Below are 72089 nucleotides of genomic sequence, written 5' to 3'. Positions count from 1 at the left end.
ACCATCATGCTTACAGGAAGAGAGGTAAATTCACAAGGGAGTATGGTGTGGAAGGATTTGCTAATTGTTAGATGAAGTAAGATAAGTAGAGACTTGAATGTGTAGTGGATATCTCACCAGAACAGCATCCAGAGACTTGGGCCATTAATCCAGAGACATCAATTTAAATCTAACCAAACCTGCTGAGGAATTTCAATTCAAGGAATAAATCCAGTGTCAGTTACTGGATTATTATAAAAATCCAACTGGATTAATAATGCTCTTCAAGAAAAGAAATCTGCCATCGTTACCCACTTTGGCTGTGTGTACCTCCATGCCTATTGGCATGGTTTACACTTGACTGCATCTGCAGTTCAGGAACAATATAGAACAGATCGTAAATCCTGGTGGAAAACACGATGACACTGGAGGAACTCAGCAGGCCAGGCAGCATCAGTGGAGAAAAGCAGGTGGCCAATGTAAATCCTGGTCTTGCTAGTGATGTCTGAATCCCATGAACAAAAAGAACTAAATAATGCATTAATTAAGCAGTTAGTGTAGCTCCAGTGACCCATGATGCTGCATGACCTCTGGTGCTGCACGTGCATGGAGTTTAAACATTCTGCCTCTGACCACGTGGGTTTTTTCCACTTTCCTCCACATCACGAGGATGCATGGGTTAGTTGGGTAAATGGCTGCTATAAATTACCCTTGGCTCTGTCAGGACATAGGTGGGGGAATGCTCTGATAGCTGGCATGGATTCAATGGTTGAAAGGGCTGACCTCTATGTCGCAAGAAAATATGAAATATGAATATGATAATCCTGCGGGTCCAAGTGGCCTGGTTCTGTGCACAATTCATGTTTTGTTTGGGGTGAATCTTCTCCTTTTTGTTTGGTGCTAAGGTTGTTATCTACAGGGCGTCATTACAGAGGGAAGCATTAGCTGTGGAGGTTTGATCTTCACTCAGCTGAGGAATAATGTATCCTTCTGTGTGCTGTAATGCTGGACTTTCCCTTGGATCTGGTCTTGAATGATTGAAACAGAGAAACATGAATGATAAAGAAATGGAGGGCTGTATGGGAGGGAAGGGTTAGATAGATCTTACAGCAGGATAAAATGTCAGCACAACATTGTGGGCTGAAGGGCCTGTACTGTGCTGTAATGTTATATGTTCTATGATAGCCTCCACACTATTAAACAGCTCACAAGTAGTGCAGAGAAATTAACAGTCAATGTTTCAGGTCGAGACCCTTCAGGACTACCCAAAACGTCAACTGGTTTATTTCCCTCCATAGATGCTGCTTGACCTGCTGAGTTCCTCCGGCACTTTGTGTGTATCGCTCCAGATACAAGCATCTGCAGAATCTCTTGTGTCACAAGTAGTGCAGAGTTGTGAATAACCTGTGCAGTGTTAAGATGCAATGGTGTTGAATATAAGATATAATAATAAAACTTCTTATAATGAGCTGCCAGAGGAGGTAGAGCATAGAACATAGAAAACCTACAACACAATTCAGGCCCTTCGGCCCACAAAGCTGTGCCGAACATGTCCCTACCTTAGAAATTACTAGGCTTACCCATAGCCATCTATTTTTCTCAGCTCCATGTACCTATCCAAAAGTCTCTTAAAAGACCCTGTCGTATCCGCCTCCACCACCGTTGCTGGCAGCCCATTCCACACACTCACCACTCTCTGAGTAAAAAACTTACCCCTGACCTCTCCTCTATACCTACTCCCCAGCACCTTAAACCTGTGTCCTCTTGTGGCAACTGTCTCAGCCCTGGGAAAAAGCCTCCGACTATCTACCCGATCAATGCCTCTCATCATCTTAGATACCTCTATCAGGTGCCCCCTCATCTTCCATCGCTCCAAGGAGAAAAGGCCAAGTTCCCTCGACCTGCTTTCATAAGGCATGCTTCGCATTCCATTCAGCATCCTTGTAAATCTCCTCTGCACCCTTTCTATGGCTTCCACATCCTTCCTGTAGTGAGGTGACAGTACAGGTGGTAGAGGCAGATAAATTACTATGTTTAAGAGGCACTCGGACAGGTATTTTGATAGGAAACAAATAGAGGGATATGTAAGTAATGCGGGCAAATGGGATTAGTGTAGATAGGCATTACGGATGACATGGATGATTTGAGCCAAAGGGCCTGTTAATGTGCTGTCCAGCTTTATGACTCTATTCTGATTACAGAGCTGTCATTTCATTTAAGACCATGTAAAGCATTCAGATCCTCTGTAATGATAAAATGCACACAAACGCAGATGTTCTGTGAATGAGCTATAAGATAACATTACTGTGGTGAAAAACATGACTTCCTGCATCTGTTTATAGAAATGCCATTCAGTTTAAAGTTGTGTGAAATACTCAGACTTTAATGCCAATAAATGCCACAGTGAACAATTTTCACTGCATCAAAGGCTGTCTGATTACACATAGCAGGGGAGTCTGGGTGGTGAGAAGGATGCAGAGAGGTTTCAGTGAAATTTGGAAAGTTAAGAGAATGGGTAAGGACATGACAGGTGGAATATAATGTGGAAAAAAACAAAGGTTGCCAATTTTTTAAATGGTGAGAGTTTGAAAGGTTGGTGTTCAGAGGGACACAAATCACTGGGAGTTACCACATGGGCACAGACACAGGCAAAGTGGCATATTGGCCTCTATACAAAGCCCCTTAAAACTTGGCCTTTATGCAAGTGTACAAATTCTCTTGAAAAAGGACATACACCATGAATGATAGGATCTGAGGGAGTATCAAGGAACAGAAAGACCTTGGTGCACAATCCAAAGATCCTTGGAGGTGATAGCGTGGTTAAGAATGCATATAGGATACTGGCCTTCATCAGTCAGGGCATTGAATACAAGAGCAGGGAGGTTGTACTCTGACTTTATAGAACATTGGCCAGACCACACCTGCAGTTCTGGTCACCACATTATAGGAAAGATGTGATAGTGCTGGAGAGAGTACAGAGAAGATTCACCAGGATGTTGCCTGGGTTGGAGCAGTTCAGTTATGAGGACGGACTGGAAAGGCTAGGTCTGTTTTCCCTGTTTTCCCTAGAGCAGAGGGGGTTAAGAGAGGACATGAACGATGCATATAAAATTATGAGTAAAGGTAGCGTGGAGTGCAGGAAACTTTTCCCCATATCAGAGGGAGATAAAACTAGAAGAAATAGATGGGCAGCACGGTAACATAGCGGTTAGCATAATGCTATTACAGCGCCAATGACCTGGTTTCAATTCCTGCTGCTGTCTGTAAGGAGTTTGTACGTTCTCCCTGTGTGTCTGCGTGGGTTTCCTCCGGGTGCTCTGGTTTCCTCCCACATTCCAAAGGCATACAGGTTAGGAGTTGTGGGCATGCTATGTTGATGCTGGAAGAGTGGCGATGTACATGTGACTAATAAATAAATATCTTATCTCACCTGATCTTATCTTAGGGTAAAGATATGAAGGGGGGCCTTTTTCACCCAGAGATTGGTGAGTACCTAGAATACACTGCCAGAGAGAGTGGTGGAAACAGAGTCACTGACAGCATTTAAGAGGTGTCCAGATGAGCATTGAATTGCCCAGGCATGGAAGGTTAAGGGCCAAGTGCTGGAAGATTGGATTAATTCAGATGGGTGCCCATTGGTTGGGAAAGGGGGGTGGGGTTTACTTAAAGTGGGAGAATTCGATGTTCTCGAATAAGGAGGAAAATAAGGAGGAACCTCATTTTCCACCTTGGAACCTTGCAGCCTAACGGCATGAACATCAAATTCTCCCACTTTAAGTAATCCCCATCGCCCTTCCCTTTCCTAGCCCACCTCTCCTTTTTCTACCCCCTTTTTGTCCTTTCTCTCCTTTCCTTTGACCCACAAGGATCTTTGACCCACAAGGATCCTTGGATCTGCTCTCCCCACATCCCCTGCATCTGCCTATCACCACCTTGTGCCCACCCTGCCTCCCCTCTTTTGTCCACCTATCACTGCTCTGCTTTTCCCTGCTGTATATTGAGCTTCTCCTTTTCCTATCTTCAGTCCTATAAAAGAGTCCTGACCCAAAACATTGACCACCTGCTTTTCTCCATGGATGCTGCCTGGCCTGCTGAGTTTCTCCAACATTATAGTGTTTTTCATCTTCGACACAAGAGATTGCAAGTGCTGGAATCTGGAGCAACAATCTGCCAGAGGAACTGAGTGGGCTGAGCAGCATCTGTGGGAGAAAAGGAATTGCTGATGTTTCAGATCGAAACCCTGCATCAGGACTGAAGCAGGGTTTTGATCCAACAGTACAACATTTGTAATTTATATAAATGATTTGGATGTGAATGTACAAGGCATGGTTAGTAAGTTTGCAGATGATACTAAAATAGGTGGTGTTGTAGATAGTGTAGAAGGTTATGAAAAATTACAGATGGATTTTGATTAGCCAGGTACGTGGGCTAAGGATTGGCAAATAGCTTTCAATCCAGATAAATGTGAGGTATTGCATTTTGGGAGATTAAACCAGGGTAGCATTTATACAGTGAATGGTAGGGCCCTGGGACAGAGGGACTTAGAAGGGACTTAGAAGAGGGACTCTGTTATGGAACAGAGGGACTTAGAAGTGCTACAAGTGCATAGTTTGCTGAAAGCAGCATCACAGGTAGATAGCGTGGTGAAAAAGGTGTGTGGCATGCTGGCCTTCATCAGTCAGGGCACTGAGTACAAGAGTTGGGAAGTTATGTTGCAGTTACATAAGACATTGACGAGGCTGCACTTGGAATGTTGTGTATGGTCTTGGTCACCCTGTTTTAGGAAGGATATTATTAAACTAGAAAGAGTGCAGATGTTGCCTGGACTTGGGGCCCTGAGTTACAAGGAGAATCAAAAACACTATGATGCTGGAGGAACTCAGCAGGCCAGGCAACATCCATGGAGAAAAGTAGGCAGTCAACATTTTGGGTCAGGACCCTTCTTCAGGATTGAAGATAGGAAAAGGGGAAGCCCAATATATAGGAGGGAAAAGCAGAGCAGTGATAGGTGGACAAAAGAGGGGAGGCGGGGTAGGCACAAGGTGGTGATAGGTAGATGTAGGCAAGATGTAGTGATAGGTAGGTGTGGGGGAGGAGGGGAGAGCAGATCCACCAGGGGATGTGTCAAAGGTATGGAGAGAAAAAAAAGGGGGTAGAAAAAAGAGAGATAGGCTAGGAAAGGGAAGGATAGAAGATACGTGGTGGGGGTGGGGTGGGGGAGAGGTCTGGGGATTACTTAACGTGGGAGAATTCAATGTTGATGCCGTTAGGCTGCAAGGTTCCAAGACGGAAAATGAGGGGCTGTTCCTCCAGTTTGTGCTTGGAATTCCCCTGGCAGTGGAGGAGGCCGAGGGCTGACATATCAGTGATAGTGTGGGAGGGGGAGTTGAAGTGACTGGTCACGGGGAGATGCAGATCGCGGTTACGGACAGCGCGCAGGTGCTCTGCGAAACGGTCACCTAGTCTGTGTTTGGTCTCACCAATGTAGAGGAGGCCACACTTGGAGCACCGAATGCAGCAGATGATATTAAGGGAGGTGCAGGTGAATCTCTGTCTGAGCTGAAAGGACTTTGGGTCCCTGGATGGAGGTGATGGAGGTGGTGCAAGGGCAGGTGTTGCACCTGTGGCGGGGGAAGTGGAAAGTTCCCGGGGTGGGAGCGGGGTGGGTGGGGGTATGGAGGAGTGAACTTGAGAGTCGCGGAGTCTCCAATGCCCCAGTTACATGGAGTGGTTGCATAGACTAGGAGGTTAAGGGCTGACCTGATAGAGGTATATAAGATCATGAGGGGCATAGACAGAGTGAAAGCTCATAGTATTCTTTTCAGGGATGGGGAGCTAAAAACTAGAGGGCATAGGTTTAAGATCAGGGGTGAGAGATTTAAAAGGGACATCAGGGGCAACTTCTTCATGCAAAGGGTGTTGCGTATTTGGAATGAGCTGCCAGAAATAGTGGTTGAGGTGGGCACATTAGCAAACTGTACAGGCCATCTGGATAAATACACGGATAGGAGAGGTTTAGAGGGCTATGGGCCAAACACAGGCAGATGGGACTAGCTCGCTGGGCAACACAGTCAGCATGGATGAGTTGGGCTGAAGGGCCTGTTTCCATGCTGTTATGACTCTCTGACTCTATGACCGACTGAGTTCCTCCTGTAGATTGTTGTTCCAAACTACAAGGTTGTCAAGTAGGTCTAAATGCCCTCAGTCAAAGAGTGATGTAGTTTCTAAGTCACAGCTGTGAATCCACCCAGACCTTGTGAGTAGGTTATACCAAAATGTTATATTTCTGTACGATATAGAAGGAAGCTAGTTTAGCCCACTGAGTCTATTCCATCATCTAGAGAAATTCCATTCATCAGTAATTTTCCCTGTAACTTATTGTCTCTGCATTCCTGCAATTCCTCTTAGCTTCACCAACACACAAAGGGCAAATTGCAGTGATCAATTAATCTACAAACCCCCACACCTTTGGGAGGTGGGAGGAAACCAGAGCACCCAGAGGAAACCCACACAGTCACAGGAAGAAAGTGCAAACTTGTCACAGACATCATCGGAGATCAGGATCGAACCTGGGTTGCTGGAGCATGAGGCACCAGCCCTAGAGAAACAAAGGACTGCAGATGCTGGAATCTAGATGAAAAACACGATGATGCTGGAGGAACTCAGCAGGCCAGGCAGCATCTGTGGAGAAAAGCAGGTGGTCAACGTTTCGGGTCAGGACCCTTCTTCAGGACTGAAGGTAGGAAAGGGGGAAGCCCAATATATAGGAGGGAAAAGCAGAGCAGTGATAGGTGGACAAAAGAGGGGAGGCAGGGTGGGCACAAGGTGGTGATAGGTAGGTGCAGGTAAGAGATAGTGATAGGCTGGTGCGAGGGAGGAGGGGAGAGCAGATTCACTGGGTATGGGTCAAAGATAAGAAGAGAGAGACAAAGAGAGACAACAAAGAAGCTAGGAAAAGGAAGAAGAGAAGAAGCATGGTGGGGGTTGGTGGGGGGTTTGTGGGGAAAGGGAGTGGGGATTACCTAAAGTGGGAGAATTCAATGTTCATGTCATTAGGCTGCAAGGTTCCAAGACAGAAAATGAGGTGCTGTTCCTCCAGTTTGCGCTTGGAATTCTCCTGGCAGTGGAGGAGGCCGAGGACACCAGCTCTACCTGCTGCACCACTGAAGGCACTTTGAAGAGTCTGCAACATGCATGAACACTGAAGGCCACCACTCGCTCAATGCGCAATGCACTGCTGTGAATTGCAAACCACAGCACTGCAGTGCATGGTGCATTCACCCTCGAACTTTCAGACATGCACACCTTTGCAGTTTTACATCTGGGTAGATTTTGATGAGGATCACCCACTTAAATCAGGACATATCATCCAGCATAGGAGAGATACAACTGTGTTGTCAGTGCACACATCAACCAGTGGAAGAGACAATCAAAGTGCTGTGGAATCTGTGGATTTCATTGCCACAGAGGGTTGTGAAGGCCAAGTCACTGGGTGTATTTAAGGCAGAGATCGATAGGTTCCTGATTGGTGAAAAGGATTAAGGGACACAGGGAGAAGGCAGTATATTTGGTAAATTTTTGTGTTGGTTTATGATTGTCATAGGTACCAAGGTACAGTGAAAAACTTGTTTTGCATGCCGTGCATACAGATTATTTTATCACATCAGTACATTGAGGTAGTCCAAGGAAAAACAATAACAGAATACAGAATAAGGTGTTACAGTTACAGAGAAAGTGCAGTGCAGGCAGACAATAAGGTGCAAGGCCATAATGAGGTAGATTGTGAGGTCAAGAGTCCATTTTTTGTGCTAGGGGATCACTGAATAGTCTTTTAACAGCGGGATAGAAGCTGGGATTGAAAAAAAATCAGCCATGACTGAATGGTGGAGCAGACTCAATGGTCCGAATGGTCTAATTCTGCTCCTATATGTTATGGTCTTATGCTAAAATCTGTTGCCTAGATAGATAGGGGAGTACTCACCTGCAAACACTTCGCATATTGTGGTTACCTGCTGTGCATTGCTCCACTTCTGCACCGATTGTGTGCTTGGCTTTGACACAGCAGATGATATCAGGATGGATATGGAGAATGAGGACAATCAAAGTGAAGATCGGTAACGTAGCGGTTAGCGTGACGCTATTACAGCACCAGCGATCGGGCTTCGATTCCCGTCGCTATCTGTAAGGAGTTTGTACATCCTCCCGTGTCTGTGTGGGTTTCCTCCGGGTGCTCCAGTTTCCTCCCACATTCTAAAGACGTACGGGTAGGTTAATTTGGGGTTTAAAATGGGCGGCGCGGACTCGTTGGGCCGAAAGGGCCTGTTACCACGCTGTAAATAAAATTTAATTTAAAAATCTCACTGCTGTGTTAGTGTATACAGCGGTGGGTGATTAGACAGTAGCGTTAGCAGGGGCAACAAGGGCACAGATTTTGACAGGTTTCCTTGGTCACTGGTACATAACATGATCACAGTGCAGTTGATGGCTGCATTGATGTGGTTGGCACACTTGTTGTGACTGGAGGGAGCATACATACTTCAGGTATCTGAATGTAACTCACCAAAGCTGTTTGCATTCTGGACTGCCACAGTTCTGCCAGAACTGCAGGTTGGCATGCTGGAATCGTGAACCATTTCCATGAGCCCAACGTATTGCCTGGCATGGTTCATCCAGGGGGGCAATGTACCACCTGCCCAACCTCACCCATCTGGCTGGCATTGGGTCCAACTTCAGCCAACACTAATCTGGCACATTTTATCAAACAGGACATCATCACTTACATTCAGGTTTCTCTGTGAAAACCTCCTTGCTGTGGTCTTTGTCTGTACCCATGAAGTTTACCCAGATCTCTGTTCCCACATTTCCTGCACTTAATGGTGTGTGCATGCTTCTAATGATACAAAGCTGGAGGTCACAGTGGTTGGGAGATACCAATCCTCAATACTAGTGCCCCTGCAAGGCTACGTGTTCTGCCCCCTACTTTATTCCCCCTACTGTGTGGCCAGATTCTGCTCTAACTCCATCTACAAGTTTGCAGATGACACCACCATCGTGGGCTGGATCTCAAACAACGACAAAGTGGAGTACAGGAAGGAGATAGACAGCCAAGCGGCATGGTGTCAGAACAACAACCTTTCCCTCAGTATCAGCAAAACAGAAGAGTTGTTCTCCGACTTCAGGAAGTGAGGTGGAGCACACGCCCATATCTATATCAATGCTGCTGAGGCGGTGATAACCAGCTCCACCTCAGCACCATTGATACATTGTTCCTTGGTGTGTATATCACCAACAGCCTGTCCTGGTCCAACCACGTAAATGCCACGGCCAAGAAAGCTCACCAGCGCCTCTACTTCCTCAGAAGGCTAAGGAAATTTGGCACATCCCCATTGACCCTCATCAGTTTATATCGATGCACCATAGAAAAGGGAGCAGTGTACATGCACCTGTCTACATCAACGGTGCTGATGTCGAGAGGGTTGAGAGCTTCAAGTTCCTGGGAGTGAACATCACCAACAGCCTGTCCTGGTCAAATCACGTAGATGCCACGGCCAAGAAAGCTCATCAGTGCCTCTGCTTCCTCAGGAGGCTAAAGAAATTTGGTTTGTCCCCTTTGACTTTCATCAGCTTTTACAGATGCACCATAGAAAGCATCCTATCTGGATGTATCACGGCTTGGTACGGCAACTGCTCTGCCCAGGACTGCAAGAAACTGCAGGGAGTTGTGGACACAGCCCAGTACGTCACGGACACCAGCCTCCCCTCCTTGGACTCTGTCTTTACTTCTCGTTGTCTTGGTGAAGCAGCCAGCATAATCGAAGACCCCACCCACCCGGGTCATTCTCTCTTCTCTCCTCTTCCATCAGGTAGAAGATACAGCAGCCTGAGGGCATGTACAACCAGACTTAAGGACAGCTTCTACCCCACTGTGATAAGACTATTGAATGGTTCCTTTATACAGTGATGACTATGACATCATGATCTACCTTGTTGTGACCTTGCACCTTATTGCACTGCACTTTCTCTGTAGCTGTGACACTTTACTCTGTACTGTTACTGTTTTTACCTGTACTACATCAATCCACTCTGTACTGCACCTGTATGATCGGTATGCAAGACAAGCTTTTCACTGTACCTCGGTACAAGTGACAATAATAAACCAATACCAATACCAATATTGGGATGCATCACTGCTTGGTACAGCAACTGCTCTGCCCAAGGAAACAAGAAATTGCAGAGAGTTGTGGACACAGCTTAGTCCATCACAAAAACCAGTGTCCCCTCCATGGACTCTTTCGACACTTGTCACTGCCTCGGGAAAGCAGCCAACATAATCAAAGACCCCACCGACCCCCGTCATAGTCTTTTCTCCCCCCTTCTATTGGGCAGAGGATACAAAAGCTTGAGAACAAACATACCACCAGGCTCGAGGACTGCTTCTATTCTGCTGTTATAAGACTATTGAACGGACCTCTTGTATGATAAAGATGAATTCTTGACCTCACATTTTACATCATCGTGGCCCTTGCACCTTATTGTCTACCTTCACTGCATTTTCTCTGTAACTGTATTCTGCACCTTGTTATTGCTTTTCCCTTGTACTACCTCAATGTACTTATGTTTTGAAATTATCTGTATGGATGACATGCAAAACAGAGTTTTTCACTGTGTCTCTGTACATGTGATAATAATAAACCAATTGTATTGTGGCTCCCTTTGGGTGGTGCACTCAGCAACTGGTGCTGCAGTGATTGTGCTCTCAGAGGAAATTTCTCCAGCTCAGTCAAGTCGCAGCACCCTCCTCCACACATTCAATGTGCCCCAGCCGTTTCTTCTGCACTTCTCCTCAGCTCCTCAATCGACCGAAGAATACACATTTTAAGTTCAGTTGCCATATTCAAACATACCTTCAAATCAGGTCTCTCAGTCAAGTCAAGTTTATTCATTGTCATGTGCACAAGTACGGTGAGGTATACTACAATGAGCAACTTGCTTGCAGCAGCATCTCAGGCATGTAGGCGCAGACAACACACAGAATATAAATTATACATAAATTATACAAGGCAGTGAAGAGAGAGGGATGAAAAAGACTTCTGAATGCCTGCCTTGAAGAAGTTTTCCTCCTCTCTTTGACGAGAGTTCTGTGAGACCCTCCTTAACTGCTCCCCCTCTGTGCTCTGTCTTTCCTCTTGATCCAACTGCACCCCTCCCCCACCCACCACCCCCACACCCCCCCCAACCCAATCTCCATAAATTTGCAGATGAAAGTACCATAGTGAGCAGAATCTCAAATAATGATGATTTGAAGTATAGGAAGGAAACAGAGAGCCTAGTGACATGGTGTCATGATAACAACCTTTCCCTCAAAGTCAGCAAAACAAAAGAGCTGGTCATTGACTTCAGGAAAGGGGGCAGTGCACATGCTCCTGTTTATATCAACGGTGCTGAGATCAAGAGGATTCGGAGCTTCAAGTTCCTAGGAGTGAACATCACCAATAGCCTGTCCTGGTCCAACCACGAAGACGCCATGGCTAAGAAAGCTCACCAGCGCCTCTACTTCCTCAGGAGGTGAAAGAAATTTGGCATGTCCCCGTCGACCTTTACCAATTTTTATCTGGATGGATCACGGCTTGGTATGGCAACTGCTCTGCCTGAGAGCTGTGTCCAGCAAGAAACTACAGAGAGTTGTGGATACAGCTCAGCACATCACAGAAATCATCCTTGCCTCCATGGACTCTGTCTACACTTCTCGCTGCCTCGGTAAACCAGACACCATAATCAAAGATTCTACCCACCCTGCACATTCTCTCTTCTCCCCCATCCCATTGGGCAGAAGATATAAAAGCCTGAAACCAGGCTCAAGGACAGCTTCTCTCCCACTATTGAACAGTCCCCTAGTACAAAAAGATGGGACTCTTGACCTCACATTCTACTTCTTTGTGTTCTTGCACCTTATTATCTGCCTGCACTGCACTTTCTCTGTAACTGTAACACTTTATACTGCACATCATATAAGATGTTAATAATAAATCTGATTCTGATTCTGAGTTGATTATTGTTTTCCCTTGTACTACCTCAATGCACTGATGTAATGAAATAATCTGCATGGATGGCATGCAAAACAAAGTTTTTCACTGTGCTTCGGTACATGAGACAATAATAAACCAATTTACTAATTTACCAAGTTACCATCACCTGATCTCCTTCCCCTCCCCCACTCTCTCCCCCCCCCCCCATCACCTACACACTCCTTCCACAGGTTCCCCTCCCCACCTCCCTCCCTCTATTCCAGGGTCCACCTTCCTCTCCTGTCAGATTGCATCATCTTCAGCCCTTTGTCACTTCCACCTGTCACCTCCCAGCTTCTGATATTATTCCCACTCTCCCCCTCCCTCACCTGCCTATTACCCCCCCCACCTCAGCCGGATCCACCTATCACCTGACAACTCTTGCTCCACCCCTTCCCTCCATCTTTATATACTGCCTATCTCTCCTTCTGTTTTCCAGTCCTGAGGAAGGGTCATGACCCGAAATGTTGACTGTCCATTTCCCTCCACAGATGCTGCCTGACCCGTCGATTTCCTCCAGTGCTTTGTGTGTTGCTGCAAAAACAAGACCTCAGTGCAAAAAAAAGACACACAATCAGACACAGGTCCACGGTGGTGCAAGAGGTGGTTCATAGTGTTTCATTGCTGAAGAGAGCAATGCTCTGCTCTAGTAACCAGTGTCTGCCTGTGCACTAGGTACTTACGGCCACCAGGTCTCAGCTGAGTGCATGCCCTCTCCTCAAATTCCGATAGCTCAGTAAAATGCACGCTACAATTGGTCTTGTTCTTCTCCTGAGAATTTTGTTCCATGCTGGACCAGACACAGACGGAAAAACAGCTGGAGAGGTTCCATCCCGACATGCCGATGTCGAAGGAGTGGTACTCAACTCTTTTGCGATCTGTGTGTTCTGCATATTCATGGCATTATAAACATGGAAGGGCGGGGTTTGGAGGGATATGAGCCGACTGCAGGAAATTGGGACAATTGGGACTAGCTGTGTGGGCACCATGGTCAGCATGGACTGGTTGGGCCGAAGGGCCTGTATCCGTGCTGTATTGCGCTATGACTGATTCTATGCTGGAATCTGGAGCAACAGACAATCTACTGGAGGAACTCAGTGGGTCGAGCGGTATCTGTGGGAGGAAGAGAATTGTTGATGTTTAGGGTCAAAACCCTGTATCAGGACGGGTCACCTTTGGGTTATGATTATTTCACTCACTGATTCCGTAGTGCACAATGGATTAAATCCTGCCCTCCGGTGTGGAGCTTGCACATTTGTCTCTGTGACCATCTGGGTTTCCTCCGGGTGCCAAAGACATGTGAGGTGGTAGACTAAGTGGCCCCTTTTACCCCTGAGTGGGTTGGGAATCCAGTGGAATTGATAGGTATGTGAGAGAGAATAGGTCTCCCAGAAATAAGTGAAGGAAAGGGATTGATGGATTTGTCGAGCATCGGAAGCTGAAGGATGACCTGATAGAAGTTTATAAAATGATGGGAGGCATAGCCAGGGTAGATAGCAGGGTTTTTTTCATAGAACGTGGAACATAGAACAGTACAGCACAGGAACAGGCCTTTCGGCACACAATGTCTATGCCGAACACTATGCTAAATTAAACTGATCCCTTCTGCCTGAGCATGATCCATATCTCTCCATTCCCCGCATATTCATGTGTCTGTCTAAAAGTATCTTGAATGCCACTATCGTATCTGCTTCCACTACCACCCCTGGCAGCGTGTTCCAGGCACCTACCACTCCCTGTAAAAAAATTGTGCTGCACATCTCCTTTAAACTTTTCCCCTCTCGTATTCGAAACTTCTACCCTGGGAAAAAAGATTCTGCCTATCTTATCTATGCTTCCCATAATTTTATAAACTTTTATCAGGTTGCTCCCTCAGCCTCCAAAGCTCCAGAGAAAACAATCCAAGTTTGTCCAATGTCTCTTTGTAACTAACACCGTCTAATCCAGGCAGCATCCTAGTAAACTTCTTCTGCACCCTCTCCAAAGTCTCCACATCCTTCCTGTAATGGGGTGACTAGAACTGCATCCAATACGCCAAGTGTGGCCTAACCAAAGTTTCATACAACTGCATCATGACTTCCCACTATGTCCCTAGTGATGAAGGCAAGCTCTCTGCTACTCCGACAACCTCTCCCAAATCCATGTTCTCTACCACCAAGAAGGACAAGGTCAGCAAGTACAAAGGAACACCACTACTCCCATATTCCCCTCCAAGTCATCCATCGTCCTGACCTGAAAATACGTATATAATCTGTGCTTCATCATCACTGGATCTAAATTCTGGAACTCCCTGCTCAAAAGCATTGAAGGAATATCTTCACCTGAAAGAATCCAACAGTTCAAGCAGAGAGCTCACCAACAAGTTCTCAAGAGCAATTAAGGATGGACAATAATGGCTGTCCTTATCAGTGAAGCCCAGATCCCGAAATTAAAGAAATAATAATAATTCAACTAAGTTGTTGTTTTTTGCTTGAACCAGCACTTTTTCCCAGTAATTTATTGTTTTTTTTAAAAAGCCTTTTGCCTCCTGACCATTTTTCTTTCCCAGTTTTTACCTCTGATGAAGAACCTGCCAAAAATGTTATGTCTTGTTATTCTTGAAGCTCTGTTTTTTTAAGGTTCAGATTAAGATTGAAAAGAGCTCTTCTCATTCAGCTCCTCACAGATAACCCAATGGTTCCCAATCGCGTCCACCATAATTAACAACTGTGTGTAATTCTTGTATAATCAGGGTCAGATTTACTATTACTGTCTTATATGATGTGAAATTTGTTGTTTTGCAGCGGCAGTACAGTGCTATAAATTACAAAAGTAAATAAATAGTGCAAAGAAAGGAATAATGAGGTAGTGTTCATGGGTTTCACGGACCATTCAGAAATCTGATGACGGATGGGAAGAAACTGTTCCTGAAACGTTGAGTGTGGATCTTCAGGCTCCTGTACCTCCTCCCCGATGGCAGTAACATGAAGAGGGCATATCCCGATTGGTGAGGGTCCTTCGTGATGGACGCCACCTTCTTGAGGCACTGCCTCTTGAAGATGTTCTCGATAGTGGGGAGAGTTGTGCCCATGATGGAGCTGGCTGAGTCTATGACCCAATTTTATATAATTTATGTTTTTCTTGTGAATGTTGTGTATCAGATGCTATGTTCCTGTGATGCTGCTGCAAGTAAGTTTTTCATTGCACCTGTGCATACATGTACTTGTGCATATGACAATAAACTCGACTTTAACTTTGAAGAGACTCACAGCTTTCCGATCAGAAAACACCGGGACTGGTTTGATGAGAATGACCAGGTGATCCAGGGATTAATTAATTACCAATCCAAGGCATTTTTGTATTGGAAACTCCATTGTGTCTCAAGGGCAATGAAGCCATGCTACAGGCATCTAAAGGTTGAGGTCCAACAAAAAAAGTGTTACTCAAGTAAAGGTAATGGGTGGAAAAAGCTGAGGACTTGCAGCAGCTGTCCCACAATCACAACCTATGTGGATTTTTCAGCGCTATCAAGACTATCTGAGGCTTAACAAGCCCAGACTCACCTCACCCGAGAGCCAAGATGACAGGAGAGCTTATCAAAGATAGGCAATCAATACCTACAGAAAGGAGCACTTCAAAGATCTCCTCAATCAAGACTCTGCCTTAACTCCAGTCTACAACACGCCAACCATTACAATCCCAATGCTGTGTTAGCCCAGTAGAGGCCATCCAACAGCTGAAAAACAGCAAGGCATGAGGACAAAATAAAAATCCCCCTTGAAGAGCTTCTTCCAAATTCACAATGCAGATTCTGTTCACCATGGACATGATCTTCCCCACCCTAAAAGTCCAAGAAAATTGTAGGGAGCTGCATCAACTGCTATACGTGACCTTTCTGAACATCTCCAAAACCTTTAAAGACTTCTCAAATTTGGTTGCCAACAGAAGTTCTTATCATTCTACCGCTGTTATACAATGATAGGTGAAGCATTATCCAAACCAATGGGTCTAGTACAAACCCAAGTCAAGTTCTCTCATTGTTTCAATCCTCTTCTCAATTTTCTCCATTGCAGTACTGTATCTCATGTTCAACTGTCTTCCCATTGGAATGGAGTTAATCTGCAGAATGAGCAGAAAAAAAGTCAACCTTCATAGTTTCCCTTCCAGAACTAAGATCATCCCAACTTCAGTCATTCAATTACAATATGCAGAACATGCTTGTGATATTAGTTATCACCCCCATTCATTCTCTCAGGCTGTGTGAGGAACAAACAAACTCCTGCATTGGATTAGTCCCAGAAACTATCACAGTTCTTACTTTCCATTAGTTCTTTCATCTCAGTGATACCGGGGACTATTTCTTGGCTTGGTTTAACTCCATTTGATACATATATCATTTCAACAAACTGACATATCAGTATTCAACTTGAGCCCAGACTTTCTGGTTCTTTTCATCATCTTGTAGCAGTGGCAGTTGAAGGCTCTGTCATACATTCCACAGGTCTAGTGTTCCTTTGCATTTTCTATGTCTCACTGACTTTCTGCTGAAGTAAGATCTGGCTTGCCCTGAGGTCAAAAGGTAGAATGTAGAATTTTTATCATCTAAATGACATGTTGAGTGTTGTCAACATTGAAGATTCCTAATCACCATTCCAACTTCAGTGTCCATTCTGGCATAAGATTTGCTGAAATATTTGGTGTCTGCCAAAGCTGGTGTTATTTCTTCCAGAATCAAAGCTTGGTAGTGGTCACTCTTAATCACCCAATTCAAGTCTTATATGTCAAGAACATCTTTCCCTCCCATCACAAAGTACTTCACCCTGTATGTAGCTTTCATGAGTGACTATTACATACCTCTGCTCCATTTCTTTGAGTCCCTTTTCAACCTTTTTCTGAGTTGTAGTTTACGTGGGGCATGGATTATTGGATTCACTTGAGTCAACAGTGATGTGATATTCAAAGTTCTCCAAACATTTGACCAATTCAGTAAAACATTCTGGGTACATTTCCATTAAGTCTGGTTTGTTTCTTATTGGTCATAACCTTCAACTCTGATCGTTGTCTCTTCCATCTCTTGGTTCCTGAGATCAACTGTGTTCCTCTCAACTTTGCATATCCATGATGGCAGATTCTTCTGTCTCTGATGTATGACATGGAGGTAACTTCTTTCTCTTTGTGCATCCCTCTAATTAGGCTTGTGGAAATTTACCTCCTCTACATAGCATTAATCATCTCATGGCTTGGGTTCAAGACAATTTCCCTCAACCACTTAGCTTTCAGGTTTTCATGAAGTTGAGGACAAGAATTGGGAGGTCAGATCGCAGTTGTATAGGACATTGCTGAGACCACACCTGGAATATTATGTGCAGTTCTGGTTGCCAGACTATAAGAAGGATGTGATTAAGGTAGACATGGTACAGGAAAAACTCACAAGGATGTTGCCGGGACTGGAGGGCTTGAGTTATGAGGAGGGACTAAGTAGGCTGGGACTGTTTTCCCTGGAACAAAGGGAGGACCTCATAGAGGTTTATGAAATCATAAGGGGCTTAGATAAGGTGGATGGTCACAGTCTTTTTACCAGGGTAGGGGAGTCTAAAACTAAAGGGCATAGGTTAAAGATGAGAGAGAAAAACTTAAAGGGGATTTGAGAGGCAAGTTTTTCATGTAGAGGGTGGTGAATATATGGAAAGAGCTGCCAGAAGAAGTGGTTGAGGCAGGTACAATTACAATGTTTAAGAGATATTTGGACAGGTCATTGATAAGAATGGTTCAGAGAGATATAGATCAAATGCAGGTAAATGGGACTAGTTCAGGAAGGCACATTGGTCAGCATGGATGAGTTGGGCCAAAGGGCCTTTTTCCATACTACTTAACTCTGTGGTTCCAATTTCCAATATATAATCAAACTCTCAATTATGCTCCATGGTATGAATGTGCTGGTCTTGTTTCTTTCCCATTGATCCTCTTGCTCTGGCCTTGCTTTTCACTTCATTTGCACATAATCTGCATTTTCATCTGCATGTAGGATATCTTTTTCTGTCTGTGATCTCATGTGGTCAACTACAACTCCAGCACAACCTCCTATCTGGTTTCTGTTCTTTTAGTTCTGATGACTGAGTGCATCAACCCTGCTTCCTTTCCAGGTCTCATCTGAAGGTTAGCTAAATAGTCTGCATCTTCATCTATCTGCTTGTGGCTTTCAGTGCTGTGTTTGCCCATGTTACAGTTCTTTCTCAATCAAGTGTCTCTGCACATAAATAGGGCTCTAAAAGAGTTAGTCCACTAACTTCCGTTCATTTCCTTGTATTTTCATTTACTGGCTGTGTTTCTAAGAAGTGTACGGAAAGATTAAAGAAAGAAGGTGGCACAGTTTGCTTTCTAAACTTACCTACCCCTGATGAAAGGCATTTAACTAAAATATTATCTATTATTGCTCTATCCACAGATGCTTCCTGATCTCCTGAGCATAACTCCAAAAATCCCAGCAGTTTTTGTTTTAAGTGCAAATAGCATACCTGTAACATTTTTCATTCTTGAGGTAATGTAACTATTAGCTTATCTTTGTGACAGGCACATTTCTACCATTTTCATTTTTTATTTAATTGTGCAGTCTTTTTAATTTCAACCACTTCTTTCATGAGGTTGTGTATAGGTTTAGATCTCATGTCTATCTCACTCCTGCTAATTACTCATGTCTTGATTTTTTTTTTGTTATTTTTAAGAATATTACAGGAATTAATACAGATGACAAGAACCTAAGTCAACTTCAAATAGATGTGATTGATCTGGACATTAGATGTGAATTATTTACATATCACCGGTCAACTTGTAAGTTGATGATGCAGAAGGTTCACACAGAAAGCTGCAGGCACATAAACGCTAAAAAGATTAAGCCACAAATGTATCATCAGAAAAAGAGGCTTGAGTGATTCTTAGAGTGAACATGAAATGATTTTAGTACAAATAGTATACCAAAATCTACCCATTAATTACATCCCGAATAGATAAATATACCAACATCTACCCCTTAATTCCTTAGTCTAAACAAATTTAAAAGTCCAGCACAATAATGATAGAACATTACAGCACAGTACAAGCCCTTCGGCTCACAATGTTGTGCCGACATTTTATCCTGCTCTAAGATCTATCTAACCCTTCCCTCCCACATAGCCCTCCGTTTCTCTATCATTCACGTGTCTATCTAAGAGTCTCTTAAATGTCCCTAATGTATCTGCCCCCACAACCTCTGCAGGCAGTGCGTTCCACACACCCACCACTCTCTGTATTAAAAATTTACCCCTGACATCCCTCTTATATCTTCCTTCACTCACCTTAAAATTGTGCCCCCTCATGTTAGCCATTGTTGCACTGGGAAAAAGTCTCTGACTGTCCACTCGATCTATGCCTCATCATCTTGTGCACCTCTATCATGTCACCTCTCATCCTCCTTCTCTCCAAAGAGAAAAGCCCTAGCTCATTCAACCTATCCTCATAAAACATGCTCTCCAATCCAGGCAGCATCCTGGTAAATCTCCTCTGCACCATCTCTAAAGCTTCCACATCCTTCCTATAATGAGGCGACCAGAACTGAACACAATACTCCAAGTGTGGTCTAACCAGAATTTTATAGAGCTGCAACATTATCTTGCAGTTCTTGAACTCAATTCCCCGACTAATGAAGGCCAATGCACCATATGCCTTCTTAATAACCCTATTGACCTGCATGGCAACCTTGAGGGATCTATGGACATGGACCCCAAGATCCCTCTGTTCCTCCACACTTCTAATAGTCCTGCAGTTAACCTTGTACTCTGCCTTCAAATTCGATCTCTCAAAGTGCATCACTTCACACTTTTCTGGGTTGAAGACCGAAATGAAGCAAATGCTGGAAACTCTCAACAGATTAACAAGTGTGGAAAGAGAAACAGAGTTAACATTTTAGGTTAAAGACCTTTCATCAGAGTGACAATAGAGAACGGTCTAATGAAGAGTTTTCGATCTGAGACATTAATTCTCTTTCTCTTTCCACAGATGCTGCCTAACCTGCTGATAGTTTCCAGCATTTTCTGTTTTTATTTTAGATTTCCACCATCTACAATTCTCTAATTTCCATGACAAATAACGAACACCAAGAAATAAATATAAATGATTTATCCAATGCAGAATATATACATACCCTCATTGAAATGTATCATATTTAATATTAATAAAATGTTGAAAATAGCACCCACCATTAGTCAGACTGTGAATGAAAACTAGAATCCCATTGTGATTTGAAATGACTGTTTCTGATCATAACAAAACCCCAAAAATTGCAAACATGTCTGTTGTGTCTGAAGATTTATCTATAACATTTCTTCATACAAATCAAGTTTCACTTTAATGAATCATGATGTGGTACACTGACAGTTTTCCCTCTTAATCATAGTAGATAAGTTTATTATCACCAAAGGTTTGGTATAAAGAATATATTTAACTAATTTCAAGTTTTGAACATACCAAGAAAACACAACTAAAAATAATTTTATTTGTTTTCTGTCCTTAAAAATTATTTTTTCAAATGGAAAAATGCAGTTTAGAACACATCACTCCGAACTAACTTTTATCTTAAGTGGTGTCTCGACATCTGCAAGTTCTGTGAATTCTGACATGACTGGAGAGTTCTGTGTGGGATCTGCAGGTTCTGGCATAGTTGGAAAGGTGACATTTGATAGGGTGAATGGACAGGTTGCTTTGATAGCTGTGCGCTCCTTCTCTCACTTGTCTCTGTCCTCTATGTGCTTCCTCTGGGGAGACTTGAAGTGCTCAGTGCTGCTCGTGATGCTTTGCTGCCAGTTTCAGCTGCCTTGGGGCAGAGACTCCCATGAGCCATGAAGTCATAGAAGTCATAGACCCTTCACCTCACCGAATCTGCACTGACCATCAAGTACCCACTTACAATAATCCTACATCAATGCCATTTTATTCTCCCTGCATTCCCTCAGATTCTGCCCCTTCCACTGCACTCACCTGCACACTCATGTCATTGGGATGTGGGAAAAAACTGCAGTATCTGGCCAACAATAGCTACCAGTATCATCAAAATAACACATATGAATTCAGTAAAAGCCATTCCAATCACTAATCATTTTGCTGCTATGATTGGTGCAGTTAATCTATTGTGTCTACTTTAGGAACACTGTGTACTTCTCTTTTAAGAACTTTCTGTCTGGGTTGAAGCATTGCAGTAGCTTGGATGAGGCAGAAAGAATCAGCGCTGAGCTTGTATTTTACTGAGCAGCAGTGTGTCTGTGTGATCACTAATGCAGGAGCATTAGGGTTTACAGCTATTGTTTTTATGAACTCTTATTGCTCTCTCAGCCTCTTCCAATGGTTTTACTACACTCAAACTTCTTCCAAATTCCCTCTGCTGGAAAAGTATATTTACCTTTGTATAAGGTATATCTCACAGTAACATGCTTTACTGAAAGCTGTTTTGACTTGTGGTGTGCTGATTTTGCAGATTGTCAGGACTATGAAGTAATTGGTAATTGGCTTATTATTGTCACATTGACTGAGATACAGTGAAAAGCTTTTGTTTGCTTGCCATCCAGACAGTTTATTCCATACATAAGTACATTGAGGTAGTAAAAAAAAACAGAATGCAGAATATGGTGTTACAGTTACAGAGAAAGTGCAGTGTAGGTAGAGCAATGAAGTGCAAGAGGCATGATGAGGTAGATTGATACATCAAAAGTCCATCTTTGGTGTATAAGAAGTCTGTTCCTTGGTGTATAAGAAGTCTGTTCAGGAGTCTTATAGCAGTGGGATAGAAGCTGTCCTTCAGCCTGGCAGCATGTGTTCTCAAGCGCTTGTATCTTCTGCCTGACAGAAAGGGCGAGAAGAGAGAACGACCAAGAAGTCTTGGAGAAAGCATTCTCTCATTCACATACAGCCATCCCAGATTTCACCTAATGTTTCAGAATGACCAGCAGAATGTCTTCTGCAACTGTACATGTGCAACTAATATTTTAGCTTTTCTTGTGGGAGAGGTTTCTTTCATTTTGTTTCATTGCAGTTCACAAAATGCAACACACAGGAAGCAGATCCAGGTGGAATCCTGCAGGTTTAGAGAGGAAGGGATTAAAAAAATGCAGAGAAAAGATAAGATGAGATAAGATTTCTTTATATGCCACACATACATCGAAACACAGAGTGAAATGCATCTTTTGCGTAGAGTGTTCTGGGCGGCAGCCCGCAAGTGTCACCACACTTCCAGCGCCAGCATAGCATGCCCACAACTTCCTAACCCATACGTCTTTGGAATGTGGGAGAAAACCGGAGCACCCAGAGGAAGCCCAAGCAGACACGGGGAGAACGTACAAACTTCTTACAGACAGTGGCCGGAATTGAAGCCGGGTCGCTGACGCTGTAATAGTGTAACGCTAACCGCTACACTACCGTGCCTGCCGATTAAAGGTTTACGATCGTAACATGGATAGGAACAGCATAGCCACAGAGTCATAGATTCATGCAGTATGGAAACAGGACCTTAAGCCCACTGAGTCTGTACCAACCAGTGGGAAGGGAAGAGGTGAAAGGACAAGTGTTGCATCTCCTATGGTTGTAAGAGTAAGTACCATAGGAAGGGGCATGGTTCGTGACAATGGAAGTGTGGACCAGCAAGTCACAAAAGGAATGGTCCCTGTGAAATGCTGAAAGGGGAGGAGAGGGGAAGATGTGTCTGGTGGCAGAATCTCTTTGAAGGTGACAATTGCAGAGAATGATCAGTTGAATTTGGAGCTAGGAGCAGTGGAAGGTGAGGACCAGGGGATGTCTATCCTTGTTCTGTCCCAGAGGAGAGGGGACGAGAGCAGAGTCATGGGAAATGGATGACACGTAGTTAAGGGTTTTGTTAACAATGGTAGACGGGAAGACATGGCTCAGGACAAAGGAAAACATTTCAGAGGTACTTGTATGGAAGATATCTAATCATGTTTGAATTGGAGATAAGCTGACAGACAGTTGCTATATTTTTCCTTCCACTAATAAGATAAGATATCTTTATTGATCACACGTACATCGAAACACACAGTGAAATGCATCTTTTTTTTGCATAGAGTGTCTTGGGGGCAGACCGCAAGTGTCGCCACACTTCCGGTGCCAACATAGCATGCCCACAACTTCCTAACCCGTACATCTTCGGAATGTGGGAGGAAACCAGAGCACCCAGAGGAAACCCACGCAGTCACGGGAAGAATGTACAAGCTCCTTACAGATAGGGGCCGGAATTGAACCCGGATCACTGGCACTGTAATAGCATTACACTAACCGCTACACTACTGTGCCTGCCCTATTTACCTCTAAAGCTGAAGCATTTTACAGTTGCCTAACAGTCCTGACTGGTCTGAGCTCCAAATCTTAGTTATAGCAAGTGGAAATTCATTTACGTTACCGGTTCCCATAGAATGATCATAGAAAGTATCCTGATGGGTTGCACCACAGTCTGGTATGGCAACTGCTCTGCTCTGGACCAATGCAACCTGCAGTGGGTGGTAAACACAGCCCAGTCCGTCACAGGCTCGTCATGTCTTTCCATCCAGTCCACCTTCATGGTTCGTTGCTTCAAGAAGGCTAACAGTATCATCCAGGATGCCTGCCATCCTGGGTCATTCCCCTTTCTCTCTTCTACTGGGAGAAGATACAGGAGTTTGAAAGCTCGGACATCCAGACTCAAGAACAGCTTCTTCCCCACTGCCATCAGACTTCTGAGCCACTCACATCTTTCACATCCCCTTCCCAGTCGTGCTGCCATGTTCTTGGACTCTTAACTCTATCTCTCTCAGTTATTCTGTTATTGACACTACAACTTTTCTTTTTGCACTACTTCAGTTTACATTACAACCTTTACACCATTTTGTTGTTTTGGCCTCATCATTTTATTTATTGTTGTATTTATTATTACCATGTTCACTGTTTACTCTGTGAGCTTCATGCGAGCAAGGAATTTCAACGCACGATGACAATAAACTAACCTGAATCTTTTGGTGAAATGTGCCAGATGTCAAAATCAGGTGCAATGAAAAACTTAGTTACAGCAGCATCACAGGCACATAGCATCAGAGACACAACATTCACAAGAAAAACATAAGTTATACAAGAAAGAACACAAATAGAACAAAAAAAAAGTCCATTTTAGTGCAAAGTGGTCATCGTATTGCTATACTGAGGTAGTGATTAGGGTTGTGCAGGTTGGTTCAAGACCGAATAGTTGAAGGGAAGTAGCTGTCCTTGAACCTGGTGGTGTGGGACTTCAGACTTCTGTACCTCCAACCTGATGGTAGCTGCGAGAAGATGGCATGGCCTGGATGGTGGGGATCTTTGATGATGGATGCAGCCTTGAAGGATGTTCCACTGTGCAATTGTTCCAACCATCCAGCACTACTTTGTGCCTTGTGAAGTCCCGATTTTGAAAAACGATTTTTATCTTTTTCTCATGGCACTGATTTATCTGGTTATTACAAGGACCTAAGACAAACAAGACATCAGCATAACCTCATGCATAAAATCTTATGAATAGTCAAAATGGTTTCCTTCAGTTACTGAGAGATACCTTAAATAGCTCAAAGCTGCAAAGTCCCTCTGCACCACTCACACCAGCAGCACTCTACTAATTGATGTTTTCTGTGGTTACCATTTCAACTGCGACCGGCTTATACAGGACTGACTAATTCAGGGTATTGTATATTCAGAGAAACCACCAGTGTTCGAAGCCATTCAGCCAATCCTGGTTGTGCAATGCTGGCAGTTGTGCATCACCTTCATCTCTCTGCCTCCATCTGCAATTCTGCAATTTCTTTCCTTCAAATAGATTTTTGACAATTGTCTCTAAAGCTAAATGTTGGAATCAGCATTTATAACCATGGATAATCGATAATTGGTTTATTATTGTCACATGTACTGAGATACAGTGAAGAGCTTTGTTTTGCATGCCATCCATACAGATCATTTCAAAACATCAGTACAATGAGGTCGACCAAAGGGAAAAGCAATAGCAGAATGCAGAATATAGTGCTACAGTTACAGAGAAAGTGCAGTGCATGTGGACAATAAGGTGCAAGGGCCATGATGAGGTAGATTGTGAGATTAAGATGTACATTTGATAGTCTTATAACAGCGGAATAGAAGCTGTCCTTGAGTCTGGTGGTGCGTGATGTTGAACTTTTGAACCTTCTACCCGATAGAAGGGGGGAGAAGAGAGAATGACTGGTGTCGGTGGGGCCTTTGATTATGTTGGCTGCTTGATTCTATGCTCCATCTTCCTCTTCTATCAGATTCCATCATCTTCAGTCTTTATCACTTCCACCTATCACCTTCAGCTTCTGACGCTGTTCCTGCTCTCCCCTCTCCCTCATCTGCTTATCACCCCCCTCACCTGGATCCACCTATCACCCTTGGAGCCAGCTCTTGATCCACCCCTTCCCCTCACCTCTTTATACCAGCTATCTCCCCTCTATCTTTCAGTCCAGATATAGGGTCTCAACCCAAAACTTTGACTGTCCATTTCCCTCTACAGATGCTAGCTGACCTGCTGAGTTTCTCCAGCATCTTGTGTGTTGCTCCTCCTCACATCCCCCTCAGAGCCTCAGGATCTCATATGTTTCACAAGACTTATTTTTGGGATGTTTGGATTGGTGGATCAGGAGAGATATGGTTGATAAGCCTTTTTTTGACTGGAATTTAGAAGACTGACAGAAGATCTTATTGAAATAAGATTGAAATAAGTGATACAGCAACTGCCTTGCCCAGGACCGCAAGAAACTGCAGAGAGTTGTGGTCACAGCTCAGCACATCACGGAAACCAGCCTTCCCTCCATGGACTCTGTCTATACCTCTCACTGCCTTGGTGAAGCAGCCAGCATAATCAAAGACCCCACCCACCCAGGTCATTCTCTCTTCTCCCCTCTCCCATCAGGCAGAAGATACAGGAGCCTAAGGGCACATACCACCAGGCTCAAGGACAGCTTCTATCCCGCTGTTATGAAACTATTGGACAGTTCCCTTATACGATAATATGAACTCTTGACCTCACAATCTACCTTGTTATGACCTTGTACCTTATTGTCTACCTGCACTGCACTTCCTCTAGCTGTGACACTTTATTCTATATTCTGATATTGTTTTACCCTGTACTACCTCAATGCACTGTGTAATGAATTGATCTGTACGAACGGTATGCAAGACAAATTTTTCACTGTACCTCAGTACAAGTGACAGTAATAAACCAATACCAATACAAAATATACAGTATTCTGACAGGCCTTGACAGACCAGATGCGGAGAGGATGTTTCCCCCAGCTCTAGGAAGGAGGAGGGAATCTAGAACCAGAGGACACCATCTCAGAACCAAAACGGAAAATGCTAGAAATACTCAGCAGATCAGGTCATATCTGTGGGAAGCCAAAGATCTGATGAAGGGTCTCCAACCTGAAATGTTGACACAGTTTCTCTCCCCACAGATATTACCTGACCTGCTGTGTATTTCCAAAATTTTCTATTTCTGTTTAAAGTTTGCAACATGTGTATTTTTTTGATTGAAACCATCTCAGGATGTTGGATAAGGTATATAGGACTGGGAGGAGGAGAGATTGCTTCACTCAGAGGCAGGTGAACCAGTTGAATTCTCTCCAACAGACAGTTGTAAAGCCAGAGTCACTGAAGATATTTAAGGAGATAGATTTCTAGACACAAAAGCCATAAAAAGGTATGGGGAGAAACAGGAATATATAGTATTGAGATAGAGGATCAGCTGTTTTCATACTCAATGGGAGGGTAGGCTCGAAGGATTGAATGGCCCATTCTTGCTTCCATGTTCCTGAATCTCTATCTTTCCTGATATATTGTCCTAGAACTGCCCACAATACTGTTGTTTATCAAGGTTTATTAAACTCTATCATGATCTATTTGCTTCCACATTCTATTCTTTTATTTATAAACCCATAAATGTTATGATTCAATCAAGTTTTGAAATTGTCCTGCCACCTTTAAGGATTTGGATGACAGCACAAGAAGACCAACCTCCTTTTCAATGGTGTTGACTGATTAGAGAACTGCATATATGCTTGAAGCAGTAAAAGAATGATGGGCAACAGAGAGTTATAGAGGGTGTGAGATTTCAGTGATGAGACCGGCTATAATAGATGGACCAAATGGTCTCCTCTTATGGTATAAGATCCTGTGGGGGTGATGTTCAACAATCCTTCAGAGTAATCTTTTACGGTAGCCAAAATAGAGTCTGGAAAGATTGGTTTGGCTGATGTTTAGCCGAAGATGCCATCTTGGTAGAAATCTGGTGGAAATCTGCACCAGGTACAACCACATTAAGGGTATAATTAACACATGAAGTACCTCCACAAGTGTATACAATAATTTAAGTTTGACCAGTTTAAGTGTGGAAGTTTAAACAGATGCACACGTGTCCTTAACTTACATAAGAGCATAAGAAATAGGAGCAGGAGTAGGCTATCTGGCCCATCGAGACTGCTCTGCCTTTCAATAATATCATGGCTGATCTGGCCATGGACTCAGCACCACCTACCTGCCTTTTCCCCATTACCCTTAATTCCCCTACTATGCAAAAATCTATTCAACTGAGTCTTAAGTATATTTAATGAGGGAGCCTTTACTGCTTCCCTGGGCAGAGAATTCCACAGATTCACTACTCTCTCAGAAAAGCAGTTTCTCCTCATCTCCATCCTAATTCTACTCCCCTTAATCTTGAGGCTATGTCCCCTATTTCTAGTCTCACCTACCAGTGTAAACAACTTTCCTGCCTCTATCTTATCTATCCCTTTCATAATTTTATATGTTTCCATAAGATCCCGTCCCATTCATCTGAATTCCAGCGAACATAGTCCCAGGCGACTCAATCTCTCCTCATAGGCTAACCCCTCATCTCTGGAATCAACCTGGTGAACCTCCTCTGCACCGCCTCCAAAGCCAGTATATCTTTCCTCAAGTAAGAAGATCAGAACTGCATGCAGTACTCCAGGTGCGGCCTCACCAGTACCCTGTACAGTTGTAGCATAATGTCCCTGCTCTTAAATTCAATCCCTCTAGCAATGAAGGCCAACATTTCATTTGCCTTGTTGATAATTTGTTGCACCTGCAAACCAACCTTTTGCGATTCATGCACAAGCACTCCCAAGTCCCTCTGCACAACAGCATGCTGCAATCTTTTACCATTTAAATAATAATCTGATCTTCTATTTTCCCTTCCAAAGTGGATGACCTTGCATTTACCGATTGTATTCCATCTGACAGACCCTTGCCCACTCACTTAACCTGTCAATATCTCTCTGCAGACTCTCTGCATCCTCTGCACAATTTGCTTTTCCACTCAGTTTAGTGTCATCAGCAAACTTAGATACGCTACACTCGGCCCCCTCTTCCAAGTCATAAATGTATATCGTGAACAGTTGTAGGCCCAGCACTGACCCCTGTGGTACCCCACTCACACTGATTGCCACCCAGAGAAGCACGCATTTATCCCAACTCTCTATCTTCTGTTGGTTAACCAATCCTCAATCCATGCTAATACATTACCCCCAACTCCATGCATCCTTATCTTATGGATAAGTCTTTTATGTGGCACCTAATTGAACACCTTCTAGAAATCCAAGTTTATACCATCCATCTGTTCCACTCTATTCACTGTGCTCATTATATCCCCAAAGAACTCCAATAAGTTTGTCAAACAGGACGTGCCCTTCCTGAATCCATGCTGTGTCTGCCTGATGGAACCACGTCTATCCAGATCTCTTGTTATTTCTTCCTTAATGATAACTTCAAACATTTTCCCAACTACAGACGTTAAGTTAACTGGCCTATAATTACCTCCCTTTTGTCAACATCCTTTTTTAAACAGTAGCATGACATTCGCTGTCTTCCAATCTACTGGGATCTGCTGAGTCCAGAGAGTTTTGATAAATTATTACAAATGCCTCTACTATAACTTCCGTCATTTTTTCAGTACCCTGGAATGCATCCCATCAGGACCAGGGGACTTGTCTAACTTGAATCGCTTTAGTTTACTCATCATTACCTCTTTAGTGACTGTATCACCTCCTATCGCATCCATAACATCTTTCTTTGGCATGTTAGACGTGTCCGCCACTGTGAAGACCGACATAAAATAGTCATTCAAGGCCTCGGCCATTTCCAAATTATCTAATATTAATTCCCCCTTCTCATCTTCAAAGGGAACTACATTCACTTTAGCCACCCTTCTCTGCTTTATATAATTATGAAAGCTTTTACTATCTGTTTTTTATATTTTGTGCCAGTTTACTTTCATAATCTATCTTCCCTTTCCTTATTGTTTGCTTTGTGGTTCTTTGTTGTTATTTAAGTTTTTCCAATCTTCCAATTTCCCACTACTCTTGGCGACTTTGTATGCATGAGCTTTTAGCTTGATGAGCTTTTATTTCCTTAGTTATCCAAGGCTGGTTCTCCCCACCCTTACTGTCCTTGCTTTTAACTGGAATATACTTTTGTTGAGCACCGTGAAAAATCTCTTCGAAAGTCTTCCGCTGTTCCTCAACTGTGCTACCATATAGACCTGTGTTCCCAGTCTGCGCTAGCCAACTCCTCCCTCATCCTATTTTAGTCTCCCTTGTTTACGCATAATGCACGGGTTTTAGATCAGACTATTGCACTCTCCATTTGTATGAGAAATTCAAACATACTATGAATTCTCTTTCCAAGAGGATCCCTAACTACAAGATCGTTAATTTTACCTGTCTCATTGCACAGAACCAGATCTAAGATAGCATTTTCCCCTGTATGTTCACTAACACGCTGTTCAAGAAAGCTATCACAGATACATTCTGTGAAGTCCTCCTCAAGACTGTCTCAACCAACTTGATTTGCCCAATCTATGTGGAAGTTAAAGTCCCCCATGACAACTGCCGTCCCATTCTTACATGCATCAGATATTTCTTGATATTTATTGCTTGTGCCACTGTAATGTTATTATTCGGTGGCCTATAGACAACTCCCACCAGTAATTATTTTCCCTTTACTATTCCTAATCTCTACCCTGATGGACTCAACATTCTGCACCTTAGATCTTATATTGTCTCTCACCATTGCCCTGATCTCATTCTATATTAAGAGCGCTACCCCACCTCTCTTACCTTCCTGCCTATCCTTCCGTATTACCTGATACCCTTGGATACTAAATTCTCACTCATCCCCACCCTGCAACCACGTTTCTGTAATGGCCACTAAATCATATCCCTTTGTACTGATTTTTGCCACAAGTTAACTGACCTTGTTTCAAATACTACAGGCATCCAGATAAAGTGCCCTTACGCTCATTGTCCTTTTAGAATCTAGTAACCTTTGTGTCCTTTGCGTTTGACTTTTCTGCACTCTACTCTTACTTTTTTCTTTTCTAACTTTTGCTCTGGTGTCTGCTTTGCTTCCCTCTGTCTTTCTGCCTGGATTCCCATCCCCCTGCCATATTAGTTTAAATCCTCCCTAACGGCACCAGGAAACAATCCCCGCAGAGCATTGATCCCAGTCCTGCCCAGGTGTAAGTATTCCTGTTTTGTACTGGTCCCACCTCCCCCAGATCCAGTTCTAGTACCTCAGGAATCTAAAACCCTCCCTCCTGCATCACTGCTCAAGCTAGATATTGCTCAATGATTGTTAGTGGGATAAAATCCTTGTCATGGTTTATCCCCACATTCCTACTTATGTACATCTCTGAGATCCCTCCCAACTTTCATTATAGAAGCTTTGTGGCATTTTGTAATTAAACTGAATGCCCTCTCCTAAGAGCCTGACTGGGATTAAGTACAACATTGCTGATTTCACATGACACTTAAAGGAACATATGCCCTTTCAAAGTTAATTGCTGCTATAGGTAGATTGGCTTAGTAAGATTTGAGTCACTTTGTCAAGATCTCACCAGTTCTAGAGAATGTTTATTCTGAAACCTCCAGCAGACTTCACTGAAAAAGAGTAAGGGAGCTGCTACCTCACCCTATTGCTATCTTATAAGATACTGAAGCAGAATTAAAAAGGACCAAGAGCACTCTGAACATCAGACAGCTTCTGGGGAGAGTGAATGTTAACATTTCAGGTCAGTGAGCTTTTGGGACCCTTCCAGGATTTGTTTTCTTGTGGTTCTGGTGCTTGTTGTACGGAACATTTGGCACAGGGGATAGAGCAGAGGCAATTCACCACGGTGTTGCCGGGGATGCAGCATTTCAGGTATGAGAGACTGGATTTGTTTGCTTTCCTTGAAGTGGAGGAGGCTAAGTGGGAACCTGAGATGCAGTGAGAAGCGTTTCCCCATAATGGAGATGTCTAAAGCCAAAGGGCATAAGTTTTAAGGTGAGCAGTAAGAGGGTGAGAAAATTCTTTTTTCACCCAGAGGGTGGTTGCAATCTGGAACACACTGCCTGAGAAGGTGGTGGACACAGGTACTCTCACAACATTTAAAAACATATCTGGATGAGCACTTGAATTTCTGAGGCATAGAAGGCTACAGACCAGGTGCTGGTAAATGGGATTGATAGAGATGGGTACTTGATGGTCGGCATGGAAACGGTCTGAAGCGCCTGTTACTGTGTGACTCTCTAACTTTATCATTCTATGAGCTAAATAGTCATTACATCAATAAACCGTCATTGTCATATTTCCTTGGAGATTATGAGCATGCTTTACACATTTAGAAAGTAAGTTTATCTTAAGAGAGGGCAGTTTTTCATCATTCATCATCGTGGTTGAGTTTGCTAAACTCCCTCTGCTCATTGGATCAGGAACATGTAATTCCACTTACTTTTTAACAAACTGAAATATCTGAAAATTGGAGTTTAAATTGTACTGGCTACAATGTCTACATGAAACAGATCACACAAACAACTTCATTTTGACTAGCAACATCAACTTACTTTGAGACGGTTTTATTATTCTTCAGCACTCCACTGACATATGTGAATAATGTCATCAAAATTGAGATTGTGATGTTGGCTTTTGTACGTGCGTGAATTCCTTATAAGGATGTATATTTCGGTGAAGTAGTATAGTTAGGTGATGCATGTGTTCCTCAAGGAAGTGGTAGGTTGAAGCATGCATTTCTGATGGCAGCAAAATCCTGACGAAAATGCACAAAGGTTGGTGAAAAATAATGACAAGTTCCTTTGAGGAGAAAAGTACTGATCATTGAAATAAGGATGCTAGAATTGAAAAGTTAGACATCAAGGGAAGGCTAAACTAACTAGCCTTCTTTTCTATGCAAAGACTAAACTTCTTTTTTAAATGTTATTTATACAGCACGGTAACAGGCCCTTCCAACCCATCGAGCCCGCACCGCCCAGTTACACCCATATTAACCTACTAACCGGTACGTCGTTGGAATGTGGGAGGAAACTGGAGCACCCAGAGGAAACCCATGCAGTCACGGGGAGAACGTACAAACTCTTTGCAGACAGCAGCAGGAATTGAATCCTGATTGCTGGCGCTGTAATAGCGTTACACTAACCGCTATGCTACCGTGCCACCCAGACTGTGCTACTATTGTTAAAATTATGATGGGGTTTAAAGAATCCTGACCTCAGGTGCTGTCTGCGTGGAATTTGCACATTCTGCCTCTGTGATCATGTGGGTGTCCTTCGGTTGCTCTGGTTTCCTCCCACATCCTAAAGACGTGTGGGTTGGTAGGTTAATTGGCCACTGTAAATTGTCCCTAATGTGTGGATGAGTGGTGGAATCCGGGAGGAGGGGGGTGTTAATGATAAAGTGGGAAGAACAAAAAGATGGGATTAGTGTAAGTGTGTGGCTGACAGTCGATGTGAGCTCAGTGGGCTGAAGGACCTATTTCCATGCCATAGATCTTGATGACTCTAGACGTATTTTACAGCCAAAAATGTATTTTTAAGTGTAATCACTGGTGTGTTGTGAGAAATATGAAGCACAATTTGCAAAACCACTGTTCCACAATCAACAATTTGAGAATGGCCTAACAAGATTTTTCAATTATGTTGGCTCAGAGATAAAGATTAGTCAGGGCAGTAGGGAAAACTTCCTCATCTTAGGGAAGCAAATTTGAATGAAGGAATGGTGAAGTCTTGATTCAATTATACAGCATCCTGACCAGACTGCATCTGGAATATTGTGCACAAGTCTGGTCCCCTACATAAGGAAGGATATACGTTCAACAGAGGAAGTGCAATGGTAACTCATCAGTGGCTGATTCCTGGATAGCATGTTAATTGTATGAGGAGAGATTAATCAGACTTGTGCTGTGCTCACTCAAGTTTAGAAGAATGATCTCACTAAAACATATAACATTCTGAAGGGATAGGTGTGGAGTTGATGTCGCCCTTGGCTGGGGATTCTCGGACCTGATGTCACATTCTCAAAAGAAAGAGTTTTCACTGTGGACAGAAATGAAAGCAAATTTCTTCACCATAGGGTGATGAATTTTTGGAATTCTCTGTTCAAGAGGGCTCAGTTACAGACTTTACTCAAGACGGAGATCGATGGAGTTTTAGATATAAAGAGAATAAAGGATATGAGGTTAAACACAGCACATCACAAAAACCAGCCTCCCTTCCATGGACTCTGTCTACACTTCGCTGTCTTGGTAAAGCAGACAACGTAATCAAAGACCCCACCCACCCCTGACATTCACTCTTCTCCGCCCTCCCATTGGGCAGAAGTTACAAAAAGCTGAAAGCAAATACCATCAGGCTCAAGGACAGCTTCTATTCTGCTGTCATAAAACTATTAAATTGTCCCCCAGTACGATAAGATGGACTCTTGACCTTACAGTCAACCTCATTATGGCCTTGCATCTTCTTGTCTGCCTGCACTGCACTTTCTCTGTAACTGCAATACTTTATTCTTTCTGTATTGGTATTGGTATTGGTTTATTATTGTCACTTGTACCGAGGTACAGTGAAAAACTTGTCTTGCATACCGTTCGTACAGATCAATTCATTACACAGTGCATTGAGGTAGTACAGGGTAAAAACAATAACAGGATACAGAGTAAAGTGTCACAGCTACAGGAAAGTGCATTGCAGGTAGACAATAAGGTGCAAGGTCAAACAAAGTAGATTGTGAGGTCAAGAGTCTATCTCATTGTATAAGGGAACCGTTTAATAGTCAAATGCACTGAAGTAATGAAATGATCTGTACGGATGGCATGCAAAACAAAGTTTTTCACTGTACCGTGGTACGTGACAATAATAAACCAATTTACCAATTTAGTGGAGGAAGGTAAAATGTCAGCCATGATCTTGTTGAATAACAGAGCAAGCACAAGGGTCTGAATAGCCTAGCCCTGCTTTTATTTATTTTATTGTTTATGTCTGACAGAGGAGAGGAAGCTTCAGTTTTCATGTCTCATCTGAAAGGTGGCATCAGTGTCAGGGCAGAGTTGTCTTGGTGTTGGACTGGAGTGTGAGTTTCGATCCTGTGTCAAGCTGCAGGAGTGGCCCAGGAATGATACCGTCCCTCCACATTTGACTCCCTTACTCCTTCTCTCTTATTCCCTCTTCCTCGCTTTCAGGTCATGTTTATCTGGAAAAATCAAACCCAATCTGAAGTAGGAATCTTGAGCAATTTGCACATGATAGATGGATTGCTCCCAGATTAATGACAATAATTCAGAGTCCAGGACTGTGCAGAAAGTTGGGAGAGCAAGGACATGTTCCACATTCCTGAATAATCATCATAAAAACAAGCAATTAATATGCACTGATGGATTTGTACACTCATCTGCCCCACAAGAATGCTCTTCCAAGAACTTGATAAGTTTAAAGAGGTGTGTGATGTGGTATTTTTGATGTTGGGCTATGTTAGTACGTTTCCTCTATAAGTATGTATTTCCTTTTTAAGTCATTTAACATTCTAAGCACAACCAATATCGTGCAGTGAAAATCCAGCCATTTCTTCTGCATTGTGCAATGGTGAATTTGTTCAGTTAATCGGACACATTAAGTGCTTACTGATGGCAGTTTACACCTGACCCTAAGAAGGTCCTCGGTTAATGTTTTGATACTGTGGATTTTACATTCTGAATGGATATTTTGTCCTTGGATTGGTCTCATGACAATTGTTTCATGATTATTTCTCAAGCGGCTGCCAATTTGCCTGCACCCTGATTTAGTGTGGGAAGGAACTCACTACATGGCCATACCTCAGCCGAAGTATCTCATCTGGCAGGGAGTGCTGTTCCCTGCACAGTAAATCCTCTCACCACCCCAGTGCAGGCAAACCCCAGTCTGATTACTTCATGAGACACTGTACACTAAGTTATATCATCTGTAACATCCTAACTAAATTGTGGTTTTGTGGAACTTGTAGATTCCAGGATATTAGGTCTCTGCAGCATTACTTCTTTTAGCTTGGCCTATCAGTGCTGAGTGATGCCCCATTCTTACGAACTCTCTCTCCCTCTCACATGCTGACTCAGTCTCTTCCTCGCATACTGACTCTCGTTCAAACCCTCTCTCACTGATTGTGCGTAACAGTCCCATTCACTGCCTCTCTCCCCGAGTGTCTCGCGCTCCCACATACACTCCCTCTCTCACACACGCTGACCCTTTCTCACTGAGTGTCCCTCTCCCACTGTATCTCTCTCACAGATCCTCTTTCTCCCACACGCTGACTCCATCTCTCCTATTTCCCACTCATCCACTGATTCCCTTTCTCATGGGGCGTCTCTCTCCATCTCTCAGACATACTAACTCTCACTCCTCTCCTTATCTCTCTTAAACACTGTCTCCAACTCTCTCTCTCTCTCTCTCTCATATAAATACTGACTCTCTCTCTCCCTCACAGTTTGTCTATCTCCCTGTTTCTTAAATGCTGTCTCCATCACTCTCTCATATAGTTTCTCTTCCTCTTAGTCTGTTTGTCTGTCTCTCTGTCTCTCAAACACTTTGTTCATCTCTCTCTCTTTCTCATTTAACCGACTCGCTCTCCCTCATAGTCAGTCTGACCGTCTCTCTGTCTCTCAAACACTGACTCAGTCTCTCTCTCACTCATATAGAGACTGACTCTCTCTCTCTAGTAGTCAGTCTTGCTCTGTCAGACATACTGAAATTCTCTCTTCTCTCTCACATACTGACTCTCTCTCACACCCACTGAACCTCGCTTACTCCCAAAATCTCTTCCTTATCTCCTTCTCTCTTTGCCTCACACACACAGACTCTCTCTTCGTATATCTCCCTTTCTCACACACACACTGACTCTCCTCCACCTCTTTTCTCATGCATGTTGATTTTCTCTCTCAACAGAGAGAGAGAAAAAAGAACTTATATAGTTCAAGCTGTCTCCCCTACAGAAACAAATATGCCTGCCGACCTTTGCAAATTACTGCAATTACTGGAAATTTCATGTTACTTTTCCTGTGCTGCTTGTCTTTTCTGTGACTAAACCAATTTATTGAATTGAATTCACCCTGCAATTTAGGTGGGGCCTTGATTATTGTAAATATTGTTTGAAAACAACATTAATGCTTCACTGCAATTGTACAGTATCACATACAAAGCAATATCATAAAAAGTACACTAAAACACACTGTTGAATTGATATCAAAAGCATTTATTCCATGAAAATGAATGCAATCTTCAAAAATTACGTAAATTCTACTTCCCTTGCTATAACTAACAAGGGGAACGTGTTAACATCGCATACAAATATAACCACTGCAGGTACAATAAGTATTCTGTTAAAGGAGGATGATTACACAATCATTTACCTCTGCAAACAGTACAAATGGCAAAATAGAACATGTTATCAAAGGGGAAGTTACATAAATTTGCATTGAAAGTTACAGCATAGAAGTAGGGCATCTGGGTCTAGTGGTTCTCTTCAGAGGAAAGATTGAGTGGATTGGGCCTGCATTCTGAAGATTAGAGATTAGAAAGGATGGAACATATTGAAACATATAAGATCCTGGGTGGGGTAGGTACTTGATAAAGTGAATCTTGAACTGAGGGGTTTTGCTTTAGAATAAGATATTTTGCCTATTTAAGACAGATATGGAGGAATTTTTTTCTCTCAGACTGTTGTGAATCTTTGAAACTCTCCACTCAGAGAAGCATGGAGGTTTGAGTCACTATTAAAGGCGAGGCAGATGGATTTTTAAACCATAGGGAATTTGAGAGAACAGATTGGAAAGTGGAGCTGAGGCCTAAATCACATCATCCATAACCTTACTGAATAGTAGAGCAGGTTTGAAGGGCCAAATAGCCTACTCTTCCTATTGCTCTTAAATCTAACGTTCTTAAATGACCCAGGCTGGTTTTCACTGATTTTACCTCGACCAGTTGCAGCTCATATGAATCTTCAAGACAGCATTTGTGCTACGACAGTATATATAGGAAGTTATTGGATATGACGTTAAGATTGATCACTTGCCTTAATCAGCAAACTGGCATTAGCACATCAACATTAACAAAACCTTCATGCCTCTTCAGATTTTTGAACGAGAACGTGGAACATAAAACAGTACAACACAAGAACAGCCCCTTCGGCCCACAATGTCAGCACTGAACAAGATGCTGAATTAAACTAAATCTCCTCTGCCTGCACATGATCCATATCGCTCCATTCCCTGCATATTCATGTGTCTAACAGACTCGTTCCTGCTTCCACCACTTCCCCTGGCAGCCTGTTTTACCCACTGCTCGCTGTGTGTAAAAAAAAACATTCCCCGCACATCTCCTTTAAACCTTCCCCCTCTCACCTTAAATGCATGTCTTCTCGTGTTTGATATTTCTACTCTGGGAAAAAAGATTCTGACTCTCTACTCTATCTATGCTTCTCATAAGCTTATAAACTTATATCAGGTCTCCTTTCAGTCTCTGATGCTCCAGGAAAAGCAACCCAAGTTTGTTCAAACTCTGCTTGTAGCTCATACCCTCTAATCCAGGCAGCATCCTGCTAAGCTTCTTCTGCACCCTTTCCAAAGCTCCTACATCCTTCCTGTAATGGGGTGACCAAAACTGCACACAGTACTTCAAGTGCAGCCTAACCAATATAGCTGCAACAGGACTTCCTGATTCTTGTACTCAGTGCCCCAACCAATGAAGGCAAGCATACTATACACCTTCTTTATCATCCTTTCTACTTGTGTGACCACTGTCAGTGAGCTGTGGACCCCAAGATCCCTTAAGATCATAAGCCCATAAGACAAAGGAGCAGAAGTCGGCCATTTGGCCCACTGAGTCTGCTCCGCCATTCTATCATGTGCTGATCCATTCTCCCATTTAGCCCCACTCCCCCACCTTCTCACCATAACCTTTGATGCCCTGGCTACTCAGATACCTATCAATCTCTGCCTTAAATACACCCAATGACTTTGACTCCACAGCTGCCCGTGACAACAAATTCCACAGATTCACCACTCTCTGGCGAAAGAAATTTCTCCGCATCTCTGTTCTGAATGGGCGCCCTTCAATCCTGAAGTCGTGTCCTCTTGTACTAGACTCCCCTACCATGGGAAACAACTTTGCCACATCTACTCTGTCCAGGCCTTTTAACATTTGAAATGTTTCTATGAGGTCCCCCCTCATTTGTTAACTATTTGTTAATGTAAAACATTTCAGAGGAATCTGCTGCATTAAACATCTGCTTCGCTCATCCTTGGGGAAAAGGAGGCTGGGGGATGATCACAGGTGATAAAGGTACCAGAACTAGTATCATAGAGTCACAGAGCAATACTGTATGGAAACGGGTCCCTCAACCCACTCTGCTCACTCCAGCCATCAATCCACATGCAGCACAGTGGTGCAGCTAACAGACCTGCTCCCTCACAGCTCCAGCGACCCCAGTTCAATCCTGACCTCGGGTGCTGTCTGTGTGGACTTTGCATGTTCTCCCTGTGATGGCATGGGATTCATCCAGGTGCTCCGTTTTCCTATCACAATCCAAAGGTGTGTGCAGGTTGGTAGGTTAATTGGCTGCTGTAAGTTGCTCCTAGTGTGTAGATGAGTGGTAGACTCGGGGGGGGGGGGGGGGGGGGGGGGGTGGTAAGATTTGATAGGAATATGAGGAGAATATAATGGATTAGTGTAGGATTAGTGAAAATGTGTAATGGTTGGAGTAGACTCAGTGGGCTGAAGGGCCTGTTTCCATGCTGTGTGATTCTATGACTAATCCCATTTTCCCTCTCACATCCCCATAAACTCCGAACCCCCTCCCCGATTTGCCAGCCACTCCCCTACACTATGAACTGTTTACTGTGGCCAATTAAGCCTCCGAACCAGCACACCTTGGGCATGTGGGAGAAAACTAGAGGACCTGGGGGAAATACACATGGGTCACAGGGAAACCATGTAGACTCCATATAGAGAATACCCAAGGTCAGGGTCGAACCCAGGTCTCTTGACCATTGAGGGTTATTGATAAGCCAAATAACTGTTTCAGGAGAAGTCTCTTCATGTAGAGTGTCTTTAGAATGTAGAACTCATTAGCTCAGGTGAAGAACAGTATTGGGGTTATGAGCATTAGCAGGATGTGGGGGTCACCAGCAAAGGTACCACATAATGCCCATTCCTTGTTGTTCTTGTGTAAGTTGCCTTCTTAAACTGCTGTCATCTGCAAGTTGAAGGTACTGCACAAATTTTGTTCGTGAGGGAGTTTCGGGATTCGGGCCCAACAATAATGAAGGAACAGTACTGTACTTCCAATCTGGGATGATAAGTGACTTGGAGGAGTGGTCTTTTCATGGTCCTGCTGCATTTTTCTTTCTTGGTGGCAGAGATCAGGGAAGCAGCTTTTGATATGCTCAGGGGATGTTATACAGACTCAAGAAGCAGAAAGTTATAAAAATTACCATTATTACCATTTGATAAATAACTTCCAAACTCCTACCACACTCTGGATGTAGAGGTGTTTTCTAACCACTTCCAATAGATCTGTTGGCTTCAGTCTTTAGATTCAGCCCCAACTAGTAGTATCAGATTGTATCTATGTACAGACATCAAACCAGAGCCTTCTGTATCCTTACCAAACCACTACAGGACAACTTGACCAATCGTCAGGCAAGGGCTTTTAGATTTCTTTCTTCCCTCAATACTTGGTTTGGCCACTTGACACATTTCATTAACTCTGAACAGTGCTAAGCCTTCCTGATGGAAGCATAGCTGTGCTGCTTTGATAATGGGACTGCCTCCAATTTATTAAACGGTAGACCCGTTTCTGGAATTCTGAGGAAGCAAAACAGAAAATAAATGGATTGAGACAACTGTTCAAACAGCTCAGTGACAAGGTCAACTTGTAGGCTGTGTAGCAACCCTTATTATATGCAAATCTCAGTATAATGTGAATTAGGAGAGTGATATTGCTGGGAGCAAAACACATGATAAAGACCAAGAGTACAGTGGCAGCTAAATAAGTTGCTCTCTTCTTCTTCTTACGTTCTACTGTGTGAGAGTTCTGAGAGAGTTTCAGTATGACTAGCACATAGCACACGACAGTGATGGTAAATGGAATCAGGAAGAGCAGCACAAACAGGGAGAAAAGGAACAAACCCCATGCATTTTGGTCAGGAAGCATGTTTCTCTTAAGTACATCGAAACAAGTAGTAATCTTGAGCTCCTGAACATCAAATGTTAAATCACTGTATTCGAAGGGCAATAGAACAATCAGTAGAACTGCCCATATCACCAGGCAGGTAATCATAGCATGCTTTTTTTTCCACACTGCTCTGTACCATATTGGATGGACCACTCCAAGATAGCGCTCAATGCTTATACATGTCATTGTCAAGATGGAGCAGTACATATTAGCATAAAACAAAGTGGTGACAAAGGTACAATGGTTCTTGCCAAAAATCCAGTTGCTATGGTTCAGGTGGTAGGCGATCTGGAAGGGGAGGAAAAAGGCAAGCAAGAGGTCAGTGATTGCTAGATTGATCATGAAAATGACCAAAGGAGTCTTTGGATGGGTGTGGAAGCAAAGCAGTACGAAAGAGGTTCCATTGCCTGGCAGACCAACGATGATGACAACCAGATAAATGGTGGGAACGGTGATTCGGATGGCAGCACTGTTCAGCATTTCCAGCGTTTCGTTGTCCAGCCCTGTTATGTTCATGTCCATATCACCTGGTGCCTGCTGGTCACCAAAGCCTTAGCTTCTAATGAAACAAGTGAACAGCGAGTTACTTTTACCAGGAAGCTGAGCGTGAAGTCGGCACTGTTAATCACGACTATTCCCAAGAGCTTGGATCAACTAAATCAAGCATGTCAAACTAACTCAAACAAATCGGGAGACAATCGGCACAAGGAGAGGTTGCGTAGACGAGGACTTTATTCCCTGGAACGTAGGAGATTGAGGAGTGACCTGACAGAGGTGTATAAGATCATGAAGGGCATAGACAGGGAGAAAGCACATAGTGTTTTTTTTTTCCCAGGGAGGGGGTGCTAAAAACGAGAGGGCACAGGTTTAAGATCAGAGGTGTGAGATTTCAAAGAGACATCAGGGGCAGCTTCTTCACACAAAGGGTGGTGCGTATTTGGAATGAGCTGCCAGAAATAGTGGCTGAGGCGGGCACGTTAGCAATATTTAAATGCCATCTAGATCAGTATATGGATAGGAGAGGTTTAGAGGGCCATGGGCCAAATGTGGGCAGATGGGACTAGCTCACTGGGCAACATGGTCGGCATGGACGATTTGAGCCAGAGGGCCTGTTTCCATGATGTGTGATTCTCGAACTCTATCAAATAAGACGATGTGTAAATTTGAAACTGCATACATTGCCTGCAATTCAGTAACTTGTCCAAATTGCAATATAGCGTAAGCCCAGTTAGTGAAGTTGACAGGCTGTTGGGATTTTTATACTGTATTCTTAGTATTAAATGCATGATGTGTGCACATGCATACTGCACAGTAAAAGAATTAATGGTAGGCGAGGAGGAAATGAACGGCGTCCTCTGATTCTCCCTTCCCCTTTCAGAGACCAACCATGGGATCCCAACCGAGACCTGATCCAGGATCTGTCCAAACCAGGGATTAAATCTGGCATTGTCAGGTTTACTAGAGTGGAAAAAAAGGTTTCAGCCATGATGTTAGACAGGAAAAGCAGGGGAATTTCCCCTTGAGGTAAAGTAAGTTGTGAGAGGGTTTGACAGAGGTGCACAGGATCGTGATTAGTTTTGATCGGGCAAAGAGAGAGGTGACATTCCACTAGCAGATGGTTCAAGACCCCGGGGGGGGGGGGGGGGGGGGGGGGGTGGTGGAATAAAGGAAATGGAAAACGGTTAGGTAATTTGGAACTTATTACCTGTAAGGGTAAATCACAGTGCTACAGGGAACGGGTGGGGAGAAGACAGAGGAAAGGTACTCCTGAGATTGCTCTTCAAAATCCCAACACAGATTTGACAAGCTAGGTGTTCTCTGTACCATGAGGATTCTGATAGGCCAAGCTGCCAGTTAGTCTCTGTGCTTGGGAGAAGCTCCCTTTGAATTTTTTAAAACTTATTTTCCTTTTCTCTTCAGGTTTCTTGCATATAATTTTCCCAGATTTCCCACTGCTGTACATGATGCATGTTGTTATATTTTTAAATTTTATCCTTGCAGCTTTCCTGTGGGTTTCTCAGTGGTTATCTTCCCAAGAAAGGATTCTTGATCATAACTCTTTCTTCCAATTCATCTGTTAGTTCACTTGTAATTTGTGATTATACTAAATACTACGCAACCTGATTGACAACCTGCAAATAACATAAAATGACTCCCTGATCTCACAAAACATCATGGGCTGGGTAACTAGCTCTTGCTCATTAGGACCTCCTATACAGTTATATTGCTCCTGGCCTTCGAGAACGCTCTGACTTAAAATGGGCTCGATCCTAATCTTGTGCCATGACTCAACCTTGACTTTGCTTATAGAATATGCATTACACAGTTAGCTACAGCTGCACTTTTGAGTGTGTGCCGTTGTCTTTTCTGCCTACACTATGGGCTTTGATTTGGCCAAATGTGTATTCTTTTTCTCAAGATCTGTTATTCATATATAGAGGCAAGATGGAATTCCCTTTCTCTCACAGTTGCTCTACACCTTAAAGTGCTAAAAGAACAGAACACTGAGATGGACAAATCATTTCGAAACATTCAAGTACGCACCTACACTCACTCAATGGTATAGGACAGAATATTGCCTTCAGAGTATTTTGCCATTGATTTTCTTAGAGCAATTACAAGGATGTGAGTTCAGATCATGAAGTCATATAGCACAGAAACAGACCCTTTGGTCCACTATTAAATGCCAGCCATCAGACACGTCAAATCAAATACTTCAGAAGCATCAAGCTGGAATTATTAATGGTGATCGTAAACCTATTAGATTCATGTGAAAACCCTTCTGATTCACCAATGGTCTTTGCTGCAGGAAGTTTGCAGCCCTTGTCTGATATGACCAAATGTTACTGACTCTTAACTGTCCTTGAAGATGGCCTTGCAAGCCACTAAATTCAAGTGCAATCAGTATTGGGCATTAAATACTATTTTGCTTGTGATGCTTACATCTCTACAATGAATCACTGCGGTGACCGTTTACCATAATTGTTCCTGCAATAGCTTTCTAATTATTACTAGCTGAAATGTCAATGCTGATGTATCTATTTAGGCAATTCATAAAAATTACAATGCAAAGATATCATTTCATATAGTATAGTACCCTCATTCTTACCCTCACTGGCACATGGCACAGGCAGCAATCCAGAGATTACTACCCTTGAGGTCCTGCTTTTCAGCAAGAGGTGAAGCTAAGTCTTTGGTGAGTTTCTTTCTTTCCTGCTCTGGTGTTTCCTTCAGTGCCAGGTCAGAGTAGCGAGACTGGCTCCAGGGACAGTGGTTTGTTCAGCTTGTGAGATGTGGGAGTTCTGGGAGAACTGCAGTCTCCCTGATAACTTCATCTGCACGAGGTGCATCCAGCTGCAGCTCCTTACAGACCATGTTAGGGAACTGGAGATGCAGCTGGATGACCTTTGGCTCCTATGAGAGAACGAGGAGTTCATAGATAAGAGCTACAGGGAGGCAGTCACTCCTAAACTGCAGGAGGCAGGTAGTTGGGTGACTGGCAGGAGAAGGAAGGAGAATAGGCAGGTAGTGCAGAGTACCCCTGTGGCTGTTCCCCTCCATAACAGGTATACTGCTTCAGATACTGTTGGGGGGATGACCTACCAGAGGAAAGCTGCAGGGCCCAGGTCTCTGGCACTAAGCCTGGTTGTGCGGTGCAGAACGGAAGGGGGGAGAAGAGGAGAGCGGTAGTGATAGGGGATTCGATAGTAAAGGGGCAGACAGGAGATTTTGTGGACGTGAAAGAGACTCCTAGATGGTACGTTGCCTCCTGGGTGCCAGGATCAGGGACATCTCTGATCAGGTCCACAGCATTCTGAAGGGGGAGGGTGAACAGCCAGAGGTTGTGGTACATATTGTACCAATAACATAGGTAGGAAAAGAGATGAGGTCCTGGAGAGGGAATATTGAGAGTTAGGTAGGAAGCTGAAAAGCAGGACCTCAAGGGTAGTAATATCTGGATTGCTGCCTGTGCCATGCGCCAGTGAGGGTAAGAATAGGTTGATTTGGCAGATGAATGCGTGGTTGAGGATTTGGTGCAGGGGGCAGGGTTTCAGATTTGTTGATCACTGGGATCTCTTTTGGGGAAGCTATGACCTGTACAAAAGGGACGGGTTACACCTGAACTGGAGGGGGACAAATATTCTTGTGAGCAGGTTTGCTAGAGCTGTTGGGGGGGGGGGTTTAAACTAGTTCGACAGGGGGATGGGAATCTGAGTGATAAATTAGAGGTTGGTGCATTTAGTGTACAAGCAGATGCAGCGTGTAGAAAGACTGTGAGGAAGGACAGACAGTTGAAAGGGCTAAATTGCAGTCAGTTGGATGGGCTGAAGTGTGCCTACTTTAATGCAAGAAGTATCAGGAACAAGGGTGATGAACTTAGAGCATGGGTAGGTACATGGAACTATGATGTGGTGGCCATTACAGAGACTTGGCTGTCACAGGGTAGGAATGGCTGTTGGATATTCCGGGGTTTAGATGTTTCAAGACGGACAGGGACAGAGGTAAAAGGGTTGGGGGAGTGGCTTTGCTGATCAGGGAGAGTGTCACAGCTGTAGAAAGGGAGGACATTCTGGAGGGATCGTCAACTGAGTCAGTTTGGGTGGAAGTCAGAAAGAGGAAGGGAACGATCACTCTATTGGGAGTATTCTACAGACACCCCAGTAGCAGCAGGGACACTGAGGAGCAGATCAGAAGGCAGATTTTGGAGAGGTGCAAAAATAACAGGGTTGTTGTCATGGGTGATTTCAACTTCCCCAATATTGATTGGCACCTCCTTAATGTAAAGGGGGTAGATGGGGCAGAGTTCGTTAGGTGTGTCCAGGAAGGATTCCTGACACAGTATGTGGACAGGCTGACTAGGGGAGAGGCCGTACTGGACCTGGTACTAGGCAAGGAGCCTGATCAGGTTTCAACTCTCTCAGTGGGAGAGCATTTTAGAGAGAGCGGCCATAACTCTTTGACCTTTACCATAGCCTTGGAGAGGGATAGGAGCAGATGATATGGGAAAGTATTTAATTGGGGGAGGGGGAATTATGATGCTATTAGGTAGGAAATTCAAATGCTATTAGGTAATTCAAATGCTATTTAGCATCTAAATAGCATCTTCAAATGCTATTAGGTAATTTCAAGGTGATTGGAGGAAAGTATAAGGAGGATGTTAGAGGTAAGTTTTTTACTCAGAGAATGGTGGGTGCGTGGAACACACTGCCGGCAGAGGTTGTGGGGGCAGATACATTAGGGACATTTAAGAGACACATGAATGATAGAGAAATGTGGGAGGGCTATGTGGGAAGGAAGAGTTAGATAGATATTGGAGCAGGATAAAATGTCAGCACAACATTGTGAGCTGAAGGGCCTGTACTGTGCTGTAATGTTCTATGTTCTATAGCTAGGGTGGGTGGTAACAGTCTTTTCACTGGGGTGGGGGAGTCCAGAACTAGGGGTGGGGGGGCTTGGATTTGGGGTGAGAGGGGATGGATTTGAGGGAGACCTGAGGGGCAGCTTTTTCATGCAGAGGGTGGTGAGTATATGGAACGAGCTGCCAGAGGAAGTGGTTGAGGCAGGTGAGATATTATCATTTAAGAAGCACTTGGATAGGTACATGGAGGGGCAGGGCTTGGAGGGATATGGGCTGAACCCAGGAAATTGGGAGTAGCTGGGTGGCACCGTGGACAGCATGGTGGTTGGGCCAAAGGGCCTGTATCCATGCTGTGTGACTCTGTGACCTCGGGTACTGTCTGTGTGAAGCTTGCACACTCTCCAATGCCTGTGCGAGTTTCCTCCCACGTCCCGAAGAAATCCATGTTGGGAGGTTAGTTGGCCATTGTAAATTGCCCCCTAATGTGTGGTGAGTGTTAGAATTTGGGGGAGAGTTGATGGGAGTTGGGGAGTATAAAATGGATAAGGATAGGACTAGAGTAAAAGTGGGTGCTTAATGGTCAGTGAGGACTCAAGAGGGCTGAAGGGCCCACTTCTGTGTTGTATCTCTCTATGACCCTGTGAGAACATAAGTAGTAGAAGCAGGGATAGGCCATTCAGCTCCTTGTAACAGCTCTGCCATTCAGCAGGATCATGGCCTGAACTTTTACCTCAGCAACAATTCCCTGCACTGTCCCCATTCCTTTAATATCTATAAATCTGGCAATCCCTGTCTTAAATATACCAGATAGCTAAGTCTCCTCAGCCCTCTTAGTGAGAGAATTCCTTTTTGGGTGAAGAAATTTCTTCTCGCCCTTGTCCTGAACGACTGTCCCCGTATTCTGATACAGTGACCCTTGGTTTTAGATGACCCATTCAGGAGAAACGTCAACTTCACATCTTCACCCTGTCAAGCCCATTTGGAATATTGCCCATTTCAATGAGATCACCTCTCGTATGCCTAAACTCAAGAGATTACAGGCCGAATCTGTTTAATCTCTCCCCACACAACAAACCTGCCATCTCGGGAATCAATCTGGTGAGTGTTTGTTGCAGTCCCTCAATTGCAAGATTATTCCTCATTAGATAGGGAAAACAGATCTAAAGTCATAGAGTCATGGAATTATACAGCCCAACTTGTCCGTGCCGACCAAGGCGCCCACCTAAGCTAGTCCAATCCGCCCAAGTTTGGCTCATATCCCTTTAAACCTTTCCTATCCATGACCTGTTCTCAATATTCTGAATGCGATCTACCCAGGGTGCCAGACAATTGGAGCAAGATGCCTCTGCTCTTTTACTCGCAACCACTTGCAATGGGAATCAATATACTACTTTCCTTCCAAGTTGGTTGCTGAAACTCTCAGACTCTCAGTAAACATAGCATTCTGCACCATGTGACCACCATTGCAAAATATGCCCTTTAGAACATATATATCCAGCATCTATCACTGAATTGAATGCAAGGGCCTTCAAAAGGATTTGTACTTTTTTTAAGAAATTGCCATCTTCTACCTTTCTACATTTTTTGAACTGATGGGGAAACCTTGCTGAAGTCTCCGCCATTCTCTCACCCTTGTTTAAATTGAATTGTCAGTGATGAATCAGGTTAAATGGACAACAGCTGTTCAACACCACACGGCTGTGCACAATGACACATTTGCACAGAGCAGAAACTGCCAACATGACATCTCGAGATTTGAACCAAGGTGATTTGGCAATTTAATCTCACATCCTGTGTGTTATAATGATCTCTGCCAGGCATGATTAGTCATCCAGTTCCCTGGTAAGCAAAAGGCTAATTCCCTCAACAATATCCCTAAGCAATATCCTGGGACTTGCATTGTCAGCGAAGGTTGGAATTAGAATTGGTTTATTATTGTCACATGAACAAAGGTACAGAGAAAACCTTTTTTATGCGTGCCATCCAGACAGATCATTCCATACGTAAGTACACTGAGGTGGTAAAAAGGGAAAGAGAATGCAGAATGTAGTGAGATTTTAGAGAACGTTGTTAGTAATTCTTGCAGTCTTAAATTTGAGAGCTAAAAGAGCAGAACAATTTTAATAAATGCAATGAATGGATCACAAAGAATTACCACATTCCGGATTACTTATTTGTAAACTCAATGGCTGATGTGTATGCCATTGGTTTAAACTTCTATGCTAGGGATTTTTGGAATCCAGAAGAATGAAGGGATTTGGGATTGGGTGGGAACTTGGAATAGGAGAGGGAAGTCAGCCATGTTGCGTCAAATGACAGAACAGGCTTGAGGAACCATGTAACCTACGCCTACTCTTATTTCTTGTGTCTATTTTGCTGTGCCATATGAATTTTATCACTGCCAAAACAATAGAGAAGCTGTGCAGGGCTCTGGAGGGAAAAACAGGAACTAGTTAAGAGTTTATTCAGTGAACTAGCATCAGGTTGATGGGTCAAAGGGTCTCCTTTGCACAGTATCTTCATGGGGCAGCTACGGGGCAACTTGTTTCCAAGTTAATCTGAGCAACCAGGGGATGGGGATAAATATAAGGCAACTAATAACAGCTGATATAGAAGATCTAGAAGAAAGGTCTTGACCCAAATCATCAATTGTCCATTTCCCTCCGTAGATGTTGCCTGACTCGCTGAGTTCCTCCAGCATCTTGTGTGTTGCCAGAAGTTCCAGCAGTTATTTCTTGTCACAGAGAGAAACTAAAAGTCACTGGTACAGGGAGAGATGGAAAAGCTGGAAGTTTACATGAGGTAGAATGTTATGATAAAAAGAAGGGCAGAGGGGCAGAGGTGGTTAGAGAGGGAAGAAGTTCAGGTAGAGCTGAGTGGAACTCAGAAACTGACCAGACTTTGCATAATTCAGTGAATGCTCTGGATCTTTGTCAAGAGCAACTTTAATCGTTTAAAAATAGATTTGTAAGCTTTTTAATGGCAAATATTGTTTATAACTGAAATATGGGGCTGAGATTGAGCATTGGCTACATTATGACTGTAGAAACTGATGAAATGAGTAGTTCCATTTTGAGTATTTTCTCAATTCTAATTTGAATGTTCCAGTTGAATCTGTTTTTGCCAACACTTTACAAGCTTTGCTGTCCAGATCATGAATAAAACCTTTTCATTTTCCCCAAATTCTTGTTGATTACTTTAAATCAGTACCTTCTGGCTATTGACCCTCCTGCCTATAAGAACTGCTTCTCTCTACCTCTGACAGTTTTGGACTGCCTCTTTGTCTTTTCTGAAGACAGCAATTGCAGCTTTTTCCAACTCATTATTGGACCGAAACCTCTCATTCTGTGTTAGTTCAATTAACCTTCCTTGCATCCTCACCCACATTGTGATGACCTCTCTGAAGTGTGGTGCCCAGAAACTGTGATTTGTAATATGAAGTGTGATTTATAACCTTTTGTAACTTTCATGATCTTTTATTGGGTCTTTACCTTTCTACAAGGAATAGTTCTTCGCCCTCCTATTCTTTCACTTCTGGTGGCCACCATGTAAATTATTTTTGCAGTTTTTTGAATGTTTTAATGTTCATCGTGGACATTGGAGACCAAATCTCCAATAATTCAAGTGATGTCTAACCAAGCCTCTAAGTTTAATTTCTTGCTTTAACAGGAAGTAGGCCTGCTTGTAATCTCAATTAAGTGTTAACAATTTGTCTATCTCTATTCCCAGATCGCATTCACACATCAGACCTCACGAGTGTGGGCTATGGCTCAGTGGTAGTCTAGGTTTGTATCTTATTCTAGAGGTCGAGGATAAGATTCAGGCTGGCACTGCAGCGTAGCATTGAGTGTTGCTAAACCTTTCAGATCATGCATTAAACTAGAACACACAGAGTCAATGAAAAATTCTGTTACATTCTATGCTTCTTGCACTTCATTGCTAATGTTTATTCCTCAGTCAACACTACAGAACATAGAACAGTACAGCACAGGAACAGGCCCTTTGGCCCACAATGTCTGTGCCGTTTATGATGCCAATCTAACTAATCCCATCTGCCTGAACATGATCCATACCCCTCCGTTCCCTTCATGTTCATATGTCTATTTAAGTGTCACTATCATGCCTGCTTCCACCATCATTACTAAACATGGATTACTGTATTGTTGGTGGGAGATTGCTAAATACAAATTGGCTTCTGTGTTATTCAAATCAATTTGTATCTGGTGCTCTGTTTTTCTGAAGTCTATAAGTACTTTCTTTTCCTTTTGTATGACCTTGATGTACTAATGTATGGAATGACCTGTCTGGATGGCATGCAAACAAAAGATTGTCACTGTGTCTCACTACATAGTCATAGAAATACATGCATACAGCATGGAAATAGGCCCTTTGGCCCAACTATATAGAGGTGTACAAGATGATAGAGATGATACGCTTTGACAGAGGTCTACAAGATGATAAGAGGCACAGATCGAGTGGACAGTCAGAGACTTTTTCCCAGGGTGACAATGACTAACATGAGGGGACATAATTTTAAGGTGATTGGAGGAAGGTATAAGGGGGATGTCAGGGGTAAGTTTTTTACACAGAGAGTGGTGGGTGCGTGGAACGCACTGCCGGCAGAGGTTGTGGGGGCAGACACATTAGGGACATTTAAGAAACTCTTAGATAGACACATGAATGATAGAAAAATAGGGGGCTATGTGGGAGGGAAGGGTTAGATAGATCTTAGAGCAGGATAAAATGTCGGCACAACATTGTGGACTGAAGGACCTGTACTGTGCTGTGGTGTTCTATGTTCTATGTAACTGGTTCATACCAACCAAGATGCCCATAGGAGCTAGTTCCGTTTGCCAGCACTTGGCCCATAACCTTCGAAACCCTTCTATCCATGTACCTGTCCAACTGTCTTTTAAAAGTTGTTATTGTACATGTGACAATAATAAACCAATTACTAATTACCAGTGCTAATACACTGTCACTCCTCTGTTTCTTCATCTGAGTGCACAAGAGCACAAGACAATAGGAACAGGAGTAGGCCACCGTACCCCTCAAGCCTGCTAATCATGGCTGATCTGATCTGATTTTCCTTTAACAAATCCTTGCCTTGATCAGCAGGCATCATCTGTGGAAAATGAGGGGACATAGTTCGCCACTTAGAACTGAGGTGTGTAGGAATTTCTTCTCAGAGGGTGGTGAATCTCTGGAATTCTTTATCCTGGAGGGATGCTGGGGAGGTAGATTTCTAGAGGAGGTAGATTCATTTTTTTGGAAGACTGGAGAATTAAGGGCTATGGGGGACTGACATTGAAGAGGAGTGGAGGTCTGGGGCAGATTAGTCATGGTCATATTGAAAGGCGAGGCAAGTCAGTGACCTTGTCTTGCTTCTATTTCCTAGTCTGTTCTTATGTGCTTGAATGAGTAAATACTGCAAGCTGGTGAAGTTTTGTTCTGATACAAACTACAAGGGCTGGTTATCTGAGATTGTTGAATTCGATTTGACTCCTTAGGTCTGTAACATGCCAATTTGGACATTAGTGCTGATGCTTGAGTTTATGAAGGTCAAGCCTATTCAGCTGTGGTTTTATCTTCCATCTAACCTTTGTTCTTCCTGCACTATTCCTTATGCTGTTTCTGTTTGCCTGCCCAGTTTACTAGATATCAATATCTCAGTTTTAAAGTAGTCATCCTTATTTTCAAATCCATCCAGGATCTCACTCCTTATCTTCAGAATCTCCCCCAGTCCTACAACCCTTTGAATGTCTGCACTCCTGCAGTTTTGGCCTCTTCTACATCCAGGATTTCTATCACTTCACCATCCGTGGCTATGTCTTCAGCTGTGTAGATCATAATATCTAAAATTCCTTCCTTAAATTTGTATATCTTTCTCCCTATCTTAAGAAATTTCTTAAAACCTATCCCTTTGATCAAACTTTTGATCGTAGGTTCTATTTTCTCCTTATGTGATTCAGTCAAATTTTACAAGAGATGGTGTTTTTGGAAGGTCTCTGGATGCATACAATGTTCAAAGCAAGTTATTATTCTTATTGTCAGTAATGATAGAATTACATAGAATTTATCAGAGCAGGGCCAATAACAAGCAGCCATGTGCCAGTGCTTGCAACAAGCCAGCTCCCATCTTGGCTATCTCATCCATTCAATATATTCCTCTAATCATGGGCAGGTACGGTAGTGTAGCGGGTAGCGTAACGCTATTACAGCGCCAGTGACCCGGGTTCAATTCCGGCCACTGTCTGTAAGGAGCTTGTACGTTCTCCCCATGTCTGCATGGGCTTCCTCCGGGTGCTCCAGTTTCCTCCCACATTCCAAAAACATATGGGTTAGGAAGTTGCGGGCATGCTATGTTGGTGCTGGAAGCGTGGCGACACTTGTGGGCTGCCTCCAGAACATTCTACGCAAAGATGTATTTCACTGTGTGTTTCAATGTACATGTGACTAATAAACCTATCTTAGCTTATCATAATCCTTTCTACTTTGAGTTTTTTTTTTCCTATTTTGCTGTTAAGTATGTCTGTGCTATTAACTGCAACTGTTATGTATGGTCACAAGTTCCACAATTTCACCACAGAAACACAATTCTCCTGAATTCCCCGCTGCATTCATTGGTGACTATTTTAGACTCAGTTTTAGACCCACATGTGGGAAATATCAGCTTCTCCAAAGCTGAACTCCTTCATACATCTAAAGACCTCAATCAAGTCCCTCCTCAGCTTTCTCATTTAGAGGAAAGAGTGATCCTGCTCTGCATCCTTTTAATTTTGGCATCATGAACATTTTTACACCTACTTCAATGCCTCAAGAAGGCAGCATCCATCATTAAGGACCCTCACCATCCAGGATATGTCCTCTTCTCGTTACCACCATCAGGGAGGAGGTACAGGAGCCTGAAGACCCAAACTCAACAAATCAGGAACAGCTTCTTCCCCTCCGCCATCAGATTTCTGAACAGTCCATGGACCCATGAACTACCTCTTTATTCCTTTTTTTTGCACTATTTACTTGTCTTTGTAATTTCTAGATTTTTATGTCTTTGCACTGTACTGCTGCCACGAAGCAACAAATCTTATGTTATACGTCAGTGATAAAAACCTGATTCTGATTGTAATTTGAAACCAGAATGTTACTCAATACAGTAAGTGTAGTCCAGGTTATTTGTATGACAAGCCACAACTGTTGAAAAATAATATGTTCAAAAACCCCGTGCGTTTTCTGTAACACCTTTAGCAACTATTTGCTTGTCTGATTATTATCAGGCTATAAAGTCAAAGTCAAAGTCAAAATTGAGTCTATTGTCACATGCACATGTATGCACAAGTGCAGTGAAAAACTTACTTGCAGCATCACAGGCACATAGCATCACAAAAGCAGCATTCATAAGAAAAACATAAATCAAATGTATGTTATACACAATTTTTACGAGAAAGGATACAATTAGAACTAAAAAAAAACAAAGTCCATTTTAGTGCAAAGTGGCCTAAGTGGACATACAGTAGTATTTCTAAGTTGTAGTAATTAGGGTTGTGCTGGTTGGTTCAATAATGACTGTAAACGGTTGAAGGGAAGTAGCTGTTGAACCTGGTAGTGTGGGAGATAATGATAAAACAAGTATGTAAATATAGTTAGTGTTTTAATTCTACCTCCTTATCTTTGTGCATCTCTAGTTAATGTACGTGGCTCATTCAGATAGAATTCTTTTTGGAACTACTTCATAAAGAAACATCTGGTTCGCACATTCATTTTTCACATAAAGTTATAAATAAATACTAATAGCATTTATTTAAAAGTTATAGTAATTACAATCATGATCACCACATGATTACACCCTTGTAGACCGAATACAGGTGTTCTGCAAAGTGGTTATGATATATCTGCATTTGGTTTCTCCAGTTTGGAAGACACCGCTCCATAACCACTGAATGCTCCATCCTACTCCCATTCTAAGCTCTCTGTCTTTGGCCTCTTACACTGTTCCAAAAAAGCCCAGCATAAGCTTGAGGAACAGCACTCATCTACTGACTAAGCACATGTGGTCCAACACAGGCACTGTCCTTCCCACCACTGACAGCATCTACAGGAGGCGCTGCTTTAAGAAGATGGCATCTATCATCAAAGATATCCACTATCTGGGTCATGCCCTCTTCTCACTGCTACCATCATGCAGGAGGTACAGAAGCCTGAAGTCCCACACCACCAGGTTCTGGAACAGCTACTTTCCTACAACCATCAGGTTCCTGAACCAACCTGCACAACCCTAACCCTACCTCAGCAACGGAACACCACAGACCACCTCTTGCACGACCATGGACTTGTCGCTGATTGTGTTTTCTCTTGCACTAATGTTTTTCTTTGCACAGTCTTCTTTTTCTTCACTGGTATAATTTACGTATATTGTCTGAATCTACTTGCCTGTGATGCTGCTTTTGCAAGAATGTTTTGCATTGTACCTGTACATCACTGTACTTGTGCATATGACAATAAACCTGACTTGACTTAGTCACAGCCCTCATGATTTAATACTGAATCCAACAAGTTCAGATAATCAGCCTTTCCAATTTGTGATACAATTGGCCAGCTTCAGGAATGGCCATTAACTTGTAAGTTGGAAGTGGTGCAAGTAAACCACTGCTTCCGCTGGAAAGAGTGTTTGGAAATCTGGATGGCAGGAAGGGAGGAGGGAAAAGGGCAAGTGGTTGCTTGGGAAGGTGCAGTGAGAAGAGGAGTGGGTATTGGTGGAGATGGAAGAGTGAACCAGAGAGTCACAGAGGGAATGGTCCCATTGGAATTTCTGAGAGGGAGGAAGTGCTGGGTATTGGCATCACTCTCACCGAGGTATAACCTAAGGAGGATGATCCATTAAATGTGGGAATCAATTTAATTGAGAGATGGTAAGGTGCACTGTATCAGCAATGGTCAGTAAAATGGCAAGGGGTGTCAAAGTGGATTACAGCCTGGTTCTGTAAGGTTAACAATGCATCAGATGGGAACTGCTTTCAAAAGTAGACATCATGTTGCAATTTTTATGCAATTCTATCAAAATATCTTTCATTTTGTATATTGAGCTCGAATTGCGTTATCACAGTTACATGCTTGCACGGCGGTTTCTAATGCTTTAGTTTCCTCTGTTGGTTTGGTTTGTGGGGTGAAATTTATTTTGTAGAAACATGGGCTGCATTCTGCAAACCGTTACTGAGACGTGTCCACATTTTAGGAGTGGGCAGTGGGAACAGTGATATGAGCAGAAATAGAAGGTGTTGCCATTGTCTGCAGTTGTCCTTTGACTGGTTCCTCTGACTGTAAAGCAGAGATGAACCACAGAAGAGTTACGGCAGGGAAAGAAGCCATTCAACCCACCAAGTCTATACTGGCTCTGTTCAAGAGCAATCCACCTAGTTCCACTCCTCATTCTTTACTTTCAGATTCTTATCCAGTTAACTTTGAATGCAACAATTGAATTTGCATCAACTAACACTGCCAGCAGTACATTTTAGACTTAGATCACTCGCTGTGGGAAAACGTATTTTCTTAAGTCACTTCTGGTTCTTTTGCCAATCATATTCATTCTGTGCCCCCTGATTCTTGAGCCAGCCTCCAAAGGAAAGAGTTTTGCACTATCCACACTGCCTATTCTTGATTTTAAATACCTCTAAGATCTCCTCACAACCTCCTCTGTTCCAAGGCAAACAATCCCAGTTTCTCTATTCTATTTACATAACTAAAGTCCTTCATCCCAGGAATTATTTTAGTCAATCTCTTCCACACCCTTTCCAAAGTCTTTGCACTTTTCTTAAGTGCTCTGATTGTCTTTTATAAAGAATCATCAGGACATCTTTGCTCTTGTACTCTATTTCCCACCTCTTTGTGAACTGTGCATTTGCAAAGAAGGTCTAGAAAAGTATACAAGGGTCCTTGTCGAGGTTCATCCCGAGCAGTTGCATAATAGAGGGCTGTCTGATCTATGGACTCTTCCCAGGGATACATACCAAGGCAAACATCAATGCCTCTGGAAGAGCGTCAACTTGGTGAATATCACACTTTGGTCACCCCAAGACTTGTTGGTCTTCCAGGACAGCAAGATGTCCATAAAGGAATGCTGCCGACTGGCATATTCCAGATTGCAGGAGTATGTATGAAGGGACACACTGAAGCTTGGGACAGCCAGTGCAAAGGCTTTGTGGGGAAGGACTGGAGTCTAAGGTCCTTCTGCCACTGGATATCAAGGGGCTAAACCCTGCATAGAAGCCTCTCAAACACTTGAAGCTTGTGTCATTCCAAGAGGCCACATGTGGGGCAATGGTGCTCTGTACACACAATGCGATAATGCCACAAATATATAGAACTGATAACACAATGAATGTATAGACTGAATGACACTATGAATGTAAAGAAATCCATGCACTTTTTAATATTTCTTGCATAGATTTTTACAAATAAAGTTTATAAAAAAATCTCTATGCCATTATAAATAAAGCCCATAATGCAGGATGCAGTTTTAACCAATTTCTCAACTTGCCCTGACACTTTCAAAGAACTGTGCAGATATATCCATGTAGCTCCTCCATGTGTTTTAGAATTGTGTCTTCCAGTTCTAATACTGCTTACCAATACTTTCCCCTCTACAATCTGTTCAGTTTTTTTAACAGGAACGCAAGCTGCAACTGCCATTGCTTCCATTTTCTCTCGCTTGGAATTTAAGGTGGGAAACTGTGAGGACATGCACTTCAGGAAGAGGAATCTAAAGGCTGACTGTTATCTAAATAGAGATAGAGATTGCAGATGAATGGAGTACGGAGGGAGGTAGGTGTTCTTGTGCATGAAACACAAAAGGTTAGCATGCAGATGCAATAAACAGTTAGGAAGGTGAAAGATATATTGGCCTTAATTGCAAAGGGGTTGGAGTTTAGAAATAGAGAATTATTGTTACAATTGGACATGTCACACTTGAAGTACAGTGCAACATGTAATTCCCCTGATTTGAGAAAGGATATACTAGCATTGGAGGCAGTCTAGAAGAGGTTCACTCGGCTAATTCCTGGGACAAAAGGGTTGTCCTATCACAAACTGCTAAAAAAAGACAGATGTGTATTCTTTGGCATTTAGAAGACTGTGGGCTGACTTTATTGAAACATATAAGATCTTTAGCAGGATAGGACAGGGTGTTGAGATGTTTCAACTGACGGAAAAGTCTTGAACACAGGAGCACAAATACAAGATAAGAAAATAGTCATTTAAAACAGAGGACCGGAGGAACTTATGCTCACAGAGGGTGGAAATCCTTTAGATATCACTATCCTGGAAATTTGTGGAGGCTAGATCACTGGAGGTTTTTAAAGAGGTAGAAAAATATTATGAACTGCAGGCTATGGGGAACTTGCACAGAAGAAGAGTTCCACTTCATTAAGTTCTACTTCATTGACTTGCACAGAAGAAGGGCTCTACTTCATTAGGAGCTTGAGATTTGGTATGTCGCCAAAGACTCTTGCAAATTTCTACAGATGTACGGTGGAGAGCATTCTGACTGGTTGCATCACCGCCTGGTATGGAGGCTCTAATGCACAGGATTACAAGAGGCTGCAGAGGGATGTAGTTTCAGCCAGCTCCATCACAGGCACAACCCTCCCTACCATCGAGGACATATTCAAGAGGCAATGTCTCAAGAAGGCGGCATCCATCATTAAGGATCCTCACCATCCAGGATATGCTCTCTTCTCATTACTCCCATCAGGGAGAAGGTACAGGAGCCTGAAGACCCACACTCAATGCTTTAGGAACAGCTTCTTCCCCTCCACCATCAGCTTTCTGAACGGTCCATGAACCCATGAACACCACCTCATTAATCCTCTTTTGCACTATTTATTCAGTTTTGTAACTTAAAGTAATTTTTATATCTTTATGTCTTGCACTGTACTGCTACCACAAAACAACAAATTTCACGACATAAATGTGATAGTAAACCTGATTCTGATTCTGATTCTGAGTTGAGGCCAGCTTGGTCAGCCATGATAATGTTGAATGACAGGACAGGGTTGAGGGGGCGAGTGGCCTACTCGTACTCCAATTTTCTTGTGTTCTCACGGCTCTGTTTTAAGAGTCACCTTGCAGCCAACGTCTCAATTTAACACCCACAGTGCAATGTGACATGAATAGTGTATTGAAATGTCAGCCTAGATTATGCAGTCAAGCCTTGGGATGGAGCCTTTTTTTTAAATTATTTATTCAAATTTTCGGCTTCTGGGTGTTGCTGGCAATGCCAGCATTTATTGCCTGTCTCAAATTACCCTTGAGAAGGTGTGGGTGAGCCACCTTCTGGAACTGCTGCAGCGCTCCTGGTGAAAGTACTGCCATGAGTTGTTGAGTAGAGAGTTCCAGGATTTAGATTCAACAACAATAAAGGACCTACAATGTATTTCCAGATCAGGGTGGTATGTGACATGCAGGGGGACATTTAGGGCATGGTTTTCCCATGTGCCTGCTGCCCTTGTCCTCTTTGGCGGGAGAGATCTCTTGGTCCAGCCTAGACAAGTAAATACAGTGCATTTTGTAGATGTCAGATACGATGGTCACTGGTGGAAGGAATAAATGTTTGGGGAGGTAGATAGAGTGCCAATCAAGTTACTGCTTTGCTTTGGATGGCATTGAGCTTCCTGCATGTTGTTCGAGCTGCACTCATTCAGACACATGGAGAGCATTTTATCCCACTCCTAACTTCTGCTTTGTGGATGACCTATTTGTCCCACTGCCGTCTGGCAAGCGGTACCGGAGCATCCGGGCCAGAACTACTAGGCTGTACAACAGCTTTTTCCCCCAGGCTGTCAGGCTCCTGAATACCCTGGAGGCAGTTTCAGACAAATGCCACATCAAAAGCCCTGGTATGCACAATGGCGATTAAGAACTTTGGTTGCTGCTGAACATGTTTATACAATTAGTGCAACACACTGAGTTCTGTATTTTCTTCGTCCAACTCGGTTTTGCACTAACCCTGCACTAATTTTCTATTCTGTATATACCGTTTCTTGCATTATTTGTACTTGCACAATTTTTTTGTTTGCGTTTATTTTATGTCCTCTGTTCTATGTACGTCCTCTGTTGTGTGAGTCTGGGGGAAACGACATTTCGTTCCTCCATGTGTTTTTATAGCATATAGGTGAATGACAATAAAGTATAACTTGAACTTGAACTTGATGGTGGAAAGACTTTAGGATGCCAGGACATTTCAGATACCCAGCTTCTGACCTGCTTTTGTAGCAACAGTATTTATGTAGCTGTTCCGTGTGAGTTTATGGTCAATGGTGACCTTCACTGTGTGGAAGGCGTGGGCTCATTTATGTCAATACCATTGAATGTCAAGAGTAGGTGGTCGGAAACAGCCTTTGCCTGTAATTTTGTGGCACTATCTTCCACCTATGAGTCCATATCCAAATGTTGCTTAATTCTTGTTGTATCATTTGCCGAGGAACATTGTGCAGTTGTCAGCAAACTTCCCCACTTCTGACCACTCATATCTAATAAAAAGAAGCATTTTATTGAAGTGGTGAAGGACTGCTCTTCTCTGAGGTGCAGAGGGATCTGTGTGCATAATGCACAAAAGTCTGGTATTTAGTTACTGCAATAATGCTAACAGAATTTTATCGTTCATTGCTAGGGCAAGTTATGCTTCAGATATAGCATCGATGAGACCACATTTGCATGCATATAAAGTATTAGTCTCCTTATTTAAAGTAGGATTTAAATGCATTGGAAGTAGTTTATTAATTTAGATTAATACCTGGAATGTGTGGGTTGTTTTATGGGAAAAGGTTAGACAGGTTAAGCTTGTAACAGCTGAGACTGAGAGGAGACTTAAGATACTGAGAGGTCTTGATAGGATCAAAGTGGACAGGATGTTCCTTCTTGTGGAAGAATCTAGAGTTTAAAAATTACACATTGCCCATTTAAGACCGAGATGAGGCTAAGTATTTCTTTCCCTCTGAGGGTCGTAAGTTCTTGGAATTCCCTTCCTCAAAGTGCAGTAGAAGCAGAGTTTTTGATAGTTTTAAGGCAGAGGTAAATTCCTTAAGCATGGAGATGGAAGGTTACCATGAGTAGACAGGAATACAAAGTTGAGCTTGTAATTAGATCAGCCACAATCTTATTGAATGGTGGAGTAGGATTGACAGGCCAAATGGTCTACTCCAACATTCATAAATGTGCAGACTTATATTGCCATATGGTCAGTATGTCATACAGTCATATGGGTACCAAATTGTTTCCATGTTAGAAACAATCTGGTATCTGTGGAGCTCAAACAGTTAACGCAACAAGCTAAATCTTTGCTGCCATTATTTATTTTGCATTACCGTTAAACCAAATCAACTGCTGACTGTATGAAAAGTCTTCTAAATTTTAAAAGATGCAATTTTTGTGCTATTCAACCACCTGAGGCTGCTCATTTTCCTATGGTATCCTGGCAATGGGCTGACTTGTTTGAGCAGCATCCTAATTACTACCTTGCGTTCCTCTTATCTCTTAGTATCTTTACTTGGTCTCATTATATTACCCCACAACATAGCCTTGCATGTTAGGTCATAGATTTCCTAGCAAACCACCATCTCTTAAGGTACAGTATTGAAACCTCAGCAATTTTCCAACCATAATGCTAATGCAAAGCATACTAGTACGCAGAGACAATTTAAAACCACTTAAAAAAATATTCCAACAGATCCCAAACCCTTTTAGTTGTTCCAAATTAATCATAAACTCAGATCTGATAGTCTGTAAATCTTTCTTCTACTTTCTCAGTTATTTCTCCAACCACATGGTAATACAGAAGCCAGATACTTAAACGTTTACACCATGTTAGTTATGCAATCAAAAACTTCAGTTTAAAACCTAAAATGGAATTGATGCCATCTGAAGGAGATGATCCAATTCCCATAATATTGCAAGGCTCCTTTGGATTGAAAGGATTCTGCAAAAAAAAGCAGGTAAATCGAATTATAATAAATAATAGCATTTTAATACCTTCCTATTTGGCTTTGAGCGCTTCTCGTTGCCAATGTTGATTTGCTGAGACTGGACCAAGGACTGAACAACATTGAAAGCAAGGCAGGCTGTTCTCAAAGCATTTTTTTTTCAAGATACTGATTTCTTACAGAGCAGATAACCCAAAGGAAATGACAGGGCAAGCCACACAACTTTCCTCAGTATGAGGTCAGCAGAATGGAGCATCAGAAAACTGTACACACTCATTATTACACAGATTGAGTCTATGGTTTTCCACTTTCAGAAGCTAACTAAAACATGTTTTTGCTGTTTTAAAGTTTGCAGAAAACAATTCTCACTGCCTGATTTTAGGTGCACAATCAATCAATGGACTAAGTGTTCTTGTGGAGGATGCCTGGAACAGGCTGCCAGTGGTGGTGGTGGAAGCAGATACGATAGTGGCATTTAAGAGCCTTTTAGGTAGACATATGAATATACAGGAATGGAGGGATATGGATCATGTGCAGGCAGAAGAGATTTAGTTTAATTTGGCATCATGTCCAGCACAGACATCATGGGCCAAAGAGCCTGTTCCTGTATTGTATTGTTCTATGTTTTACATTCTACATGAGGTAAGAATAGCTAGGGACAGGAGTGGACCATCCGGGCTTGTGAAATGTCTCTGCCATTCAGCAGTTAGAGAAGGGCATTAAACGTCAATGGCATGCAGTCTGATGCAGCCAGATATCTTAAAGGCTGTAGCTACAGTGGGGCAGGGAGTGAAGTGGTGGAGAAGGATGCTGGAGAGACTAGAATATACACCAACTTTCTCTGAGACATTAAATGAAATACAAGCCAATAAAGAAAGCCAAAGTACAACAGATGAATTTTTAAAAAAATATCATGACCACTACAGACATCATTTATAATACCAACATTTAATCAAACAAGTACCCACACATTGCCCTATCCCTCTAATGGGCAGTTGGCCCTATAGATCAAAGCTATACATTTCCCTCATCACTTATTCATTGGATGTGGACATCACAGGCTATGGTAAGGTTTCTCATCCATCACCAATTGCCCCTGAATTCTGGAGACAGGAGAGAAATATTGGTGGTTCTAGAGTCAAATTTCCTTCCCTGAAGGACACCAGTGAACCAAAAAAGATTTTTTACAGTACATTTGTGCATGCTTTCTGTTACAGAGAGTTATTTCAGATTTATTGAAGTATCTCCCAATTCCTAAGGTGGGATTTGAACTTTTCTCTCTTCATCAATGGTTCATGACTCTGGCTGCTGGCCCTGTAACTTATCCGTTATGCTATCATACCTTTTCATAGCCCCCACTTTGACTGAAGTGATCAGGAACAGGAGGGAGAACACACAACAGGAGGAGGCCTGTCAGAAGGCCACAAAGGTTGATAGAAGGCATATGGCATGCTTGCCTTTATTAGTTGAGGCATTGAGTTCAAGAGTCAGAAAGTTATGTTGCAGTTTTATAAAATTCTGGTTAGGCCACATCTAGAGTATTGCATTCAATTCTGCTCGTCCCATTATAGGAAGGATGTGGAGGCTTTGGAGAGAGTGCAGAAGAGGTTTACCAAAATGCTGCCTGGATTAGAGGACATGTGCTATAAGGACAGGTTGGACAAACTTGGGTTGTTTTCTCTGTAGTCCCGGAGACTGAGGGGATACCTCATAGAAGTTCATAAGATAACGAGAGCTATCTTTTTCCCAGGGTTGAAATATCTGATACCAGAGGGCATGTATTTATGGTGAGAGGGGATAAGTTCAAAGGAGATGTTTGGGGCCAGTATCTTACACAGAGAGTGGTGGATGCCTGGAATGTGCTGCCGGGGGTCATAGTGGAGGCAAATACAATAGAGGCCTCTTGAATGTGAAGAGAATGGAGGGATATGGACATTGTGTAGGCAGAAGGGATTAGTTTAGTTAGGTGTTTAATTAATTCGGCACAACATCATGGGCCGTAAGACCTGTTCTTGTGCTGTACTGGTCTATGTTCTATGTTCTAGGTTCTAGGTTCTAGATTCTAAGGCCCTCAGTATTTAGCTTCCAAAAGGCACTAATAGCTAGATGTATCGCTGATATCTCAGATACATCACAGATGTATCACACTTTGGGAATATATGAGTGGCTTCCAGTGAGTTTTGGAGCTGCCTTGTGAAGTGTCCAGTTATCAGCCAAATGGCTTCTCGTTGTAGAAAACAATACTTTATTTTTTCTGGACACACAAGAGACTGCAGATGCTGGAGTCTGGAGCTAAAAAACAAGCTGCTGGAGGAATTCAGTGGGTCAGGCAGCATCTGTGGAGGGAGATGGACAGCTGACGTTTCGGGTCAAGAGCCTTCATGTCAACATGTCCATGACAACAATAAACTTGTACTTCAACTTATTGTTTTGAATCGGTTGCCTTCTACATTAAAATAGTGACTGCTTAATAAGTGTAATGCATTAGTTATAAAGCACATTAGAACTTGCTGAAGTTGTGAAAGCTACTACATTACTACATAAATGCAAGACTTTCCTTAAATTAAGTATAATTATGGGCAGGACAGCGCATACATTTTCAAGGAGGTTTGTCTGTTCCCTTTGGTAAAATTGCACAATATTGTTACAGAAATTTGTCTTCGAATCACTAAATTTGTAAAGTAATTCCTCATTATTTGGCCTGGGATTTTGAGTGCATGTCCTCATATCTTTCAATCTGTTTTCTGCCCTGCAGATTGTTTCTGTTCCACATTTTCTTGTGTATAAACATTTGCTTCTACTTTCTGATCATTTCCTGTGAACAACTGAGTATGTGTCATGAAGGAGAATGTTTTCAATTGGGTTTCTATTTTTAAAATTCTTGAGATCCAAAGACAATGGCAGTGTGGATAGAAAATTGGCTCAGTGACAGGAAACAGAAAATATCTCTAAACTGAAAACCGCTGGAATCGTTCAGCAGATTAAGCAGCATCTATGGAGAGAACATCTATCATCAAGGACCCCTGAAGAGGGCATACCCACCATCTGGCCCAAGCCTTCTTCTTGTTGTTGCTCAGGCAGGAGGTACAGAAGGCTGAAGTCCCACACCACTAGGTTTAAGAACAGCTACTTCCCTTCCATTGCTTTGGTTCTTGAACCAGCCTGCACAACCCGAATCACTACCTCAGTATAAGCACTTCTTTCTCGCCTTACCTTTGACCCATCCCCTGGTGGATCTGATCTCCTCTCTTCCTCCGCACCTGCCCATCGCTATCTCTTACCTGCATCTACCTATCACTACATTGTGCCCACCCCACCTTCCCTCTTTTGTCCACCTATCACTGCTCTGCGTTTCCCTCCTATATACTGGGCTTCCCCTTTTCCTATCTTCAGTCCTGAAGAAGGGTCCTGACCCGAAACGTTGACCGCCTGCTTTTCTCCACGGATGCTGCCTGGCCTGCTGAGTTCCTCCAGCATCATCGTTTTTTTCAACACTATGATCTCTTTGACTACTTTGCACTACAATGCACTTTGTATATCTTTGTTCCAGTTGTGTTCTTGCTTGTATAATTTGTGTAATTTATGTTTATTTGATATTTTTCTTGTGAATGTTGTGTATCTGATGCAATGTGCCTGTGATGCTGCTGCATAAGTTTGTTTTCATTGCACCTGTGCATACATGTACTTGTGCATGTGACAATAAACTCGACTTTGACTTTGACTTAACAACAGCTTCTTCCCCACTGCCATCAGGTTCTTGAACCAACCTGACACTACCTCGGCCTATATTTTTTTTCTCTCTCTGGTGTCATTGATGTTTATTTTGTTTACTTTACACTCGTGTAAGTTCAATGTAATTTATGTTAACTTAAGTTTATGGTAACTTATGATTGTCGTTGTTTTGTAATGTACTGTGTGACTGCAAAAAGCTAACTTTCATTGGCATTTATACCCTGTGTATGTATGCCTATGGCAACAATAAACTTGAACTTGAGAACGCTTCATCAAAATTAGAAAAATAGAGCAAGAAAAACCTTGCAGAGAGGGGTTGGGCTGGAGAGAAAAGAGAGAATGCCTGTCATCAGGTGCAGACAAAAGTTGCCAACATACCAATTACTTTAAAAATCACCAGGTGAGGATAGAAGAGAGGGGGGAAAAAGACTATAATGAAACAAAACTTGTTTGATTGTCGAAGATTGCAGAGGGATATTGATAGGATGCAGAGCTGGGCTGAGAAGTGGCAGATGGAGTTCAATCCGGAGAAGTGTGAGGTGGTATACTTTGGAAGGACAAACTCCAAGGGAGAGTACAAAGTTAATGGCAGGATTCTTGGTAGTGTGGAGGAGCTGAGGGATCTGGGGGTCCATATCCACAGATCACTGAAAGTTGCCTCACAGGTGGATAGGGCAGTTAAGAAAGCTTATGGGGTGTTAGCTTTCATAAGTCGAGGGATCGAGTTTAAGAGCTGTGAGGTAATGATGCAGCTCTATAAAACTCTGGTTAAACCACACTGGGAGTACTGTGCCCAGTTCTGGTCACCTCATTATAGGAAGGATGTGGAAATGTTGGAAAGGGTGCAGAGGAGATTTACCAGGATGCTGTGTGGTTTAGAGAGTATGCATTATGAGGAGAGACTAAGGGAGCTAGGGCTTTACTCTTTGGAGAGAAGGATGATGAGAGGAGACATGATAGAGGTGTACAAAATATTAAGAGGAATGGATAGAGTGGACAGCCAACACCTCTTTCCCAGGGCACCAATGCTCAATACAAGAGGGCATGGCTTTAAAGTAATGGGTGGGAACTTCAAGGGAGACATCAGAGGAAGATTTTTTACCCAGAGAGTGGTCGGGGCATGGAATGTGCTGCCAGGGGCGGTGGTGGAGGCAGGTACATTGGTCAAATTCAAGAGATTACTAGATAGGCATATGGAGGAATTTAAAGTAGAGGGATATGAGGGATGAAGGGGTTAGATAGTCTTAGGTGAGGTTTAAAGGTCGGTACAATATTGTGGGCCAAAGGGCCTGTATTGTGCTGTACTGTTCTATGTCTATGTCTATGTCTATGTCTATGTCTATGTCTATGTCTATGTCTATGTCTAAAAAGGTACAGCCACGTCTCTGGAGAGAAAGAGAAGAAGGGAGATTATTTGAAATTTTTAGTGAGTTGAGTCCCAATGGTAGCAATGTTCCCAGATGGAAGATGAGATGCTGTTCCTCATGTTTACATGTGGAGGCATAATACAGAGAAGGCAGAGTGAAAGTGGGCAGGGAATTAAAGTGACAGGTCACTGAGAACTTGGGGCTATCCTTATGGACCAAATAGGGAGGTTCTACAAAGTAGTCACCTAATCAGCATTTGGTTTCTCCAATGTAGAGGAGACCACATTTTGAACACTTGTTGCACTTCTATCAAATCCTCTATCCCACTCACACTTTGATTTCTCTGACACAGCGCCAAGGATATCCAACATAAACTCAAGGAACACCATTCATCTTCCCTCCAGGACATTGCAGTCCTCTGGACAATATTGAATTGAATTACCTCTTTATTTCTCTTTTGCACTGTTTATTTATTTTTGCAACTTATAGTAATTTTTATGTCTTCATTTCTTGCACTGCACTGCTGCTGCAAAACAACAAATTTCACAACATATATCAGTGATAATAAACTTGATTCCGATTGAACAACTACAGGTCAACATTTTTTATATCTCTCTCCACAGATGTGACTATACTTTTCTATTTCATAACCATAAGACCATAAGATATAAGACCATAAGAGCTGGTCATTGACTTCAAGAAAGGGGTTGGTGTACATGCACCTGTCTACATCAACGGTGCTGAGGTCAAGAGGGTTGAGAGCTTCAAGTTCCTAGGAGTGAACATCACCAATAGCCTGTCATGGTCAAATCACGTAGATGTCATGGCCAAGAAAGCTCACCAACGCCTCTACTTCCTCAGGAGGCTAAAGAAATTTGCTTTGTCCCCTTTGACACTCACCAACTTTTATCGATGCACCATAGAAAGCACCCTATCTGGATGCATCACGGCTTGGTAGGGCAACTGCGCTGTCAAGGACCACAAGAAATTGCAGAGAGTTGTGGACACAGCCCAGCATGTCATGGAAACCAGCCTCCCCTCCTTGGACTCTGTCTTTACATCTCGCTGCCTTGGCAAAGCAGCCAGCATAATCAAAGACCCCACTGACCCGGGTCATTCTCTCTTCTCTCCTCTTCCATCAGGTAGAAGATACAGGAGCCTGAGGGTACATACCACCAGACTTAAGGACAGCTTCTATCCCACTGTGATAAGACAATTGAACGGTTCCCTTTTACAATGAGATGGACTATGACCTCATGATCTACCTTGTTGTGACTATGGACATTACTGCACTGCACTTTCTCTGTAGCTGTGACACTTTATTCTGTACTGTTATTGTTTTTACCTGTATTACGTCAATGCACTCTGTACTAACTCAATGTAACTGCACTGTGTAATGAATTGACCTGTACAATCGGTATGCAAGACAAGTTTTTCACTGTACCTCAGTGCAAGTGACAATAATAAACCAATACCAATACCAACATAGGAGCAGAATTAGGCCATTCGGCCCATCAAATTTGCTCTGCCATTCCATCACGGCTGATGATTTGTTTTTTCAAGCTCATTCTCCCCCCTTGTCCCCTTAACCCTTAACCCCTTACCAATCAAGAACCTCAAGAACTTCAATGTGTTTCTTTTTTCCCTCTTCCATCCGTTACTGCCATTTCTTAAAGTAATTGTTACCTTCAGAGTTTTGGTTGTCACCCTACCACAGACATTCCCTCCCTTCTCTTCATCCCCCCTCCCCCGCAAACTGAAACAAGCTTGTTTTCTCACTTTTCCAGTCCTAGATCAGCAACTTTGAATCTGTGTCTCTCCCCGTGGTTTACCAAATGGTTTAGCATCTTCTGCTTCTAGTTCTGATTTCCATTGTCTGCAGTTATTTTGATCCAAGTATTGGTGAATCATAGTTTTCCAGACTGAAGGGAAGTACGCAATGGAGTTCCCCAAGGGCTAGCAACAAGGCTACTGCATTTCTTAACATAAACTAACGATGTGAGCTTGTGTGCACAGGTTTCTAAACCTTCAGATGATACAAAACCCATAAGCATAATGAACTAAGAAGAGGAAAGTAATAGACTTCAAGAGGATACAGAATTGGTGACTTGGTGGGCAGCACGGTAGCATAGCGGTTAGCGTAATGCTATTACAGCGCCAGCGACCTGTGTTCAATTCCCGCTGCTGCCTGTAAGGAGTTTGTACGTTCTCCTCATGTCTGCATGGGTTTCCTCCGGGTGCTCCGGTTTCCTCCCACATTCCAAAGACGTACAGGTTAGGAGCTGTGGGCATGCTATGTTGGCACAGGAAGAGTGGCAACACTTGCGGGCTGCCCCCCAACACATTCTTAGCAACGCGAAAAGACACATTTCACTGTGTGTTTCAATGTACATGTGACTAATAAATAAATATCTTGTCTTATCTTTTCTTATCTTATGAGGGGATACATGATTGGTAAAACTTAACACACAAAAATTAAAGGTGTGGAAAACCAATATTAGACAAAGTGATACAGGAACAGAGAGATTTGGAAGTTTGTGATGCACAGTTAGTGCTACAATCTCACCACTCCAGGGACCTGGTTTCATTTCTGATCTCAGTTACTGACTGTGGAGTTTGCTCGCTTCCCCTGCGACCGCATATATTTCTGCCAGGCACTCTGGTTTCTGCCCACACTCCAAATGTGGGCTGGTAGGCTAATTGGCAACTTCAAACCGTCCCTCAGTCTGGGTAAAAGTGGCAAAAAGAATCAAAGGGGAGTTTATGGGTACGTGAGAAAGAATCTGTGGCAGGGCTGCAGAGAGTGAATGGCATTGATGGGATTCCTCTGTTTGGAGTTGGAATGGTCTTAATGGGTCAACTGATCTCCTTCTGTATTGTAATACAGAACAGTACAGCACAGGAACAGGCTCTTTGGCCCCCAATGTCTGCATCGAACACAACACCAAATTAAATGAAACCTATTCTGCCTGAGCATGAGACATACCCCTCCATTCCCTGCATATTCATATGTCTATCTAACAGCCTCTTAAACATCACTATCATATCTGCTTTCACCATTCCCCACAGCACCTACCATGCTCTGAGTAAAAAAACTTGCCCTGCACATCTCCTTTACACTTTCCCCCTCTCACTTTAAATGCATGTCCTCTAGTATTTTACATTTCTACCTTGGGGAAAAGATCCTGACTGTCTACCACATCTATGCCTTTCATAATCTTATAAACTTCTATCAGGATGGTATAAATAAATCAATGGAAGTGGTAATGCAAGTTGAGAAAGCAGTTTAAAAGGCATATGGCATCCTGGAATTTATAAATAGACGGTAGGAGCTGAAGAATAAGAAAGTCACAGTGAACATTTGATAAAATACATGTTTAGCCACAGGTGTGGTATTGTATCCAGTTTTGGGCACAGCACTTTCGGAAAGATGGGAAGGCCTTAGAGAGGGTGCAGAAGAGATTTATAATTTCAAGGATGAGGACTTTTAGTCACATGAATAAAATGGTGAAGTTGGGGGTTGTTCTCCCTTGGAACTGAGGAATTTGTGAGGATCTGATAGATGTCCAGAAAATCATGAAGGGTCGGGAGGGATGAGGTAGGGTGAATTGGTTTCCATTGGTAAAGAAGCAGAAGACATGGGATGAAGGTGGTTGGCAAAAGAACCAAACATAACTGAGGAAAATCCCTCCAGGCAGCATGTGGTCGGAAGCTGGAATGCACGGTCAGGAGTGGGATAGTGGAAGCATATTAAACTCTTCATAATGGAACCGAATACTTGAAAGGAACAATAATTGCAGAACTACGAGTAAGGGATGAGGAAGTGAGACTAGCTGAATTGCTTTTTGTGTACAGACGGCATGTGCTCAGTCGGCTAAATAACCTTGTTTCTGTATTGTAATATTTCTGTGATTTACTGATTCTGTGATTAAAGATACAGAACAAAAACAAGTTATATGGCTCAACTTCCACGAATTCACTGGATGACAAAATAGGTTGCTGTATCCATGCTCCTAGGTCCCAAACCTCTTTGTACCCACATTTCTTTCTGATTTACTTCAATTTCACTTAGTTTTATTTTTCTCTTTCATCTGCTTTTCAAATAGAAAAAAATAATTTGATGGTATTCTCTCCAGTCAGTGTTTAAGCCATCCAAATGCCTATATCGTTCATAAACTGGGAGCTGGGAGACTGAGAAGGCTATTTACTCATTAGGAGTGTTAGCAAGACTAAATCCATTCTTTCCCCACTCTGCATCCTGTTGGGTTTGTTTATTCCTGTGCTTGAGGGAGATTCATACAATGAATCTTCTCATCACCTTTACCTTTAGATCCTCAATTGAAATTCAGCCCTAGTAGATCTAAAACAGAAAATATGCTCTATCTCTGTCAATGGACACAAAGCTGGTTGAATTGTAAGTAGACAGCACTGGAATACACAGTAAGCAAGTCAGCAGAAGTAAAAAAGTGGAAAAAAGCTAACTACATTGTCGACCTGAAGTCTGTAAAATCAATTATTTATAGAATGCCTCTCATTGTCTCCAAGTATCTTGAACTGTGCGACAGATAATGAAATATTTTTGAAGCAACACAATTCCTACATTCTTCAATCCACCCTCACTCTGAACTCTCTGTTCCAATGAAGCCCGATGCAAGCTTGGGAAGAGCACCTCATCCTCTGACTGGGCAAATTATAGTCTTCAGGACTTTTAAGTTAAACAATTTCAGATAATCAGCATTTGCAGCATTTTTTACCTTTTATTTTAGATTTCCAGCATTCCAGCGTTAGTTGGGATACCGAATCTGTTTCTCCCATTTCCACCCCCTCTGGAACAAACCTTTGTTCCTCCACTTGTCCCATGCGATCCTGTTTCACCTTGCACCATTATCCTTTTTGGTGTTTATTCTCTCTTACCTTTCCTTATGTTCTCCCTTTCTTTGCATCTTAAAACTTGTTTAAAACCTGTTGCCCTAAACAGTCCTTCCAGGTGAGGCAATCCTTCACATGTGAATCCACCAGTGTCAATTATTGCATCCGGTGCTCCCGGTGCGGCCTCCTCTACGTCGGTGAGACCCGACGCAGATTGGGGATCGCTCTGCCGTACCAGCCGGGATCTCCCAACGGTCAGCCATTTTAATTCCACTTCCCATTCCCACACTGACATGTCTGTCCACGGCCTCCTGTATTGTGAACAGCACCTCATATTCCGCTGTGGTAATCTCTAAACTGACAGCATGAACATCGATCTCTCTAACCTCTGGTAACCCTTCCCCTCTGTCCCTTTCTTCCCCTTATCCCACTGGCCCCCATCACCCCATTTCTTTCCCTTCCCCCACCCTCTCGATCTGCCCATCACCCACAAATTCCTCCCACCGGTTCCTTTATTCCACTGTCCTCTCCTATCAGATTCCATCTTGTTCAGCCCTTTGTCACTTTCACCTATCACCTCCCAGCTTCTTACATCATTCCCACTCTCCACCCTCCTTCACCTGCCTATCACCCCCCTCACCTGGATCCACCTATCACCTGCCAGCTCTTGCTCCGCCCCTTCCCCTCACCTTTTTATACCGGCCACCTCCCCTCTTTCTTTCCAGTCCTGATGAAGGGTCTCGACCCGAAGCATCGACTGTCCATTTACCCCCATTGCTGCTGCCTAACCCGCTGAGTTCCACCAGCACTTTGTGTGTTACTCCAGCATCTACAGTCTCCTGTGTCTCCTTCTCTCCAACTTTATCCAATTCTGGTGAAGTACTATCAACCTGAAATGTTAACTTTGTTTTATTTTCTACTGATGCTGCCTGACCTGCTGAGCATTGCCAACATATTTATTTTTGTTTTATATTAAGTAATTTGGAAGTGTTGTTACTGTGATACCTGTTTACAGAACTTTCTGCTTTGTTTAGATCTCTAGTACCTTGCTGCTTTAATTCTCTTCAGAGATTTTTTTTGCAAAACTCAGATGCTGAAAGAATCCAATATGCAACAATGCATTGGGTTTGCATGATGCTAGGTGGTTTGATTTCCCCTTTTCCCTTACTGAAATCAACATTGT

General features: G+C 43.0%; 1 protein-coding gene across 1 annotated transcript; it reads right to left on the bottom strand.

The window, feature by feature from the left end:
* Window positions 1–40136: 40136 nt before the first annotated feature.
* LOC127576123 (P2Y purinoceptor 8-like) lies at window positions 40137–61027 on the bottom strand. The gene is made up of 2 exons (XM_052026510.1): window positions 60988–61027; window positions 40137–41169 (listed from the first exon to the last, which is right to left on the bottom strand). The coding sequence occupies exon 2, from the start codon at window positions 41130–41132 to the stop codon at window positions 40137–40139; it is 996 nt and encodes a 331-aa protein (XP_051882470.1). The 5' UTR covers window positions 41133–41169; window positions 60988–61027.
* Between the last annotated feature and the right edge of the window lie 11062 nt (window positions 61028–72089).

This window comes from Pristis pectinata, chromosome 11 (genome assembly GCF_009764475.1).
Source record: "Pristis pectinata isolate sPriPec2 chromosome 11, sPriPec2.1.pri, whole genome shotgun sequence".
Classification (NCBI taxonomy): Eukaryota; Metazoa; Chordata; class Chondrichthyes; order Rhinopristiformes; family Pristidae; genus Pristis; species Pristis pectinata.
The sequence above is the reverse complement of the archived record's forward strand: the minus strand, read 5'-3'. Positions and strand labels throughout refer to the sequence as shown.

Coding starts and splice junctions, on each gene's coding strand:
- LOC127576123 (XM_052026510.1), bottom strand. CDS start 41,132: ATGGACATGAACATAACAGGGCTGGACAACGAAACGCTGGAAATGCTG.